Source organism: Nicotiana attenuata, unplaced genomic scaffold (assembly GCF_001879085.1).
Source record: "Nicotiana attenuata strain UT unplaced genomic scaffold, NIATTr2, whole genome shotgun sequence".
NCBI classification, from domain to species: Eukaryota; Viridiplantae; Streptophyta; class Magnoliopsida; order Solanales; family Solanaceae; genus Nicotiana; species Nicotiana attenuata.
The window spans coordinates 3,494-75,319 of NW_017673862.1; the positions used below are offsets into that span (position 1 = coordinate 3,494).

The window sequence follows — 71,826 nt, forward strand, 5'->3', positions numbered from 1 at the left end:
TTGGGCTCAGATGGAGGGAGCAAGCTGCTCGAGTCAATACCCCGATTGGTGAAGAAGAAATGGTTGAGCTTTTCCTACAAGCCCAAGGACCCATTTACTTCAGTCATTTGATCCCGACCTTGGGAAAGCCTTTCAATGATGTGTTAAAAATGGGGGAACTAGTAGAAGAAGGAATCAAGTCAGGCAAAATCGTGAGTTGTTCGAAAGACATTCAGAACATCCCAGTAAGCTTGGGTGGAAGAAAGAGAAACAGAAAAGATGATCTGATGGGCTTTCCTGATCGACGCCTCCAGCCTTGACATCGTCCCCGTGGATATCCTTGTGCGCCAGATGACCCTCCCCGATGCTACTTCTCTCCATAGAACTTCCAAAGTCGCACATCACTTTCCAGTACCCAGCTCCACAAAATGCCTATCCACCTCTACGAGCATACCAAAAACCCCCTGGATCAGGTTTCCGGCCCAATCAAGCATTTAAGAACGAGAGGTTGCTGAAAAAAGAAAAGGCTTTCGCCCCTATTGGAGAATCATATGCCAGTTTGTTCCAAAAGTTGAAGCAATTGGACGTGTTGAAGCCGATTCAGACAAAAATGCCAAACCCTCTTCCAAAGAAGTTTGATTTTTCCCAAAGATGCGCATATTGCTTAGATGCCCCCGGGCATGACATAGAGAAGTGTTGGAATCTGAAGAAAGCAATTCAGAAGCTTATTGATGCAGGTGACATTGTCGTACAAAATCCGGATGCAGCAGACACTAGCCAAAGTCCATCACCTGTGCATAATAAGACGCATATGGTGGGTATGATTTATTTTGAAAAAGAATGTGAGAACTCTTCTGGGAGCCTCGGAGGCCCACGTGCTACTAAGCTTTCAGCGCTATCAGAGGTTGATCTTAAGAACGAGCTGGCAAAAGGAACCCAAAAGCAACTTGTTAAGAACAATGTGATGAAGACTTGTGAAGTTCCTAGTATTGTTGATGTAGAATTCAGTGGCTAAGATACCATGCTTGGTAATTGGAAAGACGCTCCATTTCTTGGTCAGCCGGAGAGGAGCTTTGGTGGCTTAGTTTGTTGTCATTTATGTTGTCCAGGTTATTTCAGGGTTGTAATCTGAATATTGTCTTGTGACTCAAACCCTTCTATCCTTTTATTTTGTCTAGTTCCTTTGGTCGTAGTATCTCATTTAGTGTTGTCTAGGTTTGTTCTAAAGGGTTGTACCCCAGTTTATTGTGCTTGTTTTGTTGTCCAAACTCTTTCACCGTCTGTCAAATGCAATTCTCTGTTTTCTGCTATTTCTAATCATTTCTGTTTAGTTCTCTTCTCCTCTTATAGTTGCTGGTTCTAGTGACATGACATGCATGCATAATTCACAGCCTGAGCTCGAAAATTAGTTTAGTCATGAAGCATTGAAACAATTTTGAAGATGACAGGGGCACTTGAGGAAAATAAGAACAGATTTGGACACTTTGAGATCATTTGAAGCCCGAACCACGTGAAATTGGGGCAGATAGAACATAAAGAAATACTATTGAAATGCATCCTGCCGCATCAGGTTGAAGCTAAAGGCAAGTTTATCCCTAATTGGCAGGGGTCGTTCGTGGTGATGAGAGTGTTGTCCAATGGTGCTTTGTATTTAACAAATGTAGAAGGCAAATGTGTGGATATGGCTATCTATTCTGATGCGGTCAAAAGATATTACGTATGATTTCTTTGGTTTGTTTAATTGTGTTGTTTGTATCTGGCATGCTTTGAAGATTGGAATGACGAAGGCATTTTATTCTGCTATCTAAACACTTTATCCTTTGTTACCCCTTTGAGCCTTATTTATTTTCTTTCATATCCCTCTTTTGGAATCAGAAGCAGAGTTTAGAAATACAGATAAAAAAAAAGAGGAAAAGAGAAGAGAAAAAGAAAAAGAAAAATGTGAAAAGAGTAAAGAAAAGAAAAGAAAAGAAAAGAAAAAAAGAGAAAAAGATAAAAAAACAAAGCTTCGACCTGATTCCTATTAAGGATAGGCAGCCTCACGGTTCGGTCCCATCAAAATAAAAATCCAAAAGTCCCCAAGCAAGAAACCGGGGCAGAAGTTGTGGTTGTTGTAAGAAATCTGATTCCGAAAGTTGTAAGTTTGAACCCATTCAAGTTGTTTTGAGCCTTCGTGATACCCTTTCTTTCTAACCCTATCCAAAAGCCCATATTACGGTCCAAAGAAAGACCTTCCGACCAGTCTTCGAGAGATGCCAAGTCAAGCAACTAGAGGTGATTCATATCGGGGGCAACACTCCGTTATAAACAAAGAGAAGAATAAAATGAGAGAGTCTTATTGGTGAAAACCTTCATAGGCACCATAAGGCGATGGTGAGTTGAGAGAAAGAACAAAATGAGAGAGGCTTGATGGTGAAAACCCTTCGGGCACTACAAGCCGAATAAGGATCATGAATAAGATTAGATGACCGGAGCATTGAAGCCCAGTTTCATGGGTTGGGGGGTATAACAAGAGTTGAACATCAGGCTTGCTTGACGGAATAGGCCACAGGTGCATGTCATGGTCATTAGAATTGGTATCCATATCTGATAGGTTTCTACTTTGTAGTTTTCTTGCTAGGAATCATCTCTTTCCATTGTCCTTTACTCTGTTCCTTTTGTCTTGTTTACTTCCTCTTCCTGAGTCTGTTTGGTCAGAACAAGTGAGAAATGACTTCAAAATTGGCCACCATCTTTCCAATTGCACAAAACGGGATTTGGCTAGCACATCAAAGTGGCATAAGTCAGGAAAGAATAATGCGGCACTGAGTTGGTAACAATCGACATGCCTTGGGGATTCATGCGAAATACAAAGGTTTGGTATATATCAATTCATGAACAATGCAACAGATAGAGGATGTTGGGTGAACGAATCAAAGCTATTATCTGTGATGAGGTTGACAGAGAAAGTGGTTAACCAATGAAAAGCAAGGTCTTCCAAGCGGAAATCAAAGTTATCATGGCAAGTGAAGGAACAATAGAACTCAAGGCCAAGGCCAGTGGTTTAAGTCGAGAAAGAACAATATATGCACTGAGTGGGTGGCAACTGACGTGCTTTGGGATTCATGTGAAACACAAAGGGTTGGTAAATGTCAGTTCATGAGCAATGCAACAAATAGAGGGTATCAGGTCTGAATGAAGAAAAGGTATTTTCTGTGATACGGGTGGCAAAGAAATTGGTTGGTCATTAAGTAAGCAACGTCTTTCAAGGTGAAATCAAAGTTATCATGAAAAGTGAAGGAGCAATCGCCGCAAAGTCAAGGCCACAAACCAACCACCATGTTTAAACTCACAAGTTTTCTTTGTCTGAAACAGGGACGGAAGCTATGTTCATACCAAAGCNAATTATTTTCGTATCGGGGGGGTGGCTGCCGATCTACCCTATGGCTGGATAGATAAATGTTTGGATTTTTGCGATTATTTTTTAACAGGGGTTGCTGAGTATCAAAAACTTATTACCCGGAATCCTATTTTTTTAGAACGAGTTGAAGGCGTAGGCATTATTGGGGGAGACGAAGCATTAAATTGGGGTTTATCGGGACCAATGCTACGAGCTTCCGGAATAGAATGGGATCTTCGTAAAGTTGATCATTATGAGTCTTACGACGAATTTGATTGGCAGGTTCAATGGCAACGAGAAGGGGATTCATTAGCTCGTTATTTAGTACGAATCGGTGAAATGACAGAGAGGTATTTTCTGTGATAAGGGTGGCAGAGAAAGTGTTAGTCAATAAGCAAGCAATGTCTTTCAAGGTGAAATCAAAGTTAACATGGCAAGTGAAGAAGCAATCGCCCTCAAAGTCAAGGCCACAAACTAACCACCATGTTTAAACTCACAAGTTTTCTTTGTCTGAAACAGGGATGAAGGCTATGTTCATATCAAAGTTCGAAAGCTTGAATTTTTTAGATGTAATGCCCCAATGCTGCTTACGCAAAGGCTATTGAGAGGATCACACATCACCCCTAGGAAAAACACTGCCTAGTCTGGGTTTTCAAGTTATATTTTGTTGTAGGAGACGCACTTCCTAAATGGAGTTTTACCCATAGGAGACGCACTTCCTAAATTGAGAGTTCATTCATAGGAGACGCACTTCCTTGTTTGAATCATTGAAGTTTCACCCGTAGGAGACGCACTTCTTAGTCTGGGGTTTTTAGGATACACCTGTAGGAGATGCACTTCCTAAATTGAGATTTTACCCCTAGGAGACGCACTTCTTAGTCTGGGTCTTTCAGGATACACCTGTAGGAGATGCACTTCCTAAATTGAGATTTCACCCCTAAGAGACGCACTTCTTAGTTTCAGTCATTTAAGTTAGGCCCTAGGAGACGCACTTCCTAGTCAAGGTCTTTCAAGTTATTCTTTTAGGAGACGCACGTCCTAAATTGAGAGTTCATTCATAGGAGACACACTTCCTAGTTTGGTTCATCGAAGTTTTACNATCACTGAAGTTTCACCTCTAGGAGACGCACTTCCCAGTCTAGGTTTTTCAGGGTATACTGTTTAGGAGACACACTTCCTAAATTAAGAGTTTACCCCTAGGAGACGCACTTCCTAGTCTGGGTCTTTCAGGATATACATTTAGGAGACGCACTTCCTAAATTGATAGTTCATTCATAGGAGACGCACTTCCTAGTTTGAGTCATTGAAGTTTCACCCGTAGGAGACGCACTTCCTAATCAAGGTCTTTCAAGTTATTCTTTTAGGAGACGCACGTCATAAATTAAGAGTTCATTCATAGGAGACGCANGTCTAGGTCTTTCAGGATATACCTTTAGGAGACGCACTTCCTAAGTTTATTTTCACCCATAGGAGACGCACTTCTTAAGTTTATTTTCACCCATAGGAGATGTACTTCCTAAATTGAGAATTCATTCATAGGAGACGCACTTCCTAAATTGAGAGTTCATTCATAGGAGACGCACTTCCTAGTTTGAGTTATTGAAGTTTCACCCATAGGAGATGCACTTCCTAAATTGAGATTTCACCCCTAAGAGACGCACTTCTTAGTTTGAGTCATTTAAGTTATGACCTAGGAGACGCATTTCCTAGTCTGGTTCATTGAAGTTTTACCCATAGGAGACGCACTTCCTAAATTGGGAGTTCATTCATAGGAGACGCACTTCCTAGTTTGGTTCATTCAAGTTTCATCCCTAGGAGACGCACTTCTTAGTCTGGGTCTTTTAGGATACACCTGTAGGAGATGCACTTCCTAAATTGAGATTTCACCCCTTAGAGACGCACTTCTTAGTTTGAATCATTTAAGTTAGGCCCTAGGAGACACACTTCCTAGTCTGGTTCATTGAAGTTTTACCCATAGGAGACGCACTTCCTAAATTAAGAGTTCACTCATAGGAGACGCACTTCCTAGTTTGAGTCATTGAAGTTACACCTGTAGGAGACACACTTCCTAAATTGATAGTTCATAGGAGACGCACTTCCTAGTTTGAGCCATTGAAGTTTCACCCATAGGAGACACACTTCCTAAATTTAGAATTCATTCATAGGAGACGCACTTCCTAATCTGGTTCATTGAAGTTTTACCTGTAGGAGACGCACTTCCTAATCAAGGTCTTTCAAGTTATTCTTTTAGGAGACGCACGTCCTAAATTGAAAGTTCATTCATAGGAGACACACTTTCTAGTTTTAGTCACTGAAGTTTTCACCCCTAGGAGACGCACTTCCTAGTCTTGGTTATTTAAATTCACCCCTAGGAGACGCACTTCCTAATTTGGTTCATTCAGGTTTTATTTTAGCAGACGCATTTGCTAGTCAAAGTTACTTGGTTTTACTCGTAGGAGACGCACATCCTAATCTAGTCTTTAGTTTACTCTCATCATTGCATCAGTAGTATAAGTGGTTTACAATATTGCTAACAACTCACAAATCTTCCTAGTGCAAACTGGGGCAGAAAATTTCGTTTGTTTTGTTTGATTTGATTGCAGGCACCCATATAGAAAACAAGGGAACACAGAAAGTTTCAGCAATCAGACGCCCACCTGGAGAACAAGGGAAGACAGTTCAAGTTTCAAGGGAAAACAATTCAAGTTTCAGAGGAAAGGAATACAATTCAAGCGTTGGAAATCAGGCGCCCACCTGGAGAACTAAAGAGAAAGCAGCAATGTTCAAAGGAAGACGATAATCAGGAGCCCATATGGAGAACGAAGGAAAAGCAATTCAAGTTTCAAAGGAAGATAGCACAGATTTCATGGGAAAGCAGCAAGGTTCCAAGAAAGACAGTTCGAATGTTAGCAATCAGGCCCCTACCTGGAGAATAAGAGAATTCACTTCAGAATGCAATTCAGGTCAGCAACAAAAGAAGCTCGCGGCAAGAATACGAGTCAATATTCCGAGGTGATCAACAGAAGTTAATCACAATAAAGAAAGAAAAAGGAGAAAGGCAAGAAGTTAATCCAAATGCAGAAGTTGTTGAAAGATGTGGGCTGCTCAAGACATGGCCAAGGCCACAGCATGCCTGGTCCTGATCCGAAAAGCCGAAGCAGGATGAACTAGCACCTGGAACTAGCAAGCGCCAAGGTTCAAATCTAAAGTCTGCATGAAGAACCATTCAAGACTCAAGATCAAGCTTCAGAAGACTTATAGATAGGAATCTTGTAACTCATAGTTGTCAGGCTTAGCTAGTCTTTTTCATTTCTTTTGATTTTGATGTAATAACAGGACCGCGGACCGGGACCTTGGCGGAACGACACTTCGACTGGCTTTCCATCTCGGCATACTCCATCATCTCACTCACTTCTGAACTACACTGACCTGATTCCTTTACAGCCAAGGATATGTAGCCAACCTCGGAAGCAAGGTTCGGTCAAATCTTTCAAAAATGCTTCCTACGGAGTATCCAAACGGGCAAAAATCGCTCGTATCCGCTCACTTTATCTTTGCACGAAAACCCTTCGGGTTTCCGAGCAAAGAGGGACAGCTGTGAGCACGTGATTTTTGCCCTACATGAAAATAACTCCTAAAAAATAGACCAAAAGTAATTTTTATTAATTTTAGGATTTTTTCTTTGTTTATTTGCATTTCATGCATTTTTAACATTTTTAAATCATAGAAAAATCCTAAAAAATTGTCATTTTTACATATTTATCTTTTACTCTCTAAAATTAACATCTTTTCTTTAGTTTTAAGTTAATTAGTTGTTTTAATATAAAATAAATAAATAATTTTAATTTCTACAAAGATAGATTGATTTAGGATTTTAATTAATTAAAGAAAAGAAAGAAAAAGAAAGAAAACAAAAGAAAAGGTTGGTTTTAATATTGGGCCACCCCAAAGAGCAAATACAATGGCTACCCAATTCCCAAACAACCCAAGCCCAAACCCGCCTGACCCGACCCAATGCCCAAAAACCCATCTTCTTTTAATAAAGAGCTAACCTAGAAGACCGCGCCTGATACCCAAAAAGAAAAAGGCAGCCGCAATTCTCGAAGATCAGAGAACCTCACACCTCCATCGGTTCTGCTTCTTCTTCAAAGAGAAACGACGCCTAAGAGACCAACAGGGACGGAAATCCGTCGCCGTTTTCACACAATCCCACGCCTGAACCTTAGCTGTCGTCTTCTTCATGGAGACTTAAGGGAAGCAACCATCTCTAACAAAAGAACAACAAAGCAGCCATCACTCATCTTCCCCTCGCCGGGAAACATGTGGTTTCAGTGGCCCTCCATTGAATCCGGCGAAGCAGGGGTTCGAACCAGCAGCTCTCGTCCTCTCTTCATCTTTTAAAAATAGCAGCACACCCCAAAACTCTCGTCGCCTTTTCAGAGCTTGGGTCGTCGTTACTCAGTCTTCGATTTTGGGTTCGAGTTTGAAATTTTGTCGGGCTTCAGGTTGGTCAGATGCTCTCCGGTCTGGTCTAGGTCGAGTTGACCAGCTTTCCGTTAGCAGATCCGAGGTCATCGTTGAGGTTCCGGCGAGTCATTTGGTTTCCCTGTTCAAGGTTCTCGTTTGCTTGATGATTTGAGAATCGTTGCGATTGTAAAAGTCGATCTTCTTTCAGATTACACGTAAGTGTTTGAATTCTTAATTCGTTGTTTTGGTTGAAATCGCTTTACATGTTCTGATTAGTTATTTTCTTAATACTTCTGTTGGGCCTTGTTTGACGAGCTTTTGTCGTTTTAACCTGATTCTTGTATGGCTTAAACCTTCTGTGCGTCGTTGATAATTTTCAGATTTTTCGTAAGGTCAGATGAATGTTAGCTCAATTCTCACAAGTTGAAGCTTCTGCTTTGAGTTTAATGTTCTATTTCAGTTCTTTTTGAGTAAAAAGGGTGATGCTATCTTGCAAATTCAAAACATGAAAGTTTGTTTCCTTGCAAGTACAAATTGCAAAACAGGGAAAGTATAATCCACTGGGCTTGGTTCATTCTCGTGATATATTTCATTTTTATACAACAGAAAGTGACAATGACTTTAAAATGAAGGGTCGACGTCTCTTGAGAATACCAATTGAAGAGTTGTGACTTTGTGGCTGTTTTGACACTTTGTGGCTGTGTTATGATTTCGTCCACTAGTCTGCTTTACTCTCATTTGTTTATTTCGTTTGAAATTGGTTTGTTAAATCTGTAAGGATATTGAGTTGCTTTCTAGTTTTTTAAGAGTTATTAATTGGATGCACATCCTCATGACGTGATTACGGTTTCTAATATGAGTATCCGTAGTTCATTTAGTTGAATAGTTTGAGTCGTGCCATTCACATTTGAATCATATAATCTATGGCCCTCTAATTTAGAAACTTGGGTAGAATAATTTGAGGTGCCCCATTCCAAACAAAAATGACAAATGCATGGCCCTCGCTTGGTTAATCTTGTATAAATCCTTAGAATTCGAGGCGTACCATTTAGCAAATTTCCATGGCCCTCGCAAAGTCAAAAACGCGTAGTTGCTTTAGGCGCGTTGTTTTAATAATATTATCTTCCTAAACTCGGGGGCGCATTTCATGTTAACCAAATCCAAATCTTAATGACGTTGAATAAAATATGTTGCGGATTGCGGGTGCATTTCATGTGGCACGATCCAAAGACATATTTTAGACGACGTTAAATCTTCTTTAAAAAATGAATAAAAGCGGTTAAAAGTTAAAATTTGCACATAGGTTCAAAATGTTCTAAAATCAGATAATTAAGCCGAGTATAACAGTTGAGCGACCGTGCTAGAACCACGGAACTCGGGAATGCCTAACACCTTCTCCCGGGTTAACAGAATTCCTTATCCGGCTTTTTTGTTCGCGGACTGTAATATAGAGTCAATCTTTTCCTCGATTCGGGATTTGAACCGGTGACTTGGGACACCATAAATATTCCAAGTGGCGACTCTGAATCTTTAATAAATATAATCCCGTTTCGATTGTCCTTTAATTGGAAAAACTCCCTTTATTATACCCCTTTCGGGGGTGTAGTGAAAAAGGAGGTGTGACAACTAAGTGTCCCAAAACTCTCCGAAACTCCAAATGATTCCTCACGGCAACTCACAATAGCAGAAACAAATACGGGGAAAGCAGTTAATAGGAGATCGGGGCGTAAATTCTTAAAACGACCGGCCGAGTCGTTACAATAAGTTAAAATTGGAAAAAGACAACAAACTGACAAGAAGATGATAATATTCTTGCATCAAATCAATTATAGAAGTTTCTTCTATCTGGCCAACTGAAGTACTACGGTTGAATTTGATACAAATAAAAAAGGAAATTTGGTCTTCTTGATTAGATGATCAAATGAGAGTCTCAATTCTTCGACTTGGCAATTAAATAAGTTTTGGCAGATTTGATAACAGTCTGCAATGGCTCAACCATGGTAAAATATCGAATTATATTATAGTGTATAGGAATGTAAAAATGCAAATATGGGCTATTTTTGGTTGTGAGATTGGGCCGACCGACATAGGAGGGTAATTCTTTCTATTTTTAAACCTTTTCCAATAGTAGGGGCATTTTTAATCCTTTTCAAAAAAAAAGAAAAAGAAAAACACTTCCGATAAAATATAAAAAGGAAAAAAAGAAGACAAGCCAACTAGCAAAGGAAGAGATCTATCGCCATATTAGCCTATGCCCATAGTTTTTTCTTCATTATGTTTTATCGTGTAGAAGATTGAAGTGCTCAAAAATCACACTGGTAAATTGCTTTCCTCTCATGTACATACACATTTCAAGCAAGAATACTATGAGCAAATGTTTGTTTATATGGGTAAACTGTTTTGCTTCTGCATCGCGTTTCAGCATAATATGTTATTACCAACCGATTAACATTTTTTTATCACTACTATTGATGTAGTAAATTATGCCTTCTTAAGAGAATTATTTTTGGGGTGATAATCGTGTGGGGCAAACGAGGCTACAATTTAATTTTCGCTTCGATTTCCGTTATGTGATTCTCAAATGAAAGGAACATGCACTAGGAATTACGTCTATATATAAGGAAGTATTAGCTGAAATACAATTCATTACATATTTGTAGCCGCCACTACAATTTAATTTCATGGGATATATGCTACCTCGGCTCCCACTAGGGTCAATTGGGCGGAGTGGTAACTCATTTGAGGCCCTTACGTTTTTCCCCCAATTTAAGTACTGGAGGTAGTGAATTGTATGCATTCAAGTGGGTTCTTTTTCATTTGATTGATCCATTGTGCTGCATTTGTAATCTACTGAAGTTGATTATAATCTGTTTCAGTTATTACTTGGTTTTGAACTAGAAATACTATGAATATGTGATTATTTGGGCAATTGAAGTAGGAAAAAAAGGAACTGTTTAACTAGGGCTATGTACACTTCTTTTTAGTTCGTAATTTGAAAATTTGAAGAATATGGCTAGAAGTGCATGATAGAGGTAGACCATGAAAATTGTATATATCTAAAAGGAATCTGCTGTGATGAGTAGAAAGTTGGCATATTGTTGTTCATTTTTCACTCGATAACAGATGGAGTCTGAAAGATTGACTTTCTTGATTCTATTGTCAAAAAGTTTTTTAGAGGGTGTCATGGGTTTGAGCAAAACTGAAGTGAACTTGAAGAGATTACTTGTAACTGCACCACAACAGCAAAATCAAGCAAAGCTTATACATGTAAGTGCATATATCATTCAAGTTCGATTCTTTATAAAGGAATGATGGTTGCATTTCCTCATTTTTCTTTTCATTCTTCGAAATAGCTGGATGCTTTTTGTTGCATTTATGTGAGACTGGTCGTGAATATGATGAGTTTATCATATATATATATATATATATATATATATATATATATATATATTAAGACATTATATTCTTGTACAGATGATTCTAGTCCTTAAAGGTTTAAACTTTCTGATCACTATGACATGCCTATACTCTAATATGGATTTTTGTAATTTAATTTCATGTTTTGGTGTTTGAGTGTGGGTACATCTGGTTATCTCATTTGGGGAAGTGTTTTTAGACCTCAATCACATGTTATAAATGCACAAAAAGGATGTTTGGTCATCTTGATTTCCCGAGCTATTAAGAGGCTTATTTCTGTGACTTTGATGATATGCTTTAAGAAGCTTACTTTGAAACACTAGGCTTGTGTAAAAGAATCTAATAGGTTCTTTGACTAACAGTAGATCAGTAGCTATATGCTTTTGTTTTTTTATTTAAAATTTTCTCTTCATCTTGTTAATTATTTTGCTAGAGGTTTTTAAGAATTTAAACAATGTGCTATTTAATGGAGCTCATATTATCTGTGTGGGCTGTGAGCATTTAAGAGTACGCCTTCTTTGTATTTTGGGAGCTTTAAATATTTGGGCAGCTTCGAGTGAACTAGTAGCTCTGTTGATTCACTAACACAATGGAGGATGATGGGGATTTCCATTGTCCAATCCCCATATGAATTCATCCTTAAAAAAGGCTATGTATTTTCATCCTACTTTGGGTTAATATCAGATAAAGGCATAATGCTACTGATTAAGTGGGTCTTTCCTCAAGTAATTTTATATGGACCGTTTGGAAAGAGATGAACCATTGTGCATTTGATGGACAGAGAGGACTAATGGTTAACTCTGCCCGCTTGTTAAATATACTTTCTCCTATTTTAGTTAGTGTTGGTAAGAGTGTAGTCCAGTGATAGTGTTCTAGGGGTTCAATATTGGGACTGGAGTGCACTGGTATAAAATACTTGGCTTCTCTAAGGATACATGTTTTCGGACTTTAACAATAACAACAACAACAAAAAACCCAGTGAGTTCCCACTAGCGGGGTCCGGTGAGGGTAAGATGTACGCAGATTTTGCATACAAATTTTGTATACAATGTTGCACCCCACTTGCATGCCTTCAACACATTTTACCTGTAAAAAATTTTGTTTGGAGCAAAAGTACTTATTCTCTGACATAGTTGTTATTTGTGAAAGTTAATAATTCTACGTGCACGCAGCCGCAAATTGTGACATGGGTTGTTTCTTTGAAAAGCTTTTCAGAAAATCATGGCATAGGCAATTTGCTAATGTGGGGAATTGTGCAATTTTTGTCATCTCGATTTTCTTTGAACAGGGATATGCATTTATTATTTCTATTTGTTACATCTTTCACAGTATGTTGCTACTTTGCGCGAACTGCTGGAGCAGGTGGCTGAAGAGAGGAATCCAGACGGATTACCAAGGTCTATATGCTTTATTCTTTTCCAATTATATAATTTGAAGAAAATTACATGTTGCTACACAAATTTCCAGCACTTTTGGGTTCCTTACCTTCTGTGATTTTTTTAATGAAGTCCCTGCATTTTGTTTCTTTAGTTGGAGTTATCGTTTAAATTTAAATGTATGCTGCCTAGCCATTTCACTCTACGTAAGTAATAGATTGAAAACCCTCTCAGGATCGATTAAAAGGAAATCACACTCTTTCACTCTCAACTCCCCCTACCCTTCTCCAAATTTGGACATATTACAGTTATATTTTTGAGTCAGTGGACAAATATCCTGCCTATAATGAAAAATCCGCATCCTGAGCATGACTAATAGCCTAGTATTGTGACACTGGAAGTCATGATGCTGGGATTAGTAATCTTTGTGCTGTCCATTTGGCGGTGTGCAGCACCATACCACAGGAGGACAATAATTCCTTTCATGCATCCCTGGTCATTCCACAGATAACTCTACTTTTTCTTAATCTACTGCTCAAGGAGAATGTTTTATATGTTTATTAACTTGGCTTGACGTGGTATATATTCTTAACGGGTCTCTTATTTTATTTTTAGTTACCAGATGCTTTTTTCCTGATGTTTGTTCCATTTTCATGTTGTTTCCCAAAACAGAGTTTCAAAAGCCAAGGTGAACGAATATGCAGAGAACATTGAAGCCATTGCTGCCAAGTTAGCTGTGCCCATGGTATGCGCAAGCTAGTTTCATTTTTTGTGATTTATCATTCCGATTCACCTTGCTTTCTTATACGAAAACATATCATATGGAGGTATTTTACTGTTTTTACGGAATATGAAAGAGCTGGCATTTTTTTTATCAATAGGCTGTCACTGAAGTTTAGTGCATTATTTGCTCTGTTAGTCCATAGTGCTCAGCATTTCAGACTTCACCATTCTTTTGGCCTTACTGCTACTGTTGTTTCCATAACTCCGTTCTTTTGATGTCTTTGAACGTGGTTCAATCTTCTCTTCTGGAGTCTATCTTTCAACTTATATTAGATCAACTTGTTATAGTCATATGCAAGTAGTCTGTCGAAAATGTTTTTGCTTCTATTTGTATATGATTAATATATCAATGATCTGCTATTGTCGTTTAACCAAATCCAGTCTGATGTGCAAACACCTGAGGAACCTGTGGCCGAGACTTCGAGCAGCGGAACTCCCAAAGCAGAAGACAGTGTGAGTTCTGCTTCTGAAGGACTGAGAAGAAGAGTCGGGTACCTGCATGGCTCTTTTGTCATTTATAGCCGTTGTAATGTGCCGTTTATCAGTATCTCGCTTGAACGTAATTTTTTTTGGAGTGAAACAGGGTCCATTCAAACAATGAGGAGAGATCTCGAGACTCCATTGGTTCTGATCAATCAACTGCAGTCAAATTGGATGATGCTGCACGGACACATATTGAGAAGCACAGGTGCTCTATCTGTACTTCTTTTCCTTATTGATACTTATAGACAGTTTTATGTGTTGGCATCTGTTCCACCAAGGGATTTCTGGTGTGTATTTGTTCCTGTAAAGAAGCAGCTTTCCATGTGTGGTTAAAAGTGATAGTGGTTTTGCGCTCTTCTTTAGTTATTAGAAAAAATAGTTGATATGCTATTAAATATAACCAGAAAAGTCCCTGTATAAGGGAAGCAAGATACTCCTTTCTTTTAGGATACTCCATATCTTTTTTTTTTCCTCTCTTTTATTTACTAAGTAGAAGAGATGGAGCACACCGAGAGCCTGTTTGGCCAAGCTTCTCTTTGGCCAAAAGTGCTTTTTTTTTTTTTTTTTTTTGCCAAAAGCACTTTTGGCCAAAAATTGAGGCGTTTGGCCAAGCTTTTGAAAGGAAAAAAAAGTACTTTTGAGGAGAAGCGGAAGCAGTTTTGGAGAAGCAGAAAAAAGTAGCTTCTCTCCGAAAGCACTTTTTTGAGAAGCACTTTTGAGAAAAATACACTTAAAAGCAGTTTTTTAAAGCTTGGCCAAACACTAATTGCTGCTCAGAAGTGCTTTTCAAACTAATTAGCCAAACACAAACAGCTTCTCACCAAAAGCACTTTTGAGAAAACACTTTTGGAAAAAAGCACTTCTCAAAATAAGCTGATTTTTGCAGCTTGGCCAAACGGGCTATAAGCCTTTATGAGCTACGTACAAGTCTGCCACTTTGTTGGCTAATCAGCTATATGCTGTATGGCTAACAGCTTGCCTTTCTGAAGTTCTCTTAGATGATGTAGGTTGGCAATTTTGACATTCTAGTTAAGGTAGCATTTCAAATTGATTGAGCTGAAGAGAAGCATCTTTTAACTAACTGTTCATTTTCATTTGTGTAAGTTTTAGAATTTCTTTTTGTGCCTTGAGTGCTCTGAAATTGCATCAATTTGACATACTAAACTAATCTTAGCTCTGAGGTTATATGCACCCCAGTTCCCAGTTATGTTTGATGGACTTGGCTACACAGGTAGTTTTTTTTTTGCTAATTTATAGTGTATTTTGAAGAATCCACATGAATGCCCACACTCGCAGTAGGCACTGTTTGACACACACATTTCTGTCACAATAAGTAAATAAATAAATGATCAATGTGATGCAGAGCCTATCAAGCTCCAACACTTTTTGCTTAAACTATAGTTGGAGTCTTCAGACTGATGGTTTGACAATTGCCTTTCATTAAAGTTGGGGGCTACTCTGAAATCTGGCTTGATCAACATCATAGGAAGGAGCTTTAATGCTTCTTTCATAGAGTTAATGCAAAAAAGAATGGGCGTTGCAATTAGAAAATTATATTTCCATGAGTTTTATATAAGTATGTTTTATGGATAACATGCTAATAAAGCTAGCTGAAAGGTTGAAATTAGCATTTACTAAATTAGTCTGATTCTCAATATGCTTTTGTGAATGGAGGCAGATAATAGACTTACAGCTGCATTTTGCTGCAAGCCTGCAACACATATGTTTGTCCAACCTTTTCCGTTGTAGGAGAAAAGTTACAAGAAAAATTAATCACTTATTTGTGCAATTTTTCTTTTCTCTGGAGAGGGGCGAGGGTAGATAGGGAGAGTCTCCTGATCATTTATCAGATGTTCTCATCTTTTGCAGGAAACTTCAGGAGGACTTGACAGATGAAATGGTTATTTTGGCACGGCAGCTCAAAGAGAGTAGTCTCATGATGAATCAATCTATCAAAAATACTGAGAAAGTAAGTTTTATATTTCTTTTCACTCTGCTTAAATTGTTGGGAACCATCTCCAATTTTTGCTTCGAGAATGATTTTGCCGTCTCCAAATCATTTAAACTATTTTGCCTGTAGGAGGCAATTGAGATTATTGGTGGCACATACCATCTTTTCTGACACAACAATTATTTTTGTAGTCACTCTGGCATTACATGTTTGAACATTCTTTAGTAGTTCAGTGTGAAAAAGATATGGAACTGTAGCGTACAATCTGTTTGGATTCACTCGAATTCAGAGTTATCTTGTCAAGTTATGATCTTTTCCTTTTCTCTCTTGTTAAACTTGGTTACTTTGTGTACATTGGCCTCATAATTGTCACATATAATGTGGATGCAGATACTTGATTCAACTGAGAAAGCAGTTGAGCATAGCCTAGCAAGTACAGGGCATGCAACTTCCAGGGCTATGGATGTGTATTCCCGGAGTTTCAAGACTACATGCTTCCAGTGGCTCTTGATCTTTGTCATGACATTAGTTTTTGTCATGGTTGTATTACTTATTCGAGTGACTTAGCAGCCGACCCCTTTGTTAGTGGAGATTTGACAAAATGCTTGGTTTTTTTGTTACCGTGTATAGTACCAGAGGATACCTCATGAGTAAAATGTAATCTGTAATTTTAGTTTAACAAAGTTAAAGTTATTTTGGGGGGTCGGAGGTTATACAATTCTTTAAATGCTGAAGGTGAAGTGTGAAAAACACCTGCATTACTCAATTTTTTTAAGCTTAATTCAATATGCTTTGTTGATATAATATTGATTGTCAAGGTCTGCCTTCACATTGATTTAATTTGGATTAGCTGATCTGAAGTAGCTGATAAATATTAAGTGCTGAAAAGTACTTTTAAGTGCTGAAATTAATTTAATAAATAAGCAGTTCGCGTTAGGGTACAAGTGCTGAAATTGATAATAAGTTGCAGTATTTGATAAAAAAGTGCTGATAAGCTCTTTTTCTGTTAAAATGGCTTAAATAACCTTAGAACTGTTTACACTTATACGGGCGTAATTTTTTTAAAATTTTAGATTTCAGATCTATTCAAATACAAAATATTTTATTTGTCATTTTATTTTAAATACAACTGTGCTTAGATAAGATAATTTTTGTGATAAATATAAATTATTAAATTATATGATAAGCATATAACCATAAGTTATAATAATTAATATATTGACAAAAGTTTCTCAGTGAAAATAAACCTAAATAGGACAAAATATTTGAAGAGACACAAACACTATCTTCATCACCAATCCGGATCGGATCGAGCAATAAGTGAAGGAGCTTGACCAATCCCAATGAGGGAAGTAGTGAAAGAGAAGCGGAAGGGACATCTTGAACTCAGGCAACACTTAGAAAGCAATACACCACAAATTTGATATGTACTCATGTATTACATACAGTTCAGAGATTAATACGCAATCACATAGATATAAATATGCAAAGGAAGAGAGAATTTACTTATCTTAAATAGTCTATGACAATTACAGACTTGAAAGGTTGAAAAAATACTTGAGGCGGTGAGTATCGATGTAAGAGTTTTGTTCTAAAAAAATATTTTAAGGATAAAATAGTAAAAATTTTGGTCAAACTTAAAGTGCTTATAAACTAAAAATTCATAAGCTGGGGGTGACCAGCTTATGGCTTTTGGCTTATTTTTGACTTATAAGCACTTTTAACTTTACCAAACGCGTAGATAAGCCGAAAAGTGCTTATAAGCTAGTTTGACCAGCTTATAAGCTTAGCCAAACACCCTTATAATATTGATTGTGAAAGTTTGCGTACACATTATCCTCCACAAATACCATTTAGAGGAATATATTGGGTTTGTTGTTGTTGTCGTCGAGTCAAGAGCCGACACTAAAACTGCGAAGGTTCCAACAGAAGTCAAACTGGTAGGTAGCCACGGCGACTTCTTCCCCCCCCCCCCCGCCCACACCACCCACCCACAACAAACATAAAGGAAAAATGGAAAAATTCTATCGTATTTTTTTTATACAAATAATATTATAGATATTTTTTCATGTTTTCCTTTATCAATTTGAAGGTCTAACTTGTTTATAACAATTCATAAAAATAATTTTTCATTTCTTCAGATAAAACTTTTGTTATGACAAAATTAAGCCAAGTTAGAGGGAAGATTTATAGTTCAACTCAAATACTCCAATTTCCATACTGAGCAACTCTAAAAAAAAGGAAAACAGAAAACTTTTCATCAAAACTATACCTTTTTTATTGGATATTCCCGAAGGGACCACCAAAACTATATGAATATACTGAATATTGGACCGTCAGTTGAATGTGAAACTTTTAAACTAGAGACCAAATTAAAGTTTAAGCTAAAAGATAGGCACCACACGAAAATCTTTTCTTTTTAGATTATTTTACATAGGGGGAGATGGACTGGACGGTGGAAAATAACTCGCACAATTTGCATTATTTTCTTATTGATAGAAAATTGTAGTTAATAGAAAAAAAAAGTTGGAAAATCCAAATAAAAATAAAGGAATCTTTTCACCATCAAGAAGAGAGAGGAACTTTGGTTGAGTGTCCCTTTTTTTGCTATTTCTTGACGTCAACCTCTCTTCTTCCTCTTCCTTCTTTCAAGTCCTAATTCTAATCAAAACCCTAATCGAACGATCACAAAAATCTCCATCACGACCAAATAATCACTTCTCTTTTGCAAATTTCGATCAATTAACAACTATGGCAACCAGTGGAAACAAGAATATGAACGCCAAATTGGTTTGTTCTCGCATCTTTGATTTATCAATTTTGCGTATGGGTTGAGCTTTAATTCCATAAAGATTCCTTCTTTTTGCCTTATATGATCTGGGTCTTCTTTAATTCTTCAGAATTTTGATTCTTGACTTAGAATTTTTAATTTTATTTTTGGGTTTGATCACGAAAAGTTCTTCAATTTGGATTTCTATTCCTCCTTGTTTCCTTATTTGTAAAATTTAGATATTGTATTTCTCTTAGTTTTGTGCTTTGCCGGTAAGTTTATTATTCATGTGTACCCTGATATGCTGAATTTGATCTTTCACTTGGTTACTATTTGCTGATGCTATGTTGTCAAAGTAAAATTGTTTATGGTTTGAATTGGTTTGTATATTACTATGCTAAATTTGATCTTTCACTTGTTTATTATTTGTGAATGCTATGTTGTCAAAGTAAACCTGGTCATGGTTTTTTCCATTGTAGCTATTATGATATTTTTTATTTTTATGCCTTTTGCGGTTGTACTGAAGTTTGGATAAAGTATTGAAGTGTTTTTGGTTTTAGGTGCTTCTTGGAGATGTTGGAGCTGGAAAATCTAGTCTAGTTCTGCGTTTTGTTAAAGGACAATTTATTGAATTTCAGGTAGGTGCTTAGCTCACCATTTGATATGTGTAGCTGGAAAGTCTAGTCTAATTCTGCACCTCCTATTTGACATTTTGACTTAATTCGGCTTATCTTATTTTAGGAATCAACTATTGGTGCCGCATTTTTCTCCCAAACAGTAGCAGTAAATGATGCAACTGTAAAATTTGAAATATGGGACACAGCAGGCCAAGAGAGATACCACAGTCTTGCTCCAATGTACTATAGAGGAGCTGCGGCTGCTATAATTGTTTTTGATATCACAAATCAAGTAATTCTCCCACTTGGTTCCATCTAGTCATCATAATTCACTCGATACTGATCCCATAATGTTTGCCAGCATGTGAACTTGCTAACTTAGTTTCTCAATTATTTATTTATAGGCATCGTTTGATAGAGCCAAGAAGTGGGTTCAGGAGCTTCAGGCACAAGGTACCTTTGACATCTTAAGTTGCATCATTGTCTGACTTTATTCCTGTAAGGCCGTACCGAAATATTCCTAACTTAAATTAGTATGTCTGAAATACTTGGTGATGTATGATTAGGAGGGTTTTAGCTGCTTAGAGTAAGGTAGAATCTTTTGGCAAAAAATGGTGAAATATTCTTACATTCAATTAGTGGGTAACGTGAGGGGATCGGTTGGAGTTATTGCTTCGCACATGGGTGAGTTGAAAGTTGAACATCGTTGCACAATGAAGCCAGAATGGAAGGAAATAAGCACTGTTTTCTTTTCATGGATGGTGCATACAACAGTGTTCTTTCAATAACACGTATTGTCTTTTCATATATCTTACTTTTCTCTACCTCAAACTACGTCCCAGGTAATCCAAATATGGTGATGGCACTTGCCGGGAATAAGGCAGATTTGTTAGATGCAAGAAAAGTGGCTGCAGAGGTTAGTGTTTTTGTACCTGTGACTCAACACTGCTTTCCATACGATAGATAGTGATGTGCAAAAACACCACAAAAAGCTTAGCTGGAGATATGGGTGTCAATTTACACATGATGTTGTTATTCGCCCAAGTATTTATGAATTGCGTGAATGATAGCTTAAACTACATGGCCGACATGACCAGTTATTCAGGGTTTGCAAGGTTATAGCGGGTACCCTAAGGTATTTTGAGGTGTTCTTCAGTGCTATTTTCTCATCCTCTTGTTACTGCCTACACCTGAAAATTAGAAATTTACAACATGCATGTGCTTAAAGCTTCATTCTTGGCTATAAAAAAAGCTTCATTCTTGGTCTACGCTGTTGTGTTTTTTTTTTCTTTTTTTCCTTTTCCCACTTTCCTTTTCTTGGGTTGCTTTTTTATTGGAAAAAATTGTTCTCTCTCTCTCTCTCTCTCTCTCTCTCACACACACACACACACACCCAGAGACACACACCCAGAGTAGTGTTAGAATTGTTTAAAAAAAATTAATGTGCAATCTTTAATTTTGAGCATCAGCACAAAGAAAGTGCTGGCAGGCATTTTTACTTGGTGGGAACTGGAAAGAGAGAGAGTAACAAAGCTAGTTACAGGTTTTCTGGAAAACTAGACTTCCCAAACAAAAATTAAAATAGGTGAGCTTAGTCCTTCAAACTTTGGCTTCACATCTTTTTAGACCAAGTTTGATCTGGATGCTGTCCAAGTATACAATGATGCACACTGGGAGGAAATACGTCCAGATTATGCCACTTTGGATCACTCTTGGAAACACCCCACCCCAAAAAGATTAAAGGAAATAAAAGTGTTTTTTTGTCGCCAAAATAGGATTAGTGGCTCCCACTAAATCCAGATCAAGAAAATTCCGTAACAGGCACTTATACAGTTTCCTTTTCTTTCTTTCTTTCTTTTTTCTTTTCCTTTTTTCTGAGTTTTGATAATGGTGGTGAGATTTGTACAGCAGTAGAAAATATATAAATTTATTCTGTTGGAGAGCCTATATGATTGAATATTGGAATGAAATGGTTACAAACATGTCGAAATGGGTAATCAGTATTCATAACATCAACTGTAGTTGTTGATAACGGTGGTATCATGGCTAGCTTGTGCAGATCGACTAGTTTATCGGGTACCTACTACTTCCACCAACATAGTCATCGAGTAACTCCAATCTGTAAGGTTTTGACAAATGAGAAAACATACCTAGTGTCCTTTTGGTTGGATACGGAACCTTGGTTCCCAAGATTGTTACTCCAGTTCTCTTACTGGTAGGCCACTTCTTGGGGCCTAAACTCATATACAGGTCCTCTGACCCAGCTATGACAAAAGACGTTCTATATGGCTGAAAACCTGTGAGTTTGTGAAACTTGCAATGTAGATGTTTCTGTAGAAAACATTAAACAACAGGTTTTGAATTTTTCTTCGAAACTGGGTTGGTAGTTAAAGATAGCATCACGATCCAAAATTCAATTGGTTAGTGAATGCGTCTGGATGCCTGTGACCCTTTTTACAAAAATTTCGTCTCTATGAGTTTTAGTCTATTTATTCACTTACTTAAATACACATCCACAAGATCTCAAATTCCTCAAGGCATTAGCATTATATCAGAATTGATATTCTAATTAACAGTTTTTTCACTGGAATTGCATCATAACTGATACGTTACTAATGCTGTTTCAGGAAGCACAAACATATGCCCAGGAGAATGGCCTTTTCTTCATGGAAACATCTGCAAAAACTGCATCTAATGTTAATGACATTTTCTATGAAATAGGTAAATACTTGCATTCATTTTCTGTGTTTATGGGCTAGCTTTTGTCGTATGAGGTCATTTGCATATGAAGTCAATGTTCTGCTCTTGTTGGCTATGCATATCATTATCGTGTGCTATCGGTTTTGAACCACTACTTAGATGCATTTTGTATGACATGACATTACTGGGAACCAAATTGAGTAATTACTTTGGTACGTGTTAATAAAGTAGAGGAAAAAGAATTTATTAACTTATTAAGAAACCTTTGTATTGTTTATGTTGCAATTGACATGCTGATGCGGAATAATAATACTTGTTGCAGCAATACATATAAAAGAAGTAACAAATTGCCTTTTAAGAAGTTAGTTGTTTAGTTAATCACCTCATACCTATTATCTCTCATTTGCGTTTAGTGTTTATAGTATTTTTTATTTAGTTGTGAGAAGAGTTACTCTCTGGAGAGCACAATGTTACTCATTCATCCATATTTTAGTAAATCTCATATTTCTTTTAGTTAGTATTCTAGTATATCTAAATCTCACTCTTCCTCTTAGTGATGTTCTTACTTTGATGTAATTAAAAATGGATAACTATAAATTTTATATAATTAACAATGTTACACTAATTATACTTATTCAACTATGATAATAAAACGAATACTAGAGTGTAAAAAGTGATTTAATATAGGTTGAGGATATTATTGGTGGCAAATCTCTGTTTGATTTAAGAATAGACACGTTTATATGACACTACATATCCAGATTTTAATACAATGAACCAAAACTCCAATGACAAATACACTGTGGAACTTCCAAGGTGTAGTGGGTGGTTGATCTTACCTATTAAATATCTCTGCAATACAATGTCCAAGTCGAATTTTGTCTTCTTGAGCCGAGAGTCTGTCGAAAAACAGCCTCTCTACCCTCTTGGGGTAGGGGTAAGGTCTAAGTACACTCTATCCTCCCCAGATCCCACTTGTGGGATTTTACTTTGTTTGTTGTTGTGCATATAACTGGCGACTTGGTATTTTTATCAATCTGAATATATAGTTCTTAAACTGTTTATTCACTTGCAGCAAAGAGACTGCCTCGGCTTCAGCCAGCACAAAATCCATCTGGGATGGTTCTTATGGATAGGCCTGCTCAAACACCGGCTAGTGCTTCTTGTTGCTCTTAAATCTCTATTAGTGCTTCTCATTACAATGCTGTTTTTTGTTTAATGTGTTTGTGCTGATTGTTAAGAGTTTGTTGTGCCATTTGTCCATCATTGTACAGATATTTCATGAAAAATTCTTCAAGATGATTTGACTCTTTTCTATGAATCCTCCTTTATGTAATGAGATTCTAAATATGACATGCTTGAGTGTGCTATGAAACAATATATAATATGTGCTCTTTCTTATGGGTTCCAATTATAATGAGATTGGGATCGCTAATAGGGTCGCCCATGGGTAGTGCAACATAAAGCTAATTTACAACTCTTGTAATAGTATATAATAGTTTCCAATACCTGTAATATATAGCAAGTAGTTGTTTTACAAGGACATCCATGTGCACTAAGCTTCCGCTATGCGCGGGGTCCGGGGAAGGTCCAGATCATAAGGGTCTATTATACATGGCCTTGCCCTGCATTTATGTAAAATGATGTTTTTACGGCTCGAATCCGTGACCTCCTGGTCACATGATATCAACTTTACTAATCAACCGGTGTTGTTTTTATTAGAAAAATAGTGACCCGTGCATGAGCATCTTTCTTCTGAAGGAAATGACTGGGGGTAAGTTATCTTTTTGAAGACTACCCTACTCGGTGGAAAAGTGAAATTATACCACTGGGAATTATTTCACGTACAAAAACTGGAAAAGAAAGCTGACCATTGATCTGGTGCCAAAGCTAGTGCACAGAATCAAACTGAGATCCCAAGAGATGTCTTCCCGTACCAACTTTCTTAATTCTTACTGACCCTAGTCTGGCCACTATGAAAGATTAAAACATTGTTAAAAACGAGATGTCAAACGAGAAGTTAGTTTTTTCTTTTCTTCTGGTTTCACCTGTCTACAGCAAAGCAGTTTACTGCATGTCTCACTGTGGTGACTCCTGCTGGTGGTCAGGCGTGTATGTAGTGGGCCTGTTTGAACATACGAATTGTGAAATTTCAATAAAAAATGAAAAAATTTCAAGTTGAAAGTGGTATTTGAAAATTAGAGTTGTGTTTGAATGTGAATATAATTTGGAGCTGTTTTTGAATTCTTGCGAGTGCTTTCAGGCCATAAATTGGTAACTTGGGATTGAAGTAATAGTTGTTGGTGGTTCGATTGAAGGGTAACAGTCATTGTATTGGAGCAACCATCAGTCAGCAATCGATAATCAATCTGAATTCTAGAACTCAACTAGCACTGTTTGTTTTGGATTATGTGAATGCTTTTATTTTATTTTATGCAGAATAATCACTCACTGAAATAATAGAATACCACCAACTACGCGAAAGTGACTGATTTAATTAAGATTAAGAACAAACCTTATGAGAATGGAAAACTGGAAATTCTAGAAAGATTATATCAGAGGACAAGACCTCAAAATCGCCGAAAATTAAAGAAGGTTCCAAATTCCAGTAATAACACAATACAAACAAATTACGCTAGCCCCCTTTTTACTCTTCTCAATGTGACTTTATAATATCTGTTCTATTCCTTAACAAAAGATATTTGTTCGTCATCTGTCCAGTGAAAGGCTAAGAGATCTACTTTTTTTTAATATTATTCTTCTTAATAACTGTTCAAAGCCAAAATTAAATAAGATGTCTCTGATATATAATAGTGTTTGAATCTCCTTAATATAAAAGGATCACATCAATCGTTTTCTATCATGTGACACACATATTTCTATACTTATTATTTATCATCATTGCTAAGTTATAAAACTGAAGCAAATATTACTGTCATAAGGATGCAAGATTTTGATCCCATCTTTGCAGCTATACAAGAATATCACTAATAACATCTCTATCATCATTTCCTCGTGAAGAAAAAATCATGTGGACTGATTCTTTTCTTAAAAAGAAAAAGAACAAGAAGATACATTTAATTTCAATATGCTTCTTTATTTCCAAGCAACTAGCTACAATATACATCCAGCTCAATCCTTCGGATTTAACGAGAATCATTTTTGCTTGTGCTTTTTTAAAATAAGAAAATTTTCTTCCCCAATACATAAAACGCATCAAAAAAAAAAAAAAAACCACTAAATTCAAAAACACAATTCCAAGTTGAGATCCACCTATGGTCTTTTTGGACAAAAGCAGGTAGCAGATCGAAAATTTTCATTATTTATTTCTTGTGAAGTCCTTGAGAAGCTGCAGCTGAGGCACAATCAGTGTTTTGAAATCCAATCCTTTCCTTCTCCAAGTCATACACAACTTCCACATTTTGCTGTTGGAAGCTTCCAAAAATCCCAGCTGGCCCCTCTTCAGAATCTTCCATGCTTTGGAACAACAAGCATTTCACCACTGTTGAGTTTCTTGGTGCACCCATTGCATAGAAGTTATTCCCATTTGGCAAAACAAGGCTCACATTGTTCAAGAAATGGAACGTAATTAAAGGGAAATCATCGGTAACTAGACCATTAATATTGTTATTAGGGCATGATAGTCTATAACAAAGATCAAATCCTGTTCCTGCCTCGACTTCCTCTGCTCGTGGGTAATTTATCGATGATTGAAGAGCGGTGAGAAGATTCGAGTAGAATGGCTCAGGTAGGTGAGTATAAGTAGTTCCGGAATCAATCAACATTCCCCCATTGCCTAAAGAATCAAATTCTCTCAAGGTTAAGGGTACTTGTGTAGTGGTACCACCATTCCCCACAGTTATGGCCTCTAGGCCAATATAATAGAAGTTAGGGTACATAGAGCTTTTCAACATAGGAGTAAATTGGAAATTTTCTTTAGAAGAAATGGCTTGTTCACCTACAACTAGAGGGCTAGACATATTAGGGTTATTGGCAAACTTGAAAGGCAAGAAGCAATGTGAAAAACCCTTTTGAAGAAACCCTAATTGAGAAGGTAAAGAAAGTGGACCTTTCCCAAACCCTACAATCCCAATAGGCTCTCTATAAGTTGTTCCAACACATCCAAATACAAACTTTTGGACTTCCTTAATATTAGAATTAGGGTTTGAATGTACTCTTAGGGTATCCCTAGTTAGGGTTCCAGTTACAACACCTTCACCATAAGTGTAAGCAAAAGAAGGACATGGTCTTGAGCAAGTGCCCTTAAGTAGGCTACTTAAAGAGCATCCTGCGACTGTGCATTGATCGAATGTGTTATCGGAGCTATGGATATTAATACAAGAGTGACTATCACAAAAATCCCTAGAGGAAGAAGATGAAAATGAAGGAGAGAAGCTTGACATTAGCTTGTGATTCTTATAGTCATCACAATCTATACAATCAAAGGATAGGTTTCCACAAGGTACCCAAGTAAGGTCACTTCCTGTATCCATATACACTTGGATAATTTGTGGGGGTGTTCCCAAATTCAAAGTTATCAAATAACCATCTCTCACTTCTCTCAATGGCTCCATTATGTCGTCCAATGTCTCTGAGGTTTTTTTCACTGAGTTATACGAAGACTTGGGAATCGAAAGGCTATTTTTCGAATGAGTTAAACTTAACACCAAGGAAGAAGAAGGGGTTCTTTCCTTAGCATAACATTGGTTGAAATGAAGCAATGCACTAGAAAGAAAAAAGAAGATCAAGAAGAAAGATATGAGGCGGAAAGGTGTTGTCATTTTCCTTAAAAATGATTTCTTCACATGAAATAAGGCAAAGGGGAAGCTGGTATTTATAGCCATTTTTAGTGTTAATGGTGGAAATTAGGGTTTCTGAACTTCTACTTAGGCTTTTCTGTGCTAACAGATGTTGCATGGTGAAGAATGATTAACTTTTTTTTTTTTGTTGTTAATTTATAGACTTATTATTTTTGTGTTAGGAAAGAAAATAAGATAGTATACAGCGGATTCTAATTATTCCACAATTATTTTAAGTTCAATATTTGTTTTCTTTCTTCAGATGTTTGCGGCAGTGAAAAGTATGACTCAGCTTTGCATGGCTTATATACTCATTCTAGAAAGGGATAGTAGGCCGCATTACCTGAATGGATCGATTCCGTACGTACCGATGTATTAAAAAACTGCTACGGCGTGCTGTTATTTTATTTCTATCAATTATTTATCTATTATTATATCTAGTATCTCTTTTATTTAGGACAGTTAACTGTTATTATCATTAATTGTTAATAACGTGAAGAGGGTATCATGTTTGAGTCTAGAGGCTGCCTTGTGGAAGCAAATGAGATGGATGAGTGGTTGGCACGAGCAATGCACACAAAAAATGCTACTTCCTCCGGTCCAAAATAAGTGATTTTTTGGCCTTTTTCTTGTGGTCCAAAATAAGTGATTTTTCCATATTTCAAGAATGAATTAATTATTTTTTTCCTACATTGTCCTTGAAGTAAATGGTGTTGGAATATGTGTTAGGAGTGTTTATGTGAGATAGTAAAGGTTAATATGGTCAATTCCACTGCTAATTAATGCTAAAAGGTGGATTTCTTAATTTATGTAAAAACATTCAAAAAAATCACTTATTTTGGACCGGAGGGAGTAGTATTAACAAATCGTTTTGCTAATTCATACTAGCAGATGATGACGCGAGAAGCTGCGCATCTGACAGAGATTTATATGAGATTTGGACCACTTTTCGAACAATTGTAGTTTTGGATTTCAAAAGTAGGCACGAATTCTAAGTAGGCACGAATTCACAGAATGTAGTAACTAGCAAGTTAGGTTACAGCATTAAAAGACGATTTCTCGTTGAGCCTAATCAGGGTAGTATGAAGGCTAGCTAGTTCTGGGGTCGGTCAGTTGAACCCACGGATGCACGTGCTATTTTTTATCATTGTTCAAAGCATGAGTTATAAGTTACGGGTTCAAGTCATAGAAACAGTCATCAATATTTGCATTAAGGTATGTTGTCTACGTAATATCTCATGGGTACGGCTCTTCCGCGAACCTTACATGAATACGGAATGCTTTGTGCACTGGCCTGCCCATTTGTTCTAAGCATGACTTAGTTGAGATTGTTAACCTTGATGATGGCATTAAACTAATTCCTCTTATTTTCAATTAAACTACTCACAAATGCGATGGGCTATTTGAATTGATTTTAATTCCTTCAAGTATTCGAGTTAGAGATGAGTAAAAACGACAAGACAAGATTTACGCGGTTCGGCAATTTTTTCCTACTCCACGACCACACAAAGAATAGCTTTTTATTAATTGAAGAGAAAGAAGAAGTTGATATATGGATGGTTTACAATTGAAGAAGGGGATGCCTATTTATAAGCAGAACGTCTGCTGAAAGAAATATTTCAGCGAATGTGAATACGAAGAGGACGACATCGCAAACTGCGTGCCGATTCTTCTTTCATATTTGCAGCCTGCCTTTCTGACTCTTATTTCTTTCTGTCTCATTCTATCTTTCCTTTCTTTCTTTTTCTTTGACATTTTTCATTTTGCTCACATGGGTTTGTCTTCTTTTCTTTCTTTCACATACACCAAGGTTTGATTCCATCAATCTCCCCCTCAAATCTATGCTACATCAAGAAAGAAATAAAAAAAGAAAGAAATTGCTCTTTCTCTAGTGGCGCCTTCACATTATCAGTTTTGAAGGCTAACCGAGGCAGTGCACAGCCTTAGTTTGTCAACACCGACAATTTTGGTCAACATGTCTGATGGGTTTTTCAATCCTGGTATCTTCCGTAGGGAAAGAGTTTCTTCACTTATCAACTCTCGGATATGATGATACCTCAACTGGATATGCTTCGATCTTGCATGAAACATTGGATTCATGGCAACATGAATTGCACTCTTGCTATCACTGAAAAGCTCATAATTGTCCCGCTCTTTACCTAGCTCTATAAGAAAATTCTTGAGCCAAATCATCTCTTTTTCAGCTTCTGAGATTGCCATGTACTCTGCTTCAATGGTAGATAGAGAAACACTTTTCTGAAGTCTGGACATTCAGCTAACAACAACCAAATTTGAACACGTAGCTGCCTGTGGTACTTTTTAGACTATCCAGATCGCCGCCTAAATTTGCATCAGCAAAACCTTGTAAGATAATATTGTTCTTTTTATAACAAAGTGCCATACTTGAGGTGCCTTTGAGATATCGCAATATCTATTTTACACCTTCCCAATGCTCATTTCCTGGATCTGACATGTATCTACTGACAACTCCAACTGCATGGGCTATGTCAGGTCTAGTGCAAACCATAACATACATCAAACTTCCTACTGCTGAAGCATATGAAACTTTGGACATGTACTTCCTTTCTTCATTTGTCTTAGGTGATTGGTCCTTCGAGAGATTAAGATGGATTCCGAGTGGAGTGCTCTGGTCTTTGCATCATGAAGACTGAACCTGCTTAATACCTTCTGTATGTACTTTTCTTGAGACAATTTTAAGGTTCCTTCAGACATGTTTCTGCTAATCCTAAGCATTTGCTTAGTAGGACATAAGTCTTTCATTTCAAACTCCTCCGCCAGTTGTTGCTTAACCATGTCGATCTCATTTATGCTAGATCCTGCAATTAGCATATCATCAACGTACAACAGTAAAATAATATAAGATTCATCAAGATTTTTGATATAACAGCAATGGTCCATCTCAAATCGTGTGAAAACATTGTTATGTATGAATCCATCAAATTTCTTGTACCATTGTCGGGGAGCTTCTTTCAAACCATACAAACTCTTCTTCAACTTACACATAAGGATTTCTTTACCAGAAACTTGAAAATCTTCAGGTTGCTTCATGTAGATGTCTTCTTCAAGGCCATTATGCAAGAAAGTAGTTTTAACATCTAGCTGCTCAAATGCAAATTTTCTGCAGCTACGATACTTAGCACCAACATGATAGTAGTTAATTTGACTACAGGAGAGAAGATCTCGGTGTAGTCAATTCCTTCCTTTTGCTGAAAGCCTTTAACTACTAATCATGCTTTGTATCTCTTCTTACCATCATGATCTTCCTTGACTCTGTACACCCACTTGTTCTGCAATGCCTTCTTTTGTTTTGGTAACTCTGTAAGTACTCATATTTTATTCTTTTGAAGAGAATTCATCTCTTCTTTCATGGCTAGCTTCCACTTATCAGAGTTTATCACTTGCATTGCTTCAACAAAATGCTCCAGTTCTCCAGCATCAGTCAGAATTAAATAGTGGAGAGAGAGAGAGAGAGAGAGAGAGAGAGAGAGAGAGAGAGAGTTAACTTATCTGGAGCATTCGTGACTCTTTTAGATCTCCTTAATGTAGGTTCAAGAGTAACTGATCCCAAATTTGATTCAAGTCCTGACTCCAGATTTGGTTCTGCATCTGATTCTATCTCTGGTTTCGGTTTTGGTTCTGATCCAGATTCGGCTTCTGGTTCTTCATCTTTAATTTTAGAATCAGCTGTAATCCCTCTAGCCACTTCATTTTCTGATATTTCTTCTAACTCAACTGTTTCAGATGTCTGTTTGCTGGTGCTGGTGGGTTCTACTTCAAGATTGTCTTTGTCTATCATATTTTCATTAAATGTGACATTCCAGTATCTTAGGATCTTTCTATTCTGATCATCCCAAAATCGATAGCCAACATTATCATCACCATAGCCAATAAAGAAATATTTCTTGGCTTTAGGATCAAGCTTATCTCTATCATTAGAGTTTACATGCATAAAAGCAACACAACCAAAAATTTTTAGGTGTGAGAGAGTTACCTCCTTTCCTGTCCATACCTCTTTAGGAATTTCAAAATTCAGCGGTATAGAGGGTCCTTTATTTATGAGGTAAGCTGCCGTGTTAACAGCCGCGACCCAAAAATACTTCGGCAAACCAGAATATATTCTCATACTTCTGGCTCGTTCATTCAGGGTTCTGTTCATCCTCTTAGCAACGCCATTTTGTTCCGGTTTTCCAAGAACTGTCTTGATCATTCTGATCCCATTTTCAGAACATAATGCTTTAAACTCTTGACTATCATACTCTCCTCCATTTTCAGACTTCAGACATTTTAACTTTAGACTTGTCTGATTTTCAACTTTAGCTTTCCATCTTTTAAAGGTAACAAACACATCAAATTTATTTTTCAGAAAATAAACTCATACCTTTCTTGTGGAATCATCAATGAATGTGACATAATAGCGTGAGCCTCCTAGAGAAGTTACATGAGCTGGTCCCCACACATCTATATGCACTAGTTCCAGCTTCTCTCTCTTTGGTGTCCTTCCCGCTTTTGAGAAACTAACTCTTTTTTGTTTCCCGTAAATGCAATCTTCGCACAGACCTAATTCAACATGCTTTAGGTTTGGCAACTTTTCTTTGGACGCCAATAACTTCATTCCCTTTTCACTGATATGTTGAGCCTCCGGTGCCACAATGGTGTATCATAACCATGATCAACTGTTGCTATAGTATCTCTCTGTATTGCAGTTGCATACAGTGTTCCCTTCTTGAAGCCTCGTGCCACAACCAAATTTTCTTTGGTTATCTTCCATAACTCGTTACCTAATGTTATTGTATATCCTTCACCGTCAATCTGACCCATAAATATCATATTTTTCTTGAGGCCAGGAACATGTCGGATATTTGTCAATTTCCATAGCGTTGTGAAGTCTTTATAAACCTCACCTTTCCCGACAATGTCTAGAGATTCGTCGTCTTCTAGATAAACCTTCCCGAATTTTTCAGCAATATAACTGTGCAATAATTCTTTGCATGATGTAGAGTGAAAGGATGCAGCTGAGTCTAGAATCCAAGATTCGAATGGATTGTCTACACAACAAATTAGTGCATCACCAACTTGTTTAGCAATTACATTTGCTGAATTTTCTTCCTTTTTCTTCTTCGGTTCTCTACATTGACTACCGTTGCGACCCTTTTTATCGTAATTCCAACAAGTAATATCCTTGCGATTTTTGGATTTCCCTCTTCTTCTTGACTTTGATCTGCCACGACCATGACTTTGTCCTCTGTGGTTGCTTCTCCCCCTGCTTTCGGTATTAAAAGCAGATCCCGGTGAATCACTTGATTCTCTTCGGTGAATATCTTCGCTTAGAACCAAGTCTCTAATATCATTCAATTTGAGTTTGGTACTTACTGATGAACGGCTAACTGCAGTTACTGTTGCAGACCAACTCTCTGGTAGAGGTGTAGTAGAATCAATGCCCTGACTTCGTCATCAAATATTATATTAACAAAACTCAACCGAGTTAATACTATATTAAACTCATTGATGTATTCCGTGAAAGATCCACCTTCTGTCATCTTTAGACTTTATCAAATTATCAAATAGACTTTATTTAAAGCAGGTGGCTTCTCGTACATATTTGATAACACCTTCATCAGGCCTGCAGTGTTCTTCTCATTGATGATGTTAAATGCCACATTCGTGTTAGTGTCAAACGAATTACACCAAGAGCTTGGCAATCTAATAGATCCCAACCTGCGTTGGCCATATTCTCTGGTTTTACCTCGGTCAGAGGTAAATGTAATTTTTTCTGGTACAAAATAATCCTCTATTTGCATTTTTTCCAGAATTCAAAATCTTTGTCATTGAACTTGTCAATCTTAAGCTTCCCTTCTTCGGATGTCATTTTTCACAAAACAAAATTATGATGAATAGTGGCTGTGAATGGTAACGATGAATACTATCTCAACCGTATAAGGTAGACATCAATCACTATTGGTGAACAATACTATCACTATTAATGAATAGTACTTCACTATTGTGAATAATGTTAGTAATGGTGATCAATAGTGTCGCAATATTCTTCTGAATGTACCTACACCAATACCATACTTTTCTACCGAAATTACATTGTCCGTGCTCTGATACCAATTTTTGGGAAGCGTGTCAGACGAATAGAAGGGAAAAAATATTTAAAAGAGAAAAGCAATAAATTACACTAGACAAGACAAGACAAGATTTACGTGGTTTGAAAATTTTTGCCCACTCCACGGCCACACAAAGAATAACTCTTTATTAATTGAAGAGAAAGCTGAAGTTGATGGATGATTTACAATTGAAGAAGGGGATTCCTATTTATAGGCAGAACGCCTGTTGAAATTGGTTTTACAAATCTTTAGGTCTAGTCAAATTTGGTTTTATAGTATTATAAATAGGAGTGCTATTATATATTTTCTTAAGGTTGAGATTTCATGAGTTTAGGAGTGCATGAGAAAGTCTTCTACCCAATTTTCTCTCTAATTTGATAAATTCCTTCTATATAGCCTTTGTTGAATTTTTTACTTGTGTCAAAATTATTCTTTGTGGTATTAAAATCCTTTCAAATTGGTATCAGAGCCTGTTTGAGATCCGAAAAATAATATAAAAGAATATGAATACTAAGCGGGTATAAGAAAAAGAGAGGGGGAAGGACAAGGAAAAAGATTAAAAAAAAGATAAAGAAAGGTCAAGAAACAAAGATAAAGTCAATCGTAGGCAGCGAAACAAGGATCATGATAAGAGTAAGAACAGGCAAAAGGATGATGTGCAAAGAGTAGATGATGAAAATTCTGATTATCAGGATGTGGCGAAGCAAGAAACTGTTTCTTATGAGGAAAATGATAGGGCACAAATTACTATAGTTGAAAAAGCTGGATTACGATCTTCAACTTTAGAATTAGAGGTTCGAATATTCAAGATGAAGGAAGAGGTTGAAGAAAAAATTCGAAGGTGTTTCTGAGGTGATGTCATGGGTTAGTAAGAGCCGTAAGATTGAGAAAAAAAATGAATGCTAAGAAAGAAAGAGCCTTGCAGCTTTCAAAGATTTTTGAAGAGCAAGACAAAATGAATAAAGAAGAAAGCAATGAGGAGGAGAAAACTCGACTAGCTGCAAAAGAGCTAGGTGGTATGAAAGTACTCCATGGGCTTGACAAAGTAGTTGAAGGTGGAGCAGTTATCTTTATACTTAAAGATCGGAGCATACTTGTTGGTGATTGTAAAGACTCGGCCCGATGCCCGTTCCCCCATTTATTGCTCATTTTGTGCTTTACAGTTATTATACGACTTGCCGGGGTAATTGGTTCCGGTCCGGTGAGGTTTTGAAATGAATTGAGACACTTAGTCTCCAAGATGAAAACTTAAGTTGAAAAGGTTGACCGGATATTGACTTATATGTAAACGACCCCAGAATAGAATTTTGATGATTGCAATAGCTCCGTATGGTGATTTTGGACTTAGGAGCGTGTCCGGATTTTTTTTGAAAGTTTTGACCGAGGGTTGACTTTTTCAGGATCGAAATCCAATTCTAAAAATTTGAATAGCTCCATTATTTAATTTATGACTTGTGTGGGAAATTTGAGGTCAATCGGACTTGATTTGATAGGTTTCGGCATCGAATGTAGAAGTTAGAATTTCTTAGTTTCAATAAGCTTGAATTGGGGTGCGATTCATGTTTTAGCATTATTTGATGTGATTTGAGAATTCTTGGATTTTGAGGTTTAATCCGATGTTTATGATGTTATTTTGGCGATTTGATCGCACGAATAAGTCCGTAGGATGTTTTTGAGGTTGTGTGTATATTTGGTTTGGAGCCCCGAGGGATCGGGTGAGTTTTGGATAGGCCACGGGTGCATTTTTGGACTTTGAAAAATTTCTGGTATTTCTGATCTGCAGTGCGAGACTGGCTTCGCAAATGCGAGAAGGGGACTGTGCAGGCCTGATCGCAAATGGGACCAAGTGGTCCGCAAATGCGAAGAAGGGCCAGCCGCAAATGCAACATTTTTGATCGCAAATGCGACATTTTTGATCGCAAATGCGAAAGTCCGGGATTTTCAAAGTGTTCGCAAATGCGAACAATACTTCGCAATTCCCACATCAGCAGGTCGGGGTTCGCAATTGCGAACCCCTGTTCGCATTTCCCATAACTGAGACCTGCATTTTTTTATACTTAGCCGATTTTGAACCATTTTTCACATCTTTTTCAAAACACAAACTCCTTTGGGCGATTTTCCAAGAACAAGTCTTCTTCCAAATCGATTGTAAGTTAGTTTTTACTCATTTCCTTCAATCATTAACATCTTTTAACATGATTTCAACCAAAAATCAAAGATTTTCATGGGGGAAAATTGGGTGTTTTGGGTAGAACCTCGGTTTTTCAAAAATTAGGGATTTGGACCTCGATTTGAGGTCCGATTTCAAAACAAATTATATATTTGAGTTCGTGGGGGAATGGGTAATCGGGTTTTGGTTCGAACCTCGGGTTTTGACCATGTGGGCCCGGGGGCGATTTTTGACTTTTTGGGAAAAACTTTGGGAAATTCGTTTTTATGCATTCAAATTGATTCATTTAGCGTTTATTGATGTAATTAAGTAACTTGTGACTAGATTCGAGAGGATTGGTGGTGGAATCAAGGGGTAAAGCCATAATTGAGACTGAGTTGTGTTCGAGGCATCGAGGTAAGTGTTTGGTCTAACCTTAGCTTGAGGGATTAGGAGTTGTGTCCTATTTGCTATTTGCTTCTTGTTGAGTACGGCGTATAGGCGTGGTGACGAGTATCTATACGTTAGTGTCAAGCATGACCGTGGGTCTTATATTGTGATTTTCATGACTTCGTTATATTATTCATGCCTTGATGAAGATTTATATTTGTTGTGAAAAGTTGTGGAAAGAATCGTGACCTATGAACATTGAGGAGTGTTGGCTCCAGTTGTATAATGAATTGTGAAAGTATAAGTAATAATTAAAATTCTAGAGCATTGGCTCGAGTTGTGAAGTGAAATGTGAAGTAAAAGTGAGAAAGAGAAGAGACCATTATGTTGCCCCTTGCCGGGCTATTGTTGAGTTGTGGTTCCCTTGTATTGTGTTCTTAATTTATATTACAGATATATAGGTTGATGATTCTTGGTGTTAGGTAAGGATTATGGGTATAGCTGAGATAGCTAGGTGTTGTAACCAGTTTGGGTATAGCTGAGGTAGTTAGGTGTTGTAACCAGTTTGGGTATAGCTGAGGTAGTTAGGTGTTGTAAAAAGTTTGGGTATAGCTGAGGTAGTTAGGTGTTGTAACAAGTTTGGTTATAGCTGTTTTTTCCTTGCCGGGATAGGGTAAACCTTTTGATCCCTTGTCGGACTCTCGTTATAATTGTAAATATTATATATGGATCGGGTTGCGCGCCGCAACAATATTATATATGGATCGGGTTGCACGCCGCAACAATATTATATATATGCCGCAACAATATTATATATGGATCGGGTTGCATGCCGCAACAATATTATGTATGGATCGGGTTGCACACCGCAACAATATTATATATAGATCGGGTTGCACGCCGCAACAATATTATATATGGATCGGGTTGCACGCCGCAACAATATTATATGGGAGCGGGTGATACGCCTACCACGAGATATAATAAAATGGGAGCGGGTGGTACGCCTACCACGAGATATAATGAAATGGAAGCGGGTTGTACGCCTACCACTAGGTATAATAAAATGGGAGCGGGTGGTACGCCTACCACGAGATACAGGAAATGGGATCGGGTTGCACGCCTGCAACAAAATGTGAAAAGAAAGTGAACTCTGCCTTTGTTTTCCTTATTCTTGTTAGTGGTTGGGTTTTGATTCCTTTATAGTTCTCTTGATATTCTGTTTCTACCTGTCATTCCCCGATGCATGTTTCCCCCTCCCATCCTTACTTGTTTATTTCTGCTTTACTTTTTGCGGTATATTATATAATTGCACAGGTTATTTGGTGGTCTGGTCCTAGCCTCGTCACTACTTCGCCGAGGTTAGGCTAGGCACTTACCAGCACATGGGGTCGGCTGATACTTTTGTGCACTCTTTTGTGCAGACCCCAGTGTTGTGGCCTTTGGACCGCAGTGAGATTGCTGATTCTTGATCATCGGGCGACCCGAGGTAGTCCTGCAGGCGTCCGCAGGCCTTGGCGACTCCTTCTATCTACTATTCATGTTTCTTTCATGCATTTCTAGAGACAGTGCTGTATTTACTTCTTCAGGCCCTTTATTTGTAGTATTCTTAGACCGTCTGTGAAACTGTGATACCAGTTCTGGGTAGTCGAGACTCAAACAGTTGTACTAGGTATTTATGTTAAGATAGTTTGTTGTTTTCTTCCGCTTATGTTAAATTCCGCTGTTTAAATATTGTTATTATTATTAAAATTGCTAATGAATATAAAATGAGTAAAAAGGGTAAACTGTGAAATTAATTGGCTTGCGTAGCTCGTACTAGTAGGCGCTATCACGACTCCCGAGGGTGGAAATCCGGGTCGTGACAAACCGCACCTGCGAAACTTTGATCGCATGTGTGACGCCGCAGATGCGCAAGTGCCATCGCAGAATCGGCTAGAAGTGAAGGGCTGGTCAGGTTGCGCAGGTGCGAAGGTTTTACCGCACCTGCGAGGTCGCAGGTGCGACTGGTTGATCGCAGAAGCGGACAAGGGTAGGGCCAGGCCTCGTCGCAGAAGCGAGTCCGCGGAAGCGGACTCTTGTCCGCAGAAGTGAAGTCAGTCGCAGAAGAGGAAGCCTCACCGTAGAAGCGAGACCTCAGATGCGGCCAAGTGCACCGCATGTGCGAAAATCCGTAGACAGAATAAAATCGAAGGGGTCCGACATTTTTGTCATTTTTGGACTTCCAAACACGGTTTGGGGCGATTTTTGAGCGAGAATTCACGGGAAAACTTAAGGTAAGTCACTTGTGATCATTATTTGTCAATAATATTAAATTATCATTGAATATTCCGACTAAATTACGTGTTTTTGAGGTGTAAATTGGGAATTTGGACCTAGGGATTTGAAAATAAGATTTGAGGATTTGGAGGTCGAGTTGATATCGGAATTTAATAAATTTGGTATGGTTGGACTCGTGGTTGGATGGGCGTTCATATTTTGTAACTTTTGTCGGATTATGAGACGTGGGCCCCACTGTTGATTATTGAGATGAATTTCGGATTTTTATTGAAAATTTTAGTATTTTCATATGGGATTGATTCCTATAATTTGTGTTGACTGTATCGAATTATTTTTGGCTAGATTCGAGCTACTCGGAGTTGGATAATCGAGGAAAAGGTCTACTATTGGATTGAGATAGCGTGATTTAAGTTAAGTAACTTGTCTAACCTTGTGTGGGGGCAATCCCTTTAGGATTTGGTATTGTTGTGATAATTTTTTGATATGTGAGTGCCCTGTACGCGAGCTGACGAGTGCATACATGGGCTATTTATTGTAAAATCTTTTTTTTACTGAGCAGTAACCTGTTAAATCTTAAATGAGTTGTACCAGCATGTGTAGTTATCCTGTTTAGCCTAATATCGCATGTCTACGTGTCTTTATTGCTTATTTGAAATCTGTACAGCATGTTTAGTTGATTTCCTATTTTTCCTTGACTTGAATTTAGTCTTAAACTGTAAGCTTTCTTGCTGTTAATTGTTGTTTCCATCGATTTCGAGCCGTGCGTTTACTTTTGGGACTACGAGGCGGTACCTCGGGAGATCCCCTGTTGAGAATTTACTTTTGAAACTACGAGACGGTATCTAGGGAGCGCCCCCTGTTGTTTACTCCTATATGTTGTGTTGTTACTTTTCTGTAATTTCTCACTTTTAAATTCTCAGTCTTTTCATTATATTATTATATCTTCTGCCTTGTTTCTTATTATTCCAATAGAGCCCTGACCTGACCTCGTCACTACTCTATCAAGGTTAGGCTATGCACTTACTGGGTACCGCTGTGGTGAGCTCATGCTATGCTTCTGCAAATGTTTTTGTACAGATCTCAGTACTTCCTACCAGCCCAGGTATCAGTGACTTAGATTGTACATGGAGACTTCAACGTATATCTGCCAGCGTCCGTAGACCTCGAAGTCCTTCTCTATCTTATTATGTTGTTTTCCCTATTCATTTTAGAATCTGACGTATAGAGATATTCGGTATTACTTCTTTAGAGTTCGTGACTTGTAATTCACCAGGTTTTGAGAATTTCTTTGTGTTGAAGTTTTAAAAGCATTTACTATTATTTTAATTATTCCGCATGTTTATAGGATTACCTAGTCTTAGAGACTAAGTGACGTCACGATATCCTACGAAGGGAAATTTGGGGTGTGATAAGTTAGTATCAAAGCTCTAGGTTCATAGGTGTTATGAGTCACAAACAGGTTTAGTAGAGTCTCGCGGATCGGTACGAAGACATCTGTACTTATCTTCGGGAGGCTATGGAACTGTTAGGAAAATATCGCTTCTTTGATTCCTTGTCGTACGAAATTGTTGACTTCGGACTTCTAAACCATTGCCTTTCTGTTCTCTCACAGATGGTGAGGACACGCACAACTGGATTCGATGATCAGACACCCGCGCCCCCTGTTGGAGCCTCGAGAGGCCGAGGCCGAGGCCGGGGCAGAGGCCGAGTCAGAGGTCGAAGACGACCATGTGGTGCAGCCAGAGCACCTACACAAGCTGCTGCAGAGGAGCCACCCATAGCTCCAGTTGGAGAGCAGGCACCTGAGACACCTGTTACTACCCCTGCACTTCAGGAGACTCCTTCCCAGTTTTTGAGCATGTTTAGCACTCTAGCTCAGGCAGGATTGATTCCACTTGCTCTTGCCACATCTCAGGCCGGGGGAGGAGTACAGTTCCCGCCTCCCATACCCCAGAGTCACGGGTCCAGGTTAACCATGCACCAGAGGTCATACCAGTGCAACTAGCTGTCCCAGTTCAACCCGAGGTTAGGGTAGTAGTTCCTTAGGGGGAGCAACTCATGCTCGAGAGGTACAAGAGGTACCACCCTCCTACCTTCAGTGACTTGGTGTCAAAGGATGCCCAGGGATTTCTTGAGGAGTGCCACCGTATCCTCTGTACCATGGGTATTGCAGAGACTAGTAGGGTTGTTTTCACTGAATTCCAGCTTAGGGGAGCAACTTATCAGTGGTGGCGTGCATATGAGTTGGGTAGTCCTACCGAGGCAGCTTCACTCAGTTGGACTCAGTTCTCAGATGTGTTCTTGAGGGAGTATATTCCCCAGAGTCTCAAAGATGCATGGTGCGCAGAGTTTGAGCAGTTGCGCTAGGGTTCTATGACTGTCTCGGAGTATGCAGTCCGGTTTAGTGATTTATCCAGGCATGCACCAACCTTGGTTACTACTATCAGAGAGAGGGTTCGTCGATTTATCGAAGGGCTCAACCCTAAATCAGATTCAGTATGGACGGAGAGCTGGAGATGGACATCGCATACCAGTAGGTAGTGGCAATCGCCAAGAGATTAGAGGGTATGTGGGTCCGGGAAAAAGAAGAGAGGGAGGCTAAGAGGCCTCGAGATTCTGGCACATGTAATAGTTCCTGTGCCCCAATTGCAACCCGTCATGATAGAGGTTATGTGAGCCATCCTATTCATTTAGCACTTCCAGCTTCCAGTGGTATTCCGGCTACTCCCAGACCTCAGGTTCCTTATTATGCACCGCTATTGTCTAGTGTACCTCCTGCAGGGGGTGCTTTCAGCGGTCAGTCCATCCGATCAAGCCCAAACCAGTTCCAGCAGCCACGCCCTCTGAGAGCTTATTTTGAGTGTGGTGACACTCGTCATATGGTACAAGATTTCCCCAAGTTTAGGAGGGGTGCACCTCAATAGATTTCTCAGGCCCCACATATTCCACAGGGCCCTCAGGCTTCTCAGTCCATGGTTACTGCACTGGTTGCCGCTCCACCTGCACAGCTGATTATAGGCTATTATTACGTATTTTAGTCGATTATTACACTCTAATTTACTTCACTTTAGTTGAGTTTGCGCTTTAATCGTTAGTGTTTTGCACTAATTGTGTGTTTTATGCCTTGTAGGAGTGATTCTGAGCTATATAGATGTTATGGAATGAATTCAAGTGATTGAAGCTTTGAAGTCAGAGTAAAAGCCCAAGGAATTAAGCCGGGATCGTATTCGGGGATCAACGGATGATAGAGCAACAAAACGAAGAATCGAGTAGGCATATTGCGCACTGTCTAGTAAAATGCACATAACTTTTCGCTCAGAATTCCATTTGTGCTCCACAATATATGTTTGGAAAGATAACTCAAAGAGCTACAACTTTCATGTTTTACGGTTTTCCAAATTCCAAATGGAACAGGGTGAAAAACGCGGTCGAAATTGCGACCGTGGACCTGAGGCGGGCTGAGGCAGTACACTTGCCAAATGCCGCGTCCGTACCGCGGTTGACCGCGGCCGCGGACGTCCAGGCCTGGAAACTTGTACTTTTTCGCGTAGGAGAAGGTATAATTGTTTGGGTCCGACCCTACTTGGTATATATACATGGAAAAATGGTATTTTGACAGGTTGGACACACTTTTCACATAATTTAGACCTAAGGAGGCTAAGGAGACCGGAGATTCGACCTAAGGAGGAAAGAACACAATAGGAGCAAGGCGGGGAATTCTTCTACGAGTTTTTCCTTCCTCTTCCTATCTTTTATTGTTGGTTATGACTTTTAGTATTGTAGTTTTACATACTATTATGAATAGCTAATTCGTTTTCTAGAGTTTTGATAGAACCTTTTGTAGGATGAATTCTTGTTATATTTTCATATAATTGAGCCGTTGGATTTCTCTACTTGTTCAACTACGTATTTATTGTTGTTGATTGAATGAACATCGATTGACTGTGCCTATTTATTATGTGTTGCTTGAGAAAGGATACATATTTAGGTGGTTGTTGGACAACGTCACTCCTAACGTATATGAGAAATCAATACAACGGGTTTAAAGGCAGGTTTAGAAATAACAAAGCCTTGACGTGGTCATAATGAGCGGTTAGATAAAGCCAACTAGCGTAGTTCGAGAGAATATGTCTAGTAAATTGTTATAGTTGCTCGAGAGAGAATTACGGCACCTAAAGTGCTCACGATCAGTAGAGAATACATTGGCAAAAATTGTAGGGAACATAGCTAGAAGGATTCCGACAATTGGGGAAATCATAACTCCAGATCTCCTTAATTTAGTCTCCAACCCTTTGTCTCGTTAGTTGATAATACTGCTTTCTAGTATTTGCTAGTTAATTAGTTAGAAATATAAATCTCAATCTTTATAATTTAGAAAATTGTTCAAACTTGTCTTCTTAGTGATATTAAACAGATATAGCTAAGCCTTAGTTCTCTGTGGGATTCGACTCCGGACTTTTAGACCGGATTATATTTGCAGCGACCGCTTATCCTTTTTAGGACTAGAGTTGGGCGTGTTCAAATTAGGATTATATTTTTTTTTAGTTTAGTTTATTTTATTTATTTATTTTTATTGTATTATTCTTGTAGTGTCGATTTTTGATTTCTAGGAACATGGAAAGCAAAGATATTGGAAGGATGCAATAGCAAACCAAATGGTTGGAACTAAGTGTGAGGTACCCGCACGAAGGACCAAGATTGGGAGAAGTCTGAGTATCCCATGAGTTGTTAGTGCTTCGGCTTTTGGCCTACCAGGGAGTCTCTTTTACCCTTTTATTATTTATGGTGTGCATTGGGGACAATGAACAATTTTAAGTGTGGAGTGAGGAGATTGTCTGGGTGACTTTCTATGCTATTTTAGTAATGTTAGTTTAATTGAATATTTTTTTAAATAGAAAAGATTGGACTTTTCCCGACGATGGATCTATTAGACAATTTTCTTGAGGGATTTAAGTCTAAAGAAAAAAAAACAAAAAAATTTTCTTTTGTTAGGTAGTGTAGCAATTACCCCTTGGTTTTTCTTTAAACCACGGTTCTTTTCCAAGGGTTTTGTTTGAATCGGGTGTAGTTAGTCTTTTTTTTGGGAGTAGGAGCCATTGTGTTGTGTTTTGAATTGAAGCAATATCTCTTGACTTTGTTATGCCTTGAGAATAGTGAGTACTTCGGTTGTGACACTTAGGCTCAGTTTTTGACTCTTGTATAAGTACCTTAAATTTTATGATCTTAGCTTTGCTTAACTGCTTTGACTAGAGTGTCTTGATGAAACCAATCCTGAGTGAGTTATGTGCCATGTGTGTGTAAGGATTTGTTATATTCTGTGCATTGCATATGATGCCTAGAACTTGCCATGTGTGTTTGCAAAGCGAAATAGTAGTTTTGTTCAGTCTTAGAAGTGATATAGGCATTTCTTTGTTGAGCCAGATATGTATATTTTACCCACCTAATTATTATGTATCGTAGTTAACCCCTTTGAGCCTGTAATCTTGTTTCTTTGGCAACCACATTACAAGCCTTACCCATTTGTTTGAATCAATCATCTATTTGAACCTTGTACCTCTCATGAGCACTTGAATTATTATGAACTGTGTAAAAGTTAAAGTGTGGGGTGGTTGGTTTGGCTTTTGAGTGGAACTAATGAAATAAGGAGAAAGGTGCACCGTTTTGAAAAAAGTAAGAGCCACTTGAATTGAAAAAAAAAATAGTTGGATTGTTGTGAAAAATATTCCTTGATAAGTGGTGACTCTTGATGTAAGTGTGCTTAAAAAAATTCCAAACGGAGGATCATTCATCAATGCCCCAACAACATTTATGCACTTGATGAAGAGTGTATTTCAGCCTTATCTTGAATCATTCATCATTGTGTTTATTGACGACATTCTGGTGTACTCCAGGAGCTAGGAGGATCATGAGCAGCACCTGAGGACTGTGCTTCAGACTTTGAGAGAAAAGAAATTGTATGCAAAATTTCCAAAGTGTGAATTCTGGATTTATTCAGTGGGATTTTTGGGTCATATAGTATCGAACAAGGGGATCCAGGTAGATTCAAAGAAAATTAAAGCAGTGCAGAGTTGACCTAGACCCTCATCGGCTACTGAAATCCGGAGTTTCTTTTGTTTGGCAGGGTATTATCACCGATTTGTAGAGGGTTTCTCTTTTATTGCTGCACCTATGACCAGATTGACCTAGAAGGGTGCTCCATTTAGGTGGACCGAGGAGTGTGCGGAGAGCTTTGAAAAGCTCAAGACATCTTTGATTACAACCCTAGTACTGGTATTGCCTACAGGTTCGGGGTCTTATACTGTATATAATGATACGTCACTTATTGATCTCGATGCGGTGTTGATGCAGGACGAAAGGGTAATTGCCTACGCATCTAGACAGATGAAGGTGCATGAGAAGAACTATCCTGTCCATGAACTTGAGTTAGCAGCTATTGTTCATGCCTTGAAGATTTGGCGGCGTTATTTATACAGTGTCCATTGTGAGGTCTATACCGACCATCAGAGTCTACAACATCTGTTCAAACAGAAGGATCTCAATGTGAGATAGCGCAGGTGGTTAGACTTACTTAAAGATTATAATATCACCATCTTGTATCATCCGGGGAAGGCCAATGTGGTGGCCGATGCTTTGAGTCGAAAGGCGAAGAGTTTGGGCAGTTTAGCATATCTACCGATAGAAGAGAGGCCATTAGTATTAGAGGTCCAGGCCTTAGCCAACCAGTTTGTTAGATTGGATTTCTCGGAGCCTAGTCAAGTTCTGGCATGTGTGGTTTCTCAATCCTCCTTATATGACTGCATCAGAGAGCGCCAGTATGATGATCCCCATTTGCATGTCCTGAAGGACACAGTTCAACACGGTGATGCTAGAGATGTTACTCTTGGGGATGATTGGGTATTGAGGATGCAGGGTCGAATTTGTGTGCCTAATATGGATAGGCTGCGTGAATTGATTCTTGAGAAAGCTCACAGTTCGCTGTATTCCATTCATCCAGGTGCCGCTAAGATGTTCCAGGACTTGAGGCAGTACTATTGGTAGAGATAAATGAAGAAAGATATAGTTCGATTTGTAGCTTGGTGTTTAAATTGTCAACAGGTAAAGTACGAGCATCAGAGACCGGGCGAAATGCTTCAGAGACTTGAAATTCCGGAGTGGAAGTGAGAGCGTATTACAATGGACTTCGTAGTTAGAATCCTGCGGACTTTTAGGAAGATTGATGCTGTTTAGGTGATTGTAGATCGGTTGACCAAGTCCGCATATTTTATTCCAGTCGGTACTACTTATTCTGCAGAGCGGTTGGCTGAGATTTATATTCGCTAGATTGTTTGCCTTCATGGTGTGTCGATGTCCATCATTTCAGATCGGGGCATGCAATTTACCTCACAGTTTTGGAGAGCAGTGCAGCGAGAATTGGGCACACAGGTTCAGCTAAGTACAACATTTCACCCTCAGACGGACGGACAGTCCTATCGCACTATTCAGATGTTGGAGGATATGCTATGCGTTTGTGTCATTGATTTTGGGGGTTCTTGGGACCAGATTCTGCCACTCGCGGAGTTTGCTTACAATAACATCTACCAATCGAGCATTCAGATGGCTCCGTATGAGGCTTTATATGGAGACGGTGTCGATATCTGGTGGGTTGGTTTTGGTCGGGTGAGGCTAGGCTATTGGTTACTGACTTGGTACAGGATGCTTTGGAAAAGGTTAAATTGATTCAGGATCGACTTCGCACGGCGTAGTCTAGACAGAAGAGTTATGCCGATCGGAAGGTACGTGATGTTGCTTACATGGTTGGGGAGAAGGTTCTGCTCAAGGTTTCACCCATGAAAGGTGTGTTGAGGTTCGGGAAGAAGGGCAAGTTAAGTCCTAGGTATATTGTGCCTTTTGAAATACTTAAAAGAATTGAAGAGGTGGCTTATGAACTTGCATTGCCGCCTAGTCTATCGGGTGTCCACCGAGTGTTCCATGTATCCATGCTCCGGAAATATGTCGGAGATCCGTCTCATGTTTTGGATTTCAGTACAATTCAGTTGGATGGTAATTTGACTTATGATGTGGAGCCGGTGGCTATTTTAGATCGGCAGGTTAGAAAGTTGAGATCAAGGATCATAGCTTCAGTGAAAGTGCAGTGGGGAGGCCAGCTAGTCGAAGAAGCTACCTGGAGACTGAGTGGGAGATGCGGAGTAAATATCCACACCTATTTGAGGCTCTAGGTATGATTCTAAACCCATTCAAGGACGAACGTTTGTTTAAGAGTAGGAGAATGTAACGACCCGGCCGACCGTTTTGAATATTACAGCACTGTTCCCCCATTTACTTCTCAATTTGTGCATTACAGTTATTATACGACTTGCCGAGGTAATTGGTTTCGGTCCGGTGAGATTTTGAAATGAATTGAGACATTTAGTCTCCAAGATGAAAACATAAGTTGAAAAGGTTGACCGGATGTTGACTTATGTGTAAACGACCCTGGAATAGAATTTTGATGATTCTAATAGCTCCGTATGGTGATTTTGGACTTAGCAGTGTGTCCGGAATTTTTTTTGGAAGTCCGTAGTTAAATTCGGTTTGAAATGGCTAAAACACATATTTAAGCTTGGGAGTTTGATCAAGGAGTTGACTTTTTTTATATCGGGATAGAAATCCGATTCTGAAAATTTGACTAGCTCTGTTATGTGATTTATGACTTGTGTGCAAAATTTGAGGTCAATCGAACTTGATTTGATAGGTTTCAACATCAAATGTAGAAGTTGGAATTTCTTAGTTTCATTAAGCTTGAATTGGGGTGTGAATAGTGTTTTTAGCGTTATTTGATGTGATTTGAGATTTCGACTAAGTTTGTATGATGTTTTAGGACTTGTTGGTATATTTAATTGAGGCCCCGAGGGCCTCGGTTGGATTCCGGATGGTTAAGGAATCAAATTTGGACTTAAAACCACTGCTGCAATTTTTGCCTCTGGTGTAACCGCACCTGCTAAGCTTTGATCGCAGGTGCGACTCTGCAGATGCGCAAGTGCCATCGCAGAAGCGGCCAGAAGTGAAGGGCCGGGCAGGTTGCGTAGGTGTGAAGATTTTACCGCACCTGCGAGTTCGCACGTGCGACTGGTTGATCGCAGAAGCGGAAAAGGGAAGGGCCAGGCCTCGTCGCAGAAGCGAGTCCGCAGAAGCGGAATCTTGTCCGCAGAAGCGAAGTCAGTCGCATAAGTGGAAGCCTCACTGCAAAAGCGAGACCAGATGCGGCCAAGTGCACCGCAGGTGCAAAAATCCCTAGACAGAATAAATCGAAGGGGTCCGACATTTTTATCATTTTTGGACTTCCAAACATGGTTTGGGGCGATTTTTGAGCGAGAATTCACTGGAAAACTTGAGGTAAGTCACTTGTGATCATTATTTGTCAATAATATTGAATTATCATCAAATATTCCGACTAAATTACGTGTTTTTGAGGTATAAATCGGGAATTTGGACCTAGGGATTTGAAAATAAGATTTGAGGATTTGGAGGTCGAGTTGATATCGGAATTTAGTCATTTTGGTATGGTTGGACTCGTGGTTGGATGGACGTTCATATTTTGTAATTTTTGTCGGGTTCCAAGACGTGGGCCCCACTATTGATTTTTTAGATGAGTTTTGGATTTTATTGAAAAATTTAGTATTTTCATATGGGATTGATTCCTATAATTTGTGTTGACTGTATCGAATTATTTTTGTCTAGATTCGAGCCATTTGGAGTTGAATAATCGAGGAAAAGGTCTACTATTAGATTGAGATATCGTGATTTAAGGTAAGTGACTTGTCTAACCTTGTGTGGGGAAAATTCCTTTAGGATTTGGCACTGTAGTGATAATTCTGTAATATGTAAGTGCCGTGTACGCGAGGTAACGAGTGCGTACACGGGCTAATTATTGTAAAATCCGATTTTTGCTGAGCAGTAACCTGTTATATCTTAAATAAGTTATACCAGCATGTGTAGTTATCCCGTTTAGCCTAATATCGCATGTCTACGTGTCTTAATTGCTTATTTGAAATTTGTACAGCATGTTTAGTTGATTTCCTGTTTTTCCTTGACTTGAATTTAGTCTTAAACTGTAAGCTTTCTGGCTGTTAATTGTTGTTTCCATTGATTTCGAGCTGCGTGTTTAATTTTGGGACTACATGGCGGTACCTCAGGAGATTCCCTATCGCATATTTACTTTTGGGACTACGAGGTGGTACCTCGGGAGATCCCCATTGCATATTTATTTTTGGGACTACGAGGCGGTACCTCAGGAGATCCCCTATCGCATATTTACTTTTGGGACTACGAGGCGATTCATCGGGAGATCCCTTGTCACATATTTACTTTTGAGACTACGAGGCGGTACCTCTGGAGATCCTCATTGCATATTTACTTTTAAGACTACGAGGCGGTACCTCGGGAGATCCCCTATCGCATATTTACTTTCGGGACTACGAGGCGGTACCTCGGGCGATCCCCTATTGAGCATTTACTTTTGGGACTACGAGACGGTATTTGAGCGCCCCGTGTTGTTTACTCCTATGTGCTGTGTTGTTACTTTTCTGTAATTTCTCACTGTTAAATTCTTAGTCTTTTCATTATATTATTATATCTTCTGCCTTGTTTCTTATTATTCTAGTAGGGCCCTGACCTGACCTTGTCACTACTCTACCGAGGTTAGGCTTGGCACTTACTGGGTACTGTTGTGGTGTAGTCATGCTACGCTTCTTCACATCTTTTTGTGCAGATCTAGGTACTTCCTACCAGCCCAGGTATCAGTGAGCTAGATTGTACGTGGAGACTTCAAGGTATATTTGCCAGCGTCCGCAGACCTCGGTGTCCCCCTCTATCTTATTATGTTGTTTTCCCTATTCACATTAGACTCTGATGTATAGAGATATTCGGTATTACTTCTTTAGAGCTTGTGACTTGTAATTCATTGGGTTTTGAGAATTTCTATATGTGTTGAAGTTTTAAAAGTATTTACTGTTATTTTAATTATTCCGCATGTTGATAGGCTTACCTAGTCTTAGAGATTAGGTGCCGTCACGATATCCTACGGAGTAAAATTTGGGTCGTGAGATGATATTAATCAAAAGGTTGATGTACTTGAAAATGTGGAAATTGGAGAGCAGAAGAAGAGGGATGACGCTTATAAGGCTGCAAAGAAGAATATAGGGATCTACGATGATAAGTTCAATGGTGACCCTCGCTCTTAAAGGAAGATATTACCACAATATGATGACCCGGCAAAAGATGAGGGTGTTACTCTTGATGCAACTGGAGGATTCACTGTTGATGCAGAAAAGAAATTGGAGGAGCTCCGAAAAAGGATTCGAGGTTCTTTCTCAAAAATCTGGCTGAAGATCTCCGATCTTCTAGGAAGTTATTATCCGACTACTATACTTAAGAGGAAATGCTTCAATTTAAGAAGCCCAAGAAGAAGAAATCACTAAGGAAGAAAGAGAAGATGGACCTAGATGCTCTTGAAGCGGAGGCCAAATACGCTAGATTGGATACTAGTGATCTTGGTTCTCGCAATGATAAGACAAGGCAGACCCTTAGGGAGGAAAAGGAGATAGAGAGGTAGAGGCAAGGCTGAAGAGGCATCTAAACGCTTCGACCCAAGGAAACTAATAACATCCAGAGAGAGGAATAATGTGGATAATTGTAAAGATCATTCATATTTTCAAAGATCTATGAAGTAAAATTATTCTTCTTCAGCCAAGAGGGCTTATTTTCAGTTAAGAAGTGTTGTACAACAGTTATACTAAAATGATATTCAGTTTTCAAAGTAAATAGCTATTTCTGTGAACCATTGTTAAAGTGACAGCTTAGTTGTATTTTCGAGACCAATTCAATTAGCCTATTTCAAGGTTTTGATTCTTGTGATCTATGTATGTAGTTGAGTCATTTTTTGTTATACCAAAAGTAATTTTATGAATTGAGCGCAATACATTGAAAATTAGATGAATATTTGTTCATAAATATAGATATAGGCACGTCTCAATTAATTGGCTCTTCTTTTCCTTTGATTATGTCAAAATCGTGGTATAACTTAATGTAAACCAAACGATCTTAACTATTTTTGTTTACCCAAAAAATGAGTAACAATTAAATTTGTACGCAGTTTTAAGGATATGTGATTTAATTCAATACGAATAATTAAGGACAAAAGGTAAATAAGTTAAAGATAAAATAAATGATCAAATCAATCGCAATGTGATGACCAAGTCTGATCTTAGGTTGAAAAATGGAATTCGTCCTCGACCGGACCTTCGGTACAAGTTCGGTCGCGAATAAAAAAAAGAACAAATAATAAACATTTTTGACAATAACTAGAAGACAAAAATAAACTTTATTGCTTTGATTTACGTGTCACAATGTATCAGAATAAAGAAAACCTTTCCTTTTATATAGTAGAGGAATTTCAATCATAGTACAAGTCTAAATAAGATAAGAATCTTCTTTTTTTGGTAAACGTTGATCCGCAGTTGAGATCGGACGGGATTATATATACGCCGTAATATCCAGTTGAGGGCGAATATTACGGCCCCCCTACTCGTCATGCATAACCGTTCTCTGCATTTTCCAAGGTCCAGAAACTAGGTCTGAGTCCATTATTTCATCGTGACCGATCCCAAGTGCATTCATTCCTCTTGGGTTTCGATATGAGAGGTCCTTGGGACTCGATTATAATCACGTCGAGTCGTGCTTCCCATTTGTTTTCTCATCGGGGAACCGGGGAGAACTCTGCCCCTTCCCCCGATTTTACCCGTACACAGATAGTCCCCTCGTTTCTCCGAGAGTAGATTTATTAAAGCGATGGAAAGCGATAAAATTATCCCCGATTCCTTCTTTCGTACGCTATAACTGAGTTGACGGGTCAAAGTAACGTCCCATCAGTCGCGTCATTCTGACTTCGGACATGTGTCAGCCGCCGATTGACCGTCCCTGAATGTGAAACGTCACGCATTGCATACCCCTTCCCTAAAAAATTCCGATCCTTTTTTTAATTTTTTACTTTCCGATTCCAGAACTCCTTAATTTACCCTCGAACTCTTCACTTATTCTTAACCCCTTCAAACCTTCATACATTGTTTTCTAGATCTTCATATTTTCATCTTCAAATCTGATCTTCATACCTTCATCCTTATCTTCAAATCTTCATCCTCACCTTCAAATCTTCATAATTTCCAGAACCCGATGGCGAAGACTTCCAAATCTGTGCCTCAACGGACGATCCCTTCAACTTCCAACCAGGCCATGGTTGCCGAGGTGGCCATGCCTGAGGTGGCCCTAGAACCTCCCTTGAAGAGCCTCATCCCCGGGGGAAGCTCCATTGAGAATGACTTCAAAGTCGAGAAAGCCCCCAACCAACAAGACCGAGGCGAGGGGGCATGGAGGTACATATGCTCTATTACCGAGGATAAACTCCCTATAGTTCGGGAGGACTGCCACTAGGAGGAAAAGGAAGTGGTCATCCTTGGTCCCGACAAGGATATTACCACTCACGTGGAGGGGTATCTAAGTGTTTATACTTATCCCTTAACGCTCTCCCCGTTGGATCCTATAATCCTCAGTTTTTGCAAAAGGGAAAATTCACCCGTCCTTTTGGAGGATCGTAATCCTCCTTCGCCACTTCATCAACAATACCGAAGCACCTCGATTTACCATCGACCACCTGCTTCGTCTCTATAGTCCCAGAGTTTTTCGATGGTGGTTGATCAAGCTCGTCCGTTGAGAAAGCAAAGATCCGTTCTCGAGCATCGATGAAGATCAGGATTGAGGTTGGCAGGGGAGATTTTTTAAGGTGCAAATCGAAGACCTTATTTCCATCGAAGTTTTACCGTTCCCTGGAAAGTGGAACTTGGCCCATAAGTTTCTTTCCTTCTTGAGTACTTGGAATTTCTTTTGTGTTTTTTCTAGTTTCCTGCTCCTATCATCGTGCAGCGGTCGCCTAAGTTTGCAATGCAGTCCCTCACTCGAAGGAGTGGATCGAAGGGATCTGCAAACAAATATCATATTTTGAGCGCGAATGGCGCAAACTTTCAAAGGTCAAGTGGGAGGCCCATTCCCATGGTGAGTGCTCTTCACGAACAAGTATACCTTCATACCCATCCTTCATTTCTACTAAGTCCTTTCTCTTTTAAAGGTTTACCCAAGACCACTAAGCTTCGGCCATTGGACGAGGACGAGGCTTCGTCCTCACTTGCTAAACCCTCTACTTTGGAACAACCCAGAGCTGCTGCACATGAGGAGAAAAAGAAGAAAAATAAGAAATCTTCCGGCTCCCTGGACGTCGAGGTCAAGAAGAAGAGGATAACCGTCCGGGTCCAGAAAAGAAATAAGAAGAGTGCCCAAGCCAGGGTACCGGACCCCGACTCCCTCTACCGGCTCAGGGATTACCCCGAAGACGATGAACTATAGTTCGTCGCTCATGGGTCAACCATTGATGAAGAAGAATGGGTGGCATTCGAGGAAGGTGACCGAGAGGCCAATCCCTTTTTAGCTCGGGAGCTAGAAGGAAAATCCGAGGCTGCGACCTCCTTAGAAATTATCCTTGCCCCGAAGTAAATAACCAGTGTCATTGACAGCGCGGAGTCGCCGCCTCATATAGAGTCCATGTTCAAAGAGGCTCAGGCCGATAAGGAGAAGTCAAACGAGATGGCACGGGGCGCAGACGAGGCCCTCAACATGTTTTTTGACGGCGTGAACATGTGCACGCTAGAGGATCATTCCGGGTTTGGCCACCTGGAGATCCCAAAAAATGACATGTCATCGAGGGCAGACGAGCCTAGCTTGAGCCCAAAGCTGGTGAGGTAGTTCTCTGCCCCGAACGTGGATCCTGACCGTAAAAGAACGATTGTGTTTACTATCCCGATGGACACCCAGGTGTCATATGCTCTGATGGACGTGGCCAACTACCTTCGTTGCTTGGTGACCGAAGAGGACCGGGAGAAGATGAACGAAATAAGCACTTTGAGTCCTTTCGATGAAGCACAACAGGCACTAAACTAGGTAAGTTTCCCCTTCCATGTGCCCTTTGTGCATTTTATTTAACTTTAACATGCCCTTATGATCCTATCATTTCTTTTAGGCTTCGCTGCTCCATCATGAAAGTTTTCATTGGTCTCGGATAGAAGTTAGCCTGCTCGAGTTCGAGCTCAAGGAGAAAGTTTGGCAAAAGGACATGTACATGGTCCTTAGTAAGCAAAAACACGAGGCCCTCAAGGATCTCCCTATTTGTCAGCCGAGCTGGAGAAGGCTCAAAAGGAGGCTTTGTCCACGGGAGCATGATGAATTGGTTGAGAAGGTAAGGATATTTTAGGTTAAAAACGAGATTACGCGTAGTGACTAACAATGCAACCTCGAAGGTCCAAGAAAAGATAGACCTGATTGACCAGCTCCGGGCTGAGATAAACGAGCTCAAAGCTTCCGCTGAGACGCTGAGGAGTAGGATGAACCTCCTGGCCTCGAAAAAGGAGGCTACAAAAGAGGAGTTGGTGTCGGTCAAGGACCAGATCTGGGTGGAAAAAGACACGGCCGACAAGTGGTATCGTCTAAATGAAGAACTTCGGGCGCAACTGGATTCAGCCGTCTCAAAACGGGATGACCTTGGCCAGGAATATTCTGTGCTGAAGTCCAAGTTAGAGGCAACCTCGATTGATTCCTCTGAGGTCAAAGAAATGTTGTCCCAGTATAAAACTGGTGTGGAGATATCCGAAGCCCGTTTAATAATGAAGGTCGAGAATGTAAAACGGCTATCTCAGAGGGAGACCCTCGAGGAGATTCACGCCCGGGGATTTGATCTGTTAGCCGAGATTAAAGAGGCCAAGAGGCTTGAGGTCGAGGTAAAAGAACTTTATGAGCCTGAAGGTCTCGAAGGTTCCAGTTCCAAGTCAAGCTCTGATGAAGATTAGGCGGAGATGCCTTAGCTCCTTTCTCGTTTCCTTTTTGTACATTTTATTTTTTGTTTATTTTAGGCCGTTTTATTGTGACTTTGTAAACACTTTTTGAAATATATATATATATATATATATATATATATATATATATAAACAAAAACAATTTCCTTCGGCAACACCGTGTCTTTTACTTTTAAGCATCTATTTGCAATTTTTATTTGTGGATCACCCTTAATGCCTTAGCATAGAATTAGACGTAATCTGGAGCATCCATTCTCCAGAATCCCAAATAAGGCCCGGTTTCGATGGTAACTCCGAACTGTTCGTGGCTTCGAAATTTCGATAAAAACGAAGGCCTTTAAGACACTTAAGTGTTTTAGTCATATACAATGGTGTTTTGCCAAGGGTAACCCTTTAATAGGTTATAATCATACGTAAGGGCCTTACTTTCTGAGTGCGGACTTCGGATATCTTTGAGCCATTTTAGGTTGGCTGTAACCTTTCAAGTTCGGGCCCTTCCTAATAGGCTCGATGCCTCTAGGATTCGATATCCTGACCATCTAATTTTTTATCGGACGACAGTCCCTGAGTCGGGGTAGCCCGTGGGATTTAGGATTTAGGATATGTTGTTCGTTCTAAGTAATTCAACGTATGCATCGATGGTGCAAAATGCATAGTGATAAAGTATAAAGAAAGCAAAGATTTCTTTCATTGTTTTTTACGTAGAGTACATAATCAAGGCGCATCAGCCTTTTGCCATGGCTAGAGTGAGCTACATGGGTACGGTTAGTTTGACCGCTTAACCCTTACAATGAATTCTAACTACCAAGCATTGGCTTTTAATATTAAGTGATAGTACCTTCTAAAGATCCTACCTAGGGGGTAATGGCCCCCTGTATTTAAGGCCAAACTTGTGAGGGCTCGAATACTGTTGGTCCAGTATAAATGATGAGCAACTCCGGCTTTAGGCCGGCCTTCGAAACTATGGTAGCACGTTTTACGGTTGCCTCGTTAAAAACCTTGCCGTAAAATCCACTTCGAGAAAAAACCGGTTCAAGGAAAAAAGAGTACAACACATGCTTTCAGACCTAATAGTCATATTTGCCCTTGGCCGAGTACCTGCATAAGTTAGTCCGTGATATAACAAAATTAAAAAGGGAATTGAGCTTGTACCTTAGCAGTAGTACCGCTTTAAGTATGCCACGTTCCAGTTGTTCGGTAGCTGTACACCATTTCCTGACTCAAGTTTATATGACCCTTTTCCCGGTTATTCTGGCAACTCTATACGGTCCTTCCCAATTAGGTCCCAGTTTCTCGTCGTTTGGTTTTCTGGAGTGTAGCGTTACTTTCCTTAACACCAAGTCCTCGACTTGAAAATGTTGAAGGTTAGCTCTTCGGCTGTAGTACCTCCCTACTCGCTGCTTCTAGACGGCCAACCGGACCAGGGAAGCTTCCCGCCTTTTGCCCAATAATTCTAGGCTCGTGGTCATGGCCTCGCCGTTTGACATTTCAGTAGCATACTGGAACCTGAGACTCGGTTCTCCTACCTCGACCGGGATTAAGGATTCCTTTCTATAGACTAGAGAGAACATGGTCGCTCTAGTACTCGACTTCGAAGTCGTTCGGTATGCCCACAAGTCTTCGAGAAAGATTTCGTTCCACTTTCCTTTCAAATCGGTTAGTCTCTTTTTCAAGTTTTGAAGTATAGTTTTGTTCGTTGTTTTCACTTGCCCATTCCCACTAGGGTGATAAGGCATTGATAATATCTTCTTGATTTTGTGGTCTTCGAAAAATTTACTTACCTTGTTGCCGACGAATTATTTTGTGTTGTTGCAAACGATCTCAGCTGGTATCCCAAATCGACATATTATGTGATCCCAGATGAAGTCGACGACCTCTTTCTCCCAGACCTTCTTGAATGCCTGAGCCTCGACCCATTTGGAAAAATAATCAGTCATGAGTAGTATGTATTGGGCTTTATCGGGCGCCCATGGCAAGGGTCCAACGATGTTCATCTCCTATTTCACAAACGGCCATGGAGACAAGACCGGGTGGAGCATCTCTCCCGGTTGATGAATCACGGGAGCGTGTCTTTGACACTCGTTGTATTTTCATACGAAGTCTTTCGCATCTTCTCCATTTCATTCAGTAGTAACCGGCTCTGATTAACTTTCACACCGGGGATTCTGCCCCCGAGTAGTTCCCACAACATCGTGGACCTTCTCATGGCGTATTTTGTCTCTCCCGAACCTAACCACCAAGCCAGTGGGCCGAAAAATGATCTTCTGAAAAATCCTCGACCAAGCTGAATATGGCGGCCTTGGTGCACATGGCTTTTGATTCCTTGGGATCTGATGGCAATTTTACTGTCTTCAGATAGTCTATGTATTTATTTCTCCAATCCCAAGTCAAACTTGTCGATTTTACCTCGGCGTTACCTTCTTCTACCATCGAGTTCATCAGTTGTACCACTGCCCCTGAGTCGAATTCATCGGAGTCGATAGATGACCCCAAGTTGGCCAGTGCACCGGCCTCACTATTTTGATCCCGAGGTACGTGTTGTAGAGTCCATTCCTTAAATTGGTGTAAGGTCACCTGCAATTTATCCAAGTACCTCCGCATCTGTTCCTTTTTTACTCTGAATATTCTGTTGACTTGATTTACTACGAGGAGGGAGTCACATTTGGCTTCGATCACTTTGGCCCCTAAGCTCTTTGCTAGTTCTAGCCCTGCAATCATTGCTTCATACTCGACTTCATTGTCAGTCAATTTTACAATTCTAATGGACTGTCTAATTACGTTACCCGCAAGTGGTTTTAATATGATACCGAGCCCAACCTTTCGCGTTGGAGGAACCATTCATGAATAGGGTCCAGATCCCCGAGCTAGTCATCGAAGTGAATAGCAATTCCCTCTCGACCTCGGGTATCAGGGCCGGCGTAAAATTAGCCACAAAGTCCGCCATAATCTGAGATTTTATGGCAGTCCAGGGTTTGTACTCTAATATCGTACCCGCTAATTACTACGACTCATTTGTCTAGCCGGTCTGAGAGCTCGAGCTTATGCATGACATTCCTCAGTGGGTAAGAGGTCACGACACATATGGGGTGGCATTGAAAGAACGATTTTAATTTCCTAGAAGCGTATAGTAAGGCGAGTGCTAATTTTTCTAGGTGAGTATACCTTGTTTCGCTATCGCCTAGGGTTCTACTAACATAATAAATAGGAAATTATGTACCTTATTCTTCCCAAACCAAGACACCACTTACCGTCACCTCGTAAACTGCCAAGTAGAGGTACAAGTGTTCGTTTGCCTTCGGAGTGTGCAGCAAAAAGGGACTCAATAGGTATCGCTTGAGTTCTTCTAAAGCGTGTTGCCATTTCGGAGTCCAAGAGAAATTGTTCTTCTTTTTCAATAGTGAGAAGAACCGATGACTCTTATCTGACGATCTCGAGATGAACCAGCCCAACGCGGCTATCTGCCCGGTCAGTCTTGTACTGCCTTGATGTTGTCGACTACTATGATGTACTCTATGGCCTTTTATTTTGTAGGGGTTGGTATCTATTCCCCGATTAGATACCATGTATCCGAGAAACTTGCCCGAGCCGACCCCAAATGCACATTTCTTCGGGTTTAGCTTCATGTTGTACTTGCTCAATATGTCGAAGGTTTCCTACAAATGTTTCAAATGGTCCTTTGCTCGCAGGTACTTGACCAACATATCGTCAATATAAATTTCCATTGATTTTCTTACTTGTTCTTCGAATATTCGGTTGACTAGGCATTGGTATGTGGCACCGGCATTCTTTAATCTGAACGGCTTTAGGCTATAGCAGTAAGTGTCGAATTTGGTTATGAAGGAAGTCTTTTCTTGTCGTTCGGGTCCATCCAAATTTGGTTGTACCAGGAGTAGGCGTCGAGAAAACTAAGTATCTTGTGTCCGGCCATCGCGTCGATCATTCAATCGATGTTAGGCAAAGGAAAAGAATCCTTTAAACATGCCTTGTTTAGATTCTTATAATCCACATACATCCTCAGTTTATTTCCTTTTATAGGCACTACCACTACATTAGCTAACCAATCCGGGTATTTAACTTCTCGGATGGAACCTATTTTCAGAAGTTTGAATACCTCGTCCTAGATGAATGCATGTTTGATCTCAAACTGTGGCCTTCTATTCTGCTTAACCGGATGGAACTTCGGGCCCAAGCTTAACTTGTGAGTGGTACCTCTGGTGGGATCCCTGTCATGTCTAGATGGGACCAGGCAAAATAATCGGCGTTAGCTTAAGAAAATCAATAAGTTTTTTTCTGGCTTGGGGTTAACCCTGTGCCCAAGTATACCTTTCGGTCTAGCGGGTGCTCGATCAATATAACGTGCTCCAACTCCTCGATCGTCGATTTGGTGGCGCCGCTGTCATCAGGTGCTATGAATGATCTCGGGACACTTTAATCGTCCTCATCATCTGCTCCATGCTTTTTCTATTTTTTAGCTTGGCTGAGGTCGGGATCGTTGATTGCTATTTAGTTTCTTCTTTTTTAGTCGGTTCCGCGCTTTTAGATGTTGAAACCGCGGGCGCTGGGATCACTTCATCGACACCGAACATTCCCCTTGCGGCCGGATGTTCTCCTTAGACCGTTTTGACTCTTACTGGAGGGGAAAATTTCAGCGCCTGGAGTAAGGTCGAAGGTACCGCCCTCATGTTGTGGTCCGACAGTGTTCACCGGTAAAGTTATCTCACCTTTTGTGGTCTTGTATGCCATGTTGAATCCATTCAATACCCGGACCGCCGCTACGATTTGATCATGTAACTCCAGTTGCTCTACGACCCTCATCTGATGATGTTGGCCAAGCTATCTAGATCAATCAACACACGCTTAACCCTCGATCTGATGATTTCGTGCTGAGGCTCCTCTTGTTCGACCTGTTTGTTGGCGTCCCTATTTTTGTAGTGGTTTTTGGCTCGTTCGCTTAGGAATTCTCGAAGGTGCCCATTGTTGAACAATCGAGCAACTTCTTCTCTTAACTGTCGGTAGTCTTCGGTCCTATGACCGTGAGTATGCGGTACTTACACATCAAATAAGGATCTCTCTAGGTAGGGTCAGACTGCAACGGTCGGGGCCACTTGGTCTCTTTGATGCGCCCTATGGATGACATTATGCTTGTAGCATCCACGTTGAAATTGTATCCAATAATCTTGGTGCCTCCCTACTCCCGAGCGACTTGTCAAACCTACTCTTGCTCATCAGGCCCCAACCGCTCGTCCCCGATCATCCCTCTTCTCGTTCCTTGTCGGGTGGTGCCCGGATCCGCTAACCCTCCGATCCACGATGTATGGCCGATATTGATCTCGATCCGGCCTCGGCTCCTAATCAAAGATCCATTCTGATGGGGTAAACAGATCCCGAAGGGGCCCCCAGTTGGTCGTCTTCGACTCTAATCATCGACTATTATTTGTTACGGACGTCGGCCTAGGTGACCGCTGGGTATTCTACCAAGTTTTGCTTTAGTTGTTGAGAGGACACAGAACTTTGGGGGTTGAGCCCTTGAGTGAATGCCTGAACGGCTCAATCATCCACAACTGGTGGCAGTCCACCTGTTCCATCTGGAACCGCGACACGAACTCCTTGAGCATCTCGTTATCCCTCTGTTTGACCTTGAAAAAGTCTGACCTCCTGGTCTCGACCTTGATGGCTCCGGCATGGGCCTTTACAAAATCATCTACAAGCATATCAAACGAGTCGATAGAATTCAGAGGCAAGTTGAGATACCATATCATTTCCCCCTTGGACAATGTTTCCCTAAATTTTTTCAGCAATACCGACTCGATTCCGTCGTCTTCCAAGTCATTCCCTTTGATCTCGCATGTATAAGAGGTTACATGCTCATTTGGATATGTGGTCCCATTATACTTGGGAATGTCGGGCATTCAAAACCTCTTCGGGATCGGCTTCGGTGCCGCGCTCGAGGGGAAAGGCTTCTGAATAAACTTTTTGAAGTCTGGTCCCTTTAATATAGGAGGCGCTCCCGGAATTTGATCGACCCTGGAGTTGTACGTTTCCACCTACTTGTCGTTGGCCTCAATCTTTTGTTGCCTAACTTCACCCGTTTTGTCAATGCTTCGAGCATCTTCATTACCTTGGAAGTTTCCCCGGGCCTGAATTCACCCAGTTCCACGGTAACTTGTTCATCCCTCCGAGTATTTTCCCGGGACTGTTTGGGCTCGATCCTGTTAGGGGCGCGGCTTTAGTTCTGCAAGTGTGCTATCATCGTTTGTTGAGCTTGCAACATTTCAAAAATCAACCATACGCTGACCCCATCACCTTCACCTTCGGGCGCTTCTCTAGCAGCTGGTTGGCCCCCGCGATTGTTGTTTTCGGAATCAGTTGGTAAATTGAGGTTGATGGCCACCTGTGAGTTAGCACCGACCGGTTTGGCGGCTGGAACACTATTGGGATCGACGGGAGGCACATCATTGCTAGGCATCACGTTGTTATTCTCACCATGATGGCCTGAATCAACATCAACGTTCAAGTGAACAAACTGAGAATTGGACATCCTTAGGCTCACCTGAAATCAAATTTTAAAGAACAAGCATAAAATGGGGTGTGTTATGGAGATTCGTATCAAATCACCACTATTATCCTTAGTCCCACGGTGGGCGCCAAACTGTTTACCCTAAAAAATGAATAATAATTAAATTTGTACGCGGTTTTAAGGATATGTGATTTAATTCAATACGAATAATAAGAATAACAGGTAAATTGGTTAAAGATAAAATAAATGATCAAACCAATCACGATGTGATGACCAAGCCTGATCTTAGGTTGAACAATGGAATTCGTCCTCGATCGGACCTTCGGTACAAGCTCGGTCGCGAATAAATAAGAGAACAAATGAAGAACACTTTGAACAATAACTAGAAGATAAAAATAAACTTTATTACTTTAATCTATGTATCACAATGTGTCAGAATAAAGAAAATCTTCCCCTTTATATAGTAGGGGAATCTCAGTCCTAGTACACGTCTAAATAAGGTAAAAATCTTTTTTTTCGGTAAATGTCGATCCGCAGTTGAGATCGGACGGGATTCGCGCCGTAATATCCGGTTGAGGGCGAATATTAAGGCCCCCTACTCGTCATGCATAATCATTCTCCGCGTTTCCAGAGGTCCAAAAACTAGGTCTGAGTCCGTTATTTCACCCTTTTCGATCTCAAGTACTTCGTTCATTCCTCTCGGGTTTCGATATCAGAGGTCCTTGGGACTCGATTATAATGACGTCAAGTCGTGTTTCCCCTTTGTTTTCTCATTGGGGAATTGGGGAACTCTGCACCTGATTTTACACGTACACATCTTTAACATGAAGATCTACCCTGGAATAAACTATGAAAAAAAAGAAAAAAAAAAGAAAATATATATATATAATGACGAAAAAGTAGAAGGCATGATTCTCAAATGATTATGAATTAGAGACAGTGGCCACTAAGTTACCAGTCTTGATTTTTTTTTATAATATTTGAAAACAAAGACGCCATAATTAAATCAAAGTACGATGGCAGCTGCTGCCTCTAGACAGATCATAATGCAGCAAGTTTGATCTGATGTGGACATGACGCTAAATTCCTTAAACTGCGCCATCTTGTCGTCATCTCTTCTTCTTTTTCTTTCTTTTAAAAAAAAATGCTTTCATACCCTTTGTAATTCTGCTTTTGCACTTCACACTCCTACAGTTTGAAAATAAAACACTTTAACACACCTATAGTTTGAAACTTTTTGTCATTGGCTTCCTAGCTTACTAGCTACAATAACAAAATTATAGGGAAAAAACCTTACTGTAAGAAATTATTATTTCCTTATTTCCCATCCCAGGTATATTCAAAATACTAATAGAACATTTTATATTGGCCAGTGGCCTTATTTGAGTTGAATCTTACGATCTCAAGTTTATCGAGATTTTGAGTTTAAATTTCCTTTACATTCTTATACCACATAGGAAACCTTTTTACCCTACATGTTTAAGGTTTGAGTAAATTACACTTAGTATACCAAATTACCAATCCTATACCATACTTAATTAAGGATCTAATTAATGGGCTGTTTTTACTCCTTAATTAAAGGTATCCATATCTAATTAATGGGCAGTTTTTCCTCCCTAATTAAAGGTATCCATATATCTCACGTTTCTCTCTCCTTACCCCTCACCCCATCACCCACGTTTTTACCCATACCCCACATTCTTTCTTGTTCTTTATCCACGATTGCAAGATCAATCAACGAAAGATGTCCTTGAGATGCATTAGCCAGCGAAATCTCATTATATTTGAATGTCGTGCCAATTTCCTCTGCAACAATTGTGGCATGTGCTCTGATTTTCTTAAAGTCTATATGAAATCAAAAGTTGCAACAAACATTTTAATATGCCACGAACTAGCAAAACAATGACAACAGATATACTTTAGTAGTTTTTTTTTGGGTACCAAACAAAATTCCCTCTTCTGGATTTACTGTTTCTCGTGTATTTGTAGTGTAATTGCAGTGTAATTGTAGTGTAATTGTAGATTTAGTGTAATGGATATGATCTGTTGAAGCCCTCACCTAGATTTACTGTTTGTAGTGTAATTGTAGTTAGTTTGTAGTTTATGTAGAACATTCCAAGATTAATTGTAGTCTAAAATGTAGATATAATGTAGACATGATTGTGGATGATGTGTTTCCTGTTTGCCCTGTAACTGTAGGTAAATTGTAGTTATTCTTATATTAGGTACTTAAACTGTAGGTAATTTGTACATTCACTGTAGGTAAACTGTAGGTAAATTTGTTTGAATTGTAGAACTGGTTTTATACATAATTGTAGAGTTTTTGTAGTTAATAGTAGTTATAATGTAGGATTCATGTACCGCTTCACACCATCTATCACAGTATGGATATGATCTGTTGAAGCCCTCACCAAGAATTATATAACAAACAGCAATAAAAATATTTACAATCATAAAATAGTTTATCTACAATTTATCTACAACGTATCTACCATTATATCTACAAATTATCTACAATTTACAAATTAACTACAATTTGTCTACAAATTATATACAATCTACTATTTGATTTCACGATGTATTTGATTTCTATAATTTTTTCAGCAGTATCAATTGATAGTTGTTCTGCAATTGTAGAGATCAGAGTACCGTAGCTTGCATTCTCATCTACCACAATGGCATCCACTTCAAAATCCCTAAATCTGCCATATGTATCCCAATTGTCATTAAATTGTAGCATAATTGCGATTTTGAACATGATTTGTTGTCGATGTTGATGTTTTGTTTTTTTTGATTTCTAGATTGAAAGAAGAAAAGATGAAGAAGAGATATATCTGATCGACAATTTGATAGAAGCAACAACGAAGAACAAATTTTTTCAACTTTGAGTTGTTGAAACTCGAAATTTTGAATTCTACAATTTGAATTCAAATCTTAGAAGCTGTTAGTAGTTGAATATTTTCGTAGTTTTTGTAGCTGTTAGTAGTTGAATATCTGTTCGTTCCTTTTTTTTTTTTCAGAATTTGAATTGTAGTTCTGGAGAGAAAAACGCAGATATGAAATCTCCTTTTCCTTTTTAAAGATTTAATTTAATGTAGAATCAATTATCATCAAGAATCTCTCCTTAATTTTAGCGCGTTTTTAAGGAATATTCTGATCCATTAATGCCTGATTTTCGAATGGTATAATTTTTGTAGGTAAAATATGGACTGGGCGGGTAATATACAAAATATGCACATTTTTGGTAATAAACTCTCATATATGGTATAGGAAGGAAAAAATCCCTTTCCTAAATAATGGTGTAATTAAGTTGTATTCTTCTAAAATTTAGTTCTCTCCTTGTATTAGTGTGTGTATTGGATTTGTTATAATTATTGGGAGAGGAAGTTGTAATCTGTATGATAATAGGTGAACCATGCTTTCATCACTCTACTTATAAGAGAAATGAGAATTTGTTTGAAAATATTATGTTTAATGTCAACATTCCCAATTATTTCAGATATTGATATGTGCGTACTGAATGGTCTACATTCTAGAATAACAAGTGGGCTAAATGCCCAAGACCTAACTACATGGGGCTAACACACAAAACTTGAAAACGAAAGGGGTTAGATAGTATTTTTCAATAAATTTATAAAAAGAAAAAAGGAATCAGAGGGAAATTATTAATTATGCAGCATGTCTTTTTCTATTTGTAGAAAAACGCCACTGATTACTGCTTTATACTAATTTTGACTAAATAATGAGTTAGTCACTTTCAAGAATATGGTTTATACAACCCATGAATTAGTCACTTTCAAGAATATGGTTTATACAACCCATGAATTGTACTTCCTAATATTTGTTAAATAAAAAAGTTGGGCTGCGCTTTTTATCGTAAACTTAGGATATTGGAAAATGACATGAACTATTGGGATGGAAATTGGAGAATCAAAGTTAAGGTATGTAACTGCCTGCACTTGTTCTTGTCTAACTAGATAGAACATGTCTATTTTAAAATACATTAGATTTTGGTCACTTTGCATTATAAAATTTAACATAATTATTTGGATATGCTATAGGTCAGCCAAAAGCCAACTAGTATTGAATTATCCATAACAACCTTTTTTGTGTTAATCTGCAAATTATAATATTGTTAGAGCATGAAAAGATTCGACAGATTTTAGCTACCTCAATTGCATTGGCGCAAATTCGCATACCTCTGGCTCTAGTCTTGCAAATTCAATAGGGCTCGTTTGGATGGGAGAGTTAGGTCTATATATATTAAAGGGAAAATTTCACATTAGAACAACTGGGCTCCCTACTTTTCAATTTTATAGGTCATATTTTAATTTACAACCAACTACCCCAAAAATAATAGGCTAAGATTCAACATCCAACTCCAATAGGTTCTCAAAATTACTATTTAATTTTTAAAAAAAATTCCTCAAGCTTTTAAGTTAATTTTCGAATCAGTAACTATGACTCAAATATTAGTTCAACAAACCAAATTCATTTGGGTGGTGAAAATTAGATTTTTAACAAGCTTAAATATGTGCGTTTAAATTTCGAATTTGATTTTGTGAGAAATTTGGAGTGGGTGTTATTTGGACTTGTTAGAAATAGTATAAAGAGGTTGTATATAAAATTTGAAGCCAATCAATGGAGATTTGGACTGGTTTTGAACAAGAATTGCAACTGAAAATCGTGGAAGAAGTTCGTCTACAGGCGCTTGTATAAAGGTGTATAAAGTGTATAAGGTGTGTTTCTACACTCATATACACTATTATACAAGATATACATAGTTATACAAAAAACTGACTTCGTCTTCTTCGTAGCGTCTTTTCTGAAATTTAACTCAAATCTTGCTCAAACTACTCCAAATCACTTCAAATTTAAATTTTGAACTCCTTTTGATATTTTCGATCAAATCGAATAACACCCAATCCAAACAACTAACAAACTCAAAAATACCCATTTTCGAAAGCAAAGCTTTGAATGGTCTTCATTGGTAGACTTCTACTCTTCAATTTTCTTACATTGCAATCAAGTGACACAAGAGGAGAAGCAGAAAATACACGGTCCCTTGAATCATATGTAGAAGATGTGAGAAGAAGAGAGAGCGAAAGCAATGGTTGTGAGAGCACAGATTTAACTCCATAGATTTTAGAAGCAATGGTTGTAAGAAACATATTTTGAATCTGCTAGTGCTTTCAAAATAAGTACAATGTGAGCTAGGTCAGGTAAAACTTAAAAACATAGGCCATTTTTTGTTATGGTGTGAAGTCATGTGTATTTTCTTGTAATTCTTTCTATATTAAATTCATAAGCTTAAATTTTTGTATTCGCATACCTAAGAAAATTTTGAGTTGAAACCCAAAACGGAATAACAAATACAAACTCGAATAAAAGTTCATTGCCACCCTTATTTTTAAGGATTAGTTACCTCCTATAACAAAAGTTGATATTTTATTTATTTTAAATAAATGCTCTTTTAAAAAATTATATTCGATAGGTATCTTTTGATTTTTTATAGCCAACTATCTATTTATGGTCACCTCCTACCCTTAAGTCATAACATAAGCTTTGTATTATTTTTCTCTCCCCACTCAAATTTCTCGTATCCCCTACCCCATATCTATTCTCCCTCTCTCTCTCTCTCATCTTCCACCTTCATCTTAATACCAGAACTCTCAGGCAAAGCATCAAATCCATCCAGTTGAAGGAAGGGATACGTTTAATGTATTCTCCCTCTATTCTCCATCCAGTTGAAGGAAGGGATACGTTCAAATCGATCCCCTACCCCGTATCTATTTTCCCTCTCTCTCTCTCTCTCTCATCTTCCACCTTCATCTTACTACCAGAACTCTCCGGCAAAGCATCAGAATTAGAGTTTTCCGGCGAAGTTTGGTCTGTCGAGCAATCATCCGATATAGAAATTTTCTCCGGCGTAACAACGGCAACCGGAGGCAACGGTGACGGCGAGACGACATTAGGGTTGTTCTTGAACAAAGACGACGGAGTTTGGGGCTGAGCAACTTGAATTTTCTGTTAATATATTTCAATGTATTTCAATGTTTCTCGTTGTATTTCATTGTATTTATTGTCTTTTTTTTCATTGTATTTCAACGTATCTCCATGTATTTCATGTATTTCATTGTATTCACTGTCTCGTTGTATTCCATGAATGTATTCATATATTTTTTTAATTAATACAATTTATGTATTCAGATGTATATATGTATTGAAATTGCTCTATTTTTGTTGTATTTATCGGCTGAAAAAAATTTCAGCATATTTTCTCTGAAGATTGCTATGTTTTTGGGATGTTTTTCGGTTGAAAATCTTTTTTATAATTGGAAATACAAATTTTGTGTGTTATAATTGAGTTTGTTGAGTTATATTAGGAGTCTATTATGTCAATTGATTCACTTTCTGTTTAAAAACAGGTGAATAGACCATGAAATGCGCTATTTACGTTACTGTATTCACAAATACGTATGAATACAGTCGAATACAATAATCTGTCTAGCTGTAATTCCCTGTTTCACGTCGTGAATACAGTCGAATACAAAAATATGTCTAACTGTAATCCCTGTTTCACGCCTAGAAATGCTATTGTATTCATAAATACAATAGCTTAAATACATCGAATACACTCTAAAAAACCTGTAAACATAACTATTGGAAGTAATATAGTAAATGGTAGCTACAACTAGCTAATAACCACTAAAACATAGTGGTTTCTAAAAGTTTCTCTATTTTTAATTCATTTAAGAAACTATAAGTTATGGGCTAGAGCTATGAAAGCAACCACTAATGTTTGCATTAGGATAGGCTATCTACATCACATTCCTTGTGTGGCCCTTCCCCGACCCTGCGTGAATACGAAAGGAATTTTTACATTCCTATACACATTATGAAACTATATTACCCTCCCTACTCAAGTTTTACTATAATTACATTTTATATACCCAATTACCATTTATGTACATTTTAAGGGAATTAATGATATTAATTAGTGTCCTAAAATAACTCTACTGTATATTCCCACTCCCCCCACGTTTTTCTCTCCACATCCCACCCCCCTCACCCACGTATCTTGCACTCACCCACGATTTTCTCTTCAGAAATTTCAGAAATCCTCCATTGACGTCTCTGATTAGCTTGATTTTCAATAAAGAAGAAGATATCTTCAAAGAACAACCCTACAAAAGACAAAGGAGCAGATATTCATTCATTTGATTTGGGTATTTTCTCAGCAAATTCACCCAAAAAGGCTTCAAAATCAGCTCACGCAAAAGAAGAGAACAAACCCAAGCTTTCCCCTCATGAAGCTAGGGCAGAAGCTCGAACAAAGCAAAAGCACGATATTGATGCTGGTGAATCTTCGATACCTGTCAAATCTGCGAAAAGGAAAGGCAAAGAGATTGATTTCGATGATGATTTCGTCGAAGAAGAAGCTGCCATTAAAGTTGCAAAAAAACTTAGAGTGCCTCCTAATGTAAAAGCTTCAAAAAAGAAGAAAGTTCAAAAATCTTCTAAAACTGTTCCCCAACAGTAATGGTGAAGGTAAGAATTTATTAGTTTCAAAAATATTTTTTTTAAAAGCTAAAAAAATTTGTTCTCATTCTTATGAACCTATATAATGTTTGATTTTGTAGTTTGTAGAAATTTTGTCTACATTGTGTAGAGTTGTTGCAAATTTATAATTCCTGATTGTAGATACATTTTTATATAAATATTTGCCTTGTTTTGACTCTGTTTAAAGATTGTAAAAATTTTGTAATAAAATTGTAGTTATATTGTTATCCATTTTTGACTCTGTTATGTAATTGTAGCTATAGTGTATTAAAAATGTAGATATTTTGTTTTTAATTGTTTATCCTTGTTTTAATAAGGAATTTTTCCTTTTGCTGCAAAAGAAAAGCTTCTTTTCCTTCTAACTATTGAACAGATTTTTTTCTGCTCATGGTATGCTAAATATTTTCCCTATTTTTCTTTTTGCAGTGACTGTAGTGTATACGTTGTTGCATTTGCAGAGTATGCCAGCATTAGAGACCTAGCAGTATCTGAGGATGACCTTTCTGATATTGATCAACATCGTAGATGCTACGGAGCGCTACTGTGGGACTACGCTAGGAAGAAGCAAGATACTGGTGCAATTAGTGAGAGCGAGGTGACTGGCAGATTAGGAAGGAAAAAAGGTGCACCAGTTGTGAACGAGAGAACCCAAGTCCGGAAGAAGAAGAATTAGTTGCCATTTTCTGTAGGAAATATGTAGTTAAATTGTTTAGTTGCAGTTGGTTTTGTAGAAAGTTTGTATACAAATTGTTACGTATGAAAAAGTTTGTTGAAGTTTAATTGTAGCAGATTTGTGCTACAATTATTACCCTATGTTTTGTTATTTTATCCGGGATACTAGTGCTAGCTATTAGCATTATTCCCCTGTATGCTGACTTCAAGAAGGTCCCATCAACTACTACAACTGGCCTACAATATTTCCAACCATCGATTGACGTACTAATCGCAACAAATGCATATAAGGAACAGTTATCGTCGGTCTTCTTCAATTTAACTACCGACCCCGGATAAGTCTTCTCCAGAATATACGAATAACTAGGCAATCGACTGTAGGAGTCAGCAGGATGACCTCTCAAAAATTCCAAAGCCTTTTTCCTTTGCTTTCCAAGCTTGCATGTATGTAAGTTCACGCCGTGTTCAGACAACATATCAGTTTGTATGTCTTTTGGTGTGTAAATTGTCTTAGGATCAGCATATTTTGGTATAATCATGCTACCCACTACCATGGCAGTAGGTTTGTGTTGTATGTATGTATTGTCCATCAAAGAGCATGTGTGCAAGCTGTTGGATTTTCGAACCTTGAACATTGCTGAATCATTTATGCTGGTGGACTTGAAGTGCCATGTACAATCTTCCCCAAGATATACCATGCAGTAGCTACAGAATAAAAACAATTTAAACAATGGTATGAAAAATGTAGATACACAAAAAATAGGTTGTTTAATCATGAAAATCTTATATTTAACAGTTTATATACAAAAAAAACCTACAGATTATCTACAATTTGTATACAAAGATATTACAAACGCTGAAGAACAAAAAAATACAAATAAACTACAAATTAAACAAGATATGATTTTTTACCATTGAACTGTTCGTACCTTCTAGCACTAGACCTTTTCGCCCTAAATTGGAACTTGTTCATGACAGAATAGTGCTTCATTGCACTAGCAATTGTTTGCTTGTCTTTGTATACTTGGCCTGCTTTTATAACAGTTAGTGTATTTCCTGTTATGATTATACTTTGATATTCCACTATCGCCGAAGATGTTGGCATATCAATCAACTTCAGTGTTCTAGATGAACCTGGAATCAATTAAAGCTAAATACAGTTATGATATATATAGTACTCCCTCCGTTTCATATTGTCTGAGGTAGTTTGACTCGGCACGGAGTTTAACAAAAAAAGAAGAAGACTTTTGAAAGTTGTGGTCTTAAAAGCTTAAGGGGTAAAAGGTTTGTGGGGACATGCCTTTTGTGTGGCTATAAAAGTTTCTCATTAAGGGTAAAAAAGGTAAATGAAGAGTTTAAAGTTAAATTATTTTCAAATTTAAAAATGTGTCATTTATTTTGGAACAGACTAAAAAGGAAAGTACCTCATTCAATATGAAACGGAGGGAGTAGATATTTTGTAGTAAAATTGTAGAACAATGAAATTCAAGACTTGCATATTCATAACAATTGATATACACATGTTATGTAGTTTTTATTTAGAAATACTGTAGAAAAATTGTAGAACAAATGAAATTCAATACTTATTTTGATCTACACATGTTATGTAGTTCTTTTATAGAAATAGGCAGAATGGCCTAAATGGCACCTGTACTTCACCCACTTTGTCATGCCGGTCCCCAAACTTACATATTTGCCAATTAAACACTTATACTCATTCAAAACGTGAATAATAAACGCTTATCCAATGAGGCTGCCAGTGCGTGTTTGACAATCGCCTACACGTAGGACGCCACGTCAATAAAATATATCCACGTAGGCTCCAAGTCACATCTGATGGCCAAATAGGATAAAAAATTATTTACCCCCCCAACCCACATTTCCCCTCATTTTACAATTACCCCGCTAAATTAGGGCTTAGATAGTATCGAACAACAGTGAGTCGCTCCTCTCTTCTCCGTCGTTCTTGCCGGGATTTTCATCTGTACAGTTGTTATAAAAGTTTGTGGGGTAAGTTTCTTCATTTATTCTTCATATTTTGTCTTTATTGTTCTTCATTTCCTTCTATTTATGGGGATTTTGCTCCGTTTAGGGTTTTTTAGGGGGAGGTTGGGTTAGGTCGTAATTGTTGTTTAATATCCCTTAATATATAGGGCTTTTGTTGTGTTTTTCTACATGTTAGAGTGAAAGGCCTTTTTAATGTAGTGTCATGCATGTAATGGCATATTTGGTTATTCTCTTTAGTGTTTTGGGTTTTTGTTTTCAAATCAAAATTTCATCCTAGTGTCTTGGGTTTTTGTTGGGTCTCGTTCATGTTAGCGGTCCACCACAGTATTTTCTGAATATTATAAGGCATTGTGGGGACGAAAAAGGAATCTTGGATGCTTTTTTACTTTAAAAATCTGTCTTTTTTGTTGGTTTGTTTATGGAGTTGTGTAAAGGTGCAACTTTTGATAACAAATAGTCATTGATAACACTGTTTTTTTTTGTTTCTTTGCAGGTATGAAAAGAAAATGGCTTCAACCCTAGTTAACCTACAAATCCACCACAGTGGTAATTTTGTATCCGACCCTGACCTAAGGTATGCAAATGGACTAACCTGTCCTCACTTAGCTACAGTTGATGTGGATGAGCTACATATTATGTTGTTTCACAAGTTTGCTAGGGACTTAGGATTTTTAGAAGTGGATTTGTTTGGATGTAAAGTTAACAAAAGTGGTGCCTATTTCATTTTAAAAACAGATGCTGATGTGTTAAATTTTCTTAATACATTGAAAGGTGGTGACTTTGTTGATGTTTGTATTGTCCATAAAATTAGTGAGCCTATTCTTGTTGAGGACATAACTGAACTAGACCCCACTATACAAACAGAGGGGCATGACAGTGGGTTAAATGAAGAGATAGAAGAATCAGATGAAGGTGAAAGTAATAACTTCTCTTCCTATCACCTTCAAACATCAGAATCTGAATCTGATGAGGACCTTGATGATTCTGAAGGGTCTGACTCACTGTTTGATATAGATGAGAACATTGAAGAGTGTAGTGATTTGGAAGATGATTTAGTTGAAATTAGACAGTCTAAACTCAACAAAAAGAAGGATGCCCAAGTAAATGTAGATGAGATACCATCTGGTCCAGTTGGTGTAGATGATGGTTTTGAAGATATGCATAAGAACAGAAGGGGAAAATATGAAGGGAAACTAGGAGGGGATGACCAGTATTTTGATAGCTCAGATCCAGGTAGTGAGTGTAGTGATGATGACAGAGAACCTGTTGGCCCTGATGAAGTAAGGGATGCTCCAGCTAGGAATCCAAGTAAGAAGGTGTATTTTGATACAACTTCCAAAAAAATATTTTTTGAACTGTATATGATCTTTGAGAATGCTGTACAGTTTAGGGAGGCATTGCAGACATATTCTATTCAAAAAGGTGTCAACCTTAAGTTGAAACCTAATGAGAAGGAAAGGGTTAGGGCAA

General features: G+C 38.7%; 4 protein-coding genes across 5 annotated transcripts; 2 read left to right on the forward strand and 2 right to left on the reverse strand.

The window, feature by feature from the left end:
• Window positions 1–7,428: 7,428 nt before the first annotated feature.
• Window positions 7,429–16,639, forward strand: LOC109217481. Of its 2 annotated transcripts, XM_019381736.1 has the most exons (9): window positions 7,429–8,040; window positions 10,993–11,092; window positions 12,572–12,639; window positions 13,291–13,363; window positions 13,783–13,892; window positions 13,985–14,089; window positions 15,754–15,853; window positions 16,027–16,138; window positions 16,226–16,314. In XM_019381736.1, the coding sequence occupies exons 2-8, from the start codon at window positions 11,009–11,011 to the stop codon at window positions 16,090–16,092; spliced, it is 606 nt and encodes a 201-aa protein (XP_019237281.1). In that variant the 5' UTR covers window positions 7,429–8,040; window positions 10,993–11,008; the 3' UTR covers window positions 16,093–16,138; window positions 16,226–16,314. The 2 variants fall into 2 exon arrangements, with proteins under 2 accessions (XP_019237281.1, XP_019237280.1); XM_019381735.1 differs by lacking the exon at window positions 16,027–16,138 and having other exon boundaries at window positions 16,226–16,639.
• A 1,652-nt stretch (window positions 16,640–18,291) lies between these two features.
• Window positions 18,292–23,330, forward strand: LOC109217482 (ras-related protein RABF2a). Its single transcript, XM_019381737.1, has 7 exons — window positions 18,292–18,625; window positions 19,166–19,243; window positions 19,347–19,514; window positions 19,627–19,675; window positions 20,065–20,138; window positions 21,850–21,943; window positions 22,998–23,330. Exons 1-7 carry the CDS (start codon window positions 18,587–18,589, stop codon window positions 23,096–23,098), a joined length of 603 nt encoding a protein of 200 aa, XP_019237282.1. The 5' UTR covers window positions 18,292–18,586; the 3' UTR covers window positions 23,099–23,330.
• Window positions 23,331–25,011: 1,681 nt separating this feature from the next.
• On the reverse strand, window positions 25,012–26,793 carry LOC109217478 (probable aspartyl protease At4g16563). The gene has a single exon (XM_019381729.1). The coding sequence runs from the start codon at window positions 26,764–26,766 to the stop codon at window positions 25,246–25,248; it is 1,521 nt and encodes a 506-aa protein (XP_019237274.1). The 5' UTR covers window positions 26,767–26,793; the 3' UTR covers window positions 25,012–25,245.
• Window positions 26,794–68,453: 41,660 nt separating this feature from the next.
• LOC109217475 lies at window positions 68,454–70,239 on the reverse strand. The gene is made up of 3 exons (XM_019381727.1): window positions 70,215–70,239; window positions 69,279–69,483; window positions 68,454–69,054 (listed from the first exon to the last, which is right to left on the reverse strand). The coding sequence occupies exons 1-3, from the start codon at window positions 70,237–70,239 to the stop codon at window positions 68,454–68,456; spliced, it is 831 nt and encodes a 276-aa protein (XP_019237272.1).
• Window positions 70,240–71,826: the final 1,587 nt, after the last annotated feature.

Coding starts and splice junctions, on each gene's coding strand:
- LOC109217481 (XM_019381735.1), top strand. CDS start 11,009: ATGGGTTTGAGCAAAACTGAAGTGAACTTGAAGAGATTACTTGTAACT. Junction 12,640..13,290: donor AATCCAGACGGATTACCAAG/GTCTATATGCTT, acceptor TTCCCAAAACAG/AGTTTCAAAAGCCAAGGTGA. Junction 13,364..13,782: donor CCAAGTTAGCTGTGCCCATG/GTATGCGCAAGC, acceptor AACCAAATCCAG/TCTGATGTGCAAACACCTGA.
- LOC109217482 (XM_019381737.1), top strand. CDS start 18,587: ATGGCAACCAGTGGAAACAAGAATATGAACGCCAAATTG. Junction 19,676..20,064: donor TCAGGAGCTTCAGGCACAAG/GTACCTTTGACA, acceptor ACTACGTCCCAG/GTAATCCAAATATGGTGATG. Junction 20,139..21,849: donor CAAGAAAAGTGGCTGCAGAG/GTTAGTGTTTTT, acceptor ATGCTGTTTCAG/GAAGCACAAACATATGCCCA.
- LOC109217478 (XM_019381729.1), bottom strand. CDS start 26,766: ATGGCTATAAATACCAGCTTCCCCTTTGCCTTATTTCATGTGAAGAAA.
- LOC109217475 (XM_019381727.1), bottom strand. CDS start 70,239: ATGAGGGGAAATGTGGGTTGGGGGG. Junction 69,484..70,214: donor GGGAAATGTGGGTTGGGGGG/GTAAATAATTTT, acceptor AATTGATTCCAG/GTTCATCTAGAACACTGAAG. Junction 69,055..69,278: donor AAAAGGTCTAGTGCTAGAAG/GTACGAACAGTT, acceptor TTTATTCTGTAG/CTACTGCATGGTATATCTTG.